The 72089-nt window shown below is 48.0% G+C and overlaps 1 protein-coding gene across 1 annotated transcript; it reads left to right on the top strand.

Moving 5' to 3' along the window:
• Window positions 1–41122: 41122 nt before the first annotated feature.
• LOC124687395 (cytochrome P450 87A3-like) lies at window positions 41123–44405 on the top strand. The gene is made up of 9 exons (XM_047221180.1): window positions 41123–41331; window positions 41451–41775; window positions 41888–42037; window positions 42259–42510; window positions 42634–42723; window positions 43041–43119; window positions 43222–43328; window positions 44080–44210; window positions 44315–44405. The coding sequence occupies exons 1-9, from the start codon at window positions 41123–41125 to the stop codon at window positions 44403–44405; spliced, it is 1434 nt and encodes a 477-aa protein (XP_047077136.1).
• Window positions 44406–72089: the final 27684 nt, after the last annotated feature.

Genomic DNA, 72089 nt, shown 5'->3' with positions numbered 1-72089 from the left:
CCCCCTGGTTTTGGAATTGATAATTCCAAAATCACTCTGCTCTTTCTTCGTCGGGTCATGTCGTGGCAGAACCGTCGCAGTATCCTTCATCATGATGCCTTGCCTTCTCAATTTCTCCGCGAGACCTGGCAGTTTTTAGGCACCACTTCCTCGGAAACTGCTGTGGCATTGAATTTCCACTCTATCCCCTTTTATTTAACCGCTCCGAACAGTTTACATCCGCATCCCCTTCGCATTAGCACTCCAAAAGCCCTCCTGCGCCACCATGTCTTCTTCCTCCTCTGCCTCATCGGATCTTTCCACCCAGTCCTCCTCTTCCCGCGAGCCGACGCCGGAGCCGAACCAGGAGGAGGTTCACGCGGCCAACACCCGCCGCGCCATCGAGGCCGGGGAGGAGCCCAGCCATGACTTCTCCGTCTGGTCCGAGGACGACAAGTCCTTGACCGACGGGGAAGCGACCTCCGCTTCCTTGCCGACGGGGAAACGGAGGAGGAGAGCGATGACGATCGCTTCTCCTGCGACGACTTCACCTCTCCCGAGGAGGAGGAGGAGGAGAAGGAGGAGGAGGAGGAGGAGGATGACACCTCCCCCGACGAGCCGCCGGCCAAACGCTTCTGTCCCTGGCCGGGGAACCTCAGCGACTTCGACAGCGATGACGACGACGCTGACGAGGAGGACGAGGACAATGAGGGCCCGGTCGGCGGCCGCTGGAGCAGCGACGACGAGCCTGCCGGGAGTAGCGCCGACAGCGGCGACGACGGCGACGACGAGGGCAGCGACGGCCCGTAGATAGGACCTTTAGCATAGGATCAGTAGTAGTAGATGGGGCAATGTATCCCCTAGTACTTCCTTTTGAGAGCAATCAGCTCTTTTTGTAAGAAATCTTGCTTATCAATGAAGAACTTCTCCCAATTTGATTTTGCCGATTCCTTTGAGCTTAATTTAGCCGATTTCCCCTCATACTAATTTTGCCGATCTGTCCCCTTAGCCAATGCGTAATGAGCCGATAATATTTATCGGTCCTTTAAAATCCATCCTTCAATTCTTCAACTGATGATTTCGAGATCTGGTGGATAATGTGGAGTCTTCAAGAGAGCCCTTAAATTTCTCCCACCAGTTTCAGCGATCCTCTTCTGCGAGCACTCATCATTTTGTGAAGAAGGTTGCAATGAAGGATCAGCCGATGACATCTCAATCGGCTCCTAATCAGAGCATCTACCGGGCCAGCTGCCCCCCGAGCCTCAACCAAGGCGAGAATACTGGTGAGGGTGCATAGATCAGACCAAAGGCTTGGAACTCAGATAATTCTGAGGCAGCCACCCTGCCGATTCAGCCGCTCTCGACCCCATCGATTGCCTCTTCCCCCGTTGAACCGATGTTGCACGCCAACACTGACCTCTGACAGTACCGTTGCAATCGGCTCATTGCAGCTGAGGAAGCTCTCATTGTTTGCCCCCTCGAGGGAGCAGAGGGCCTCACAGATCCTGGACTTGGTCGAAATCCGTGTCTTGAACCCGCAACCCGTAGATCTTGTGTAATTGTACTAGAGTCGATGGCTGCGCATCGGCTTTGCTGTATGTCATGAAATTTTTTTTTTACTGGCCGATTTTTCTAACCGGCCCCCAATGTTTCACTGTACACATGTTCATCTGCACATGTTCACATGTTCATCTGGTTTAGGTGCCCCCCGAGCCGAATCTGTCAGGTAACTGCAGATATCGGCTCTGTAGTTTAGCCAAGGCATTGTATTTGCACGTCGGCTCTGGTAGGACCAATGTTGATTCTTCTTAACTCATCAGCCGACGTAAAACCGCTGCCAAGTAGATTGACGTTGAACACAAGCAGAACATGTGGTGAGGATAATTTTGGCCGATTGCTGGAATCGGCCTCCACATTGATCGAAGCGCTCAACGAAGGTTTCGTAACGTTCCTTCATAGATCTTTGGGGCCGATCCAAAGGATCGGCCTCGCCACATTTGCTCATCGGTTTGTTCTTGCTACATGGTCAGGCCAGTGGATAAGACTAGCCTAACTTTGCCCTTCGTCACGTCGATGCGCTCGCAGTCGTCCAAATTGATACCTGAGAGTGGCTCTTGGCCTGCTGCTTCCCAAGCGTTCATGCCAGCCGTTGAAATTTCGGCTGAATCATCGGCCTGGACGACCTCTACCTCATCTCCATCCCACTGTATTACGCATTGGTGCATCGTGGAGGGAATGCAACAGTTGGCGTGGATCCAATCTCTTCCTAGCAGAACAGCATAGGTGCTCTTGCTATCGACGATGAAGAACGTCGTAGGGATAGTTTTCCTTCCTACGGTCAGGTCCACGTTCAGAACACCTTGTGCGTCAGACGCTTGGCCGTTGAAATCGCTCAATGTCACGTTGGTCTTGATTAGATCCGAGCTAGAGCGTCCCAACCGACGTAGCATAGAATATGGCATAATGTTGACTGCCGCTCCGGTGTCTACCAGCATCTTATTGACAGGCCTCCCATCGATATAACCTCGCAAGTACAGGGCCTTCAGATGTCTGTAACTTCTTTCTCGTGGCTTCTCAAAGATAACCGGCCGTGGGCCGCAGTCAAGTTGTGCCACAGGTGCCTCGTCTAATCCTGGAGCACTGAACTCCGAAGGAAGGATGAACACCATGTTTGTGCCAGCCGATGTCTCATCATCGGCTTTCCTTTGCTTGGGGCGCCACACCATCTTTTGTGGTCGACCCTCTTCATCTAGGGTTCGCTGGATCTTCGCGGCCAGATCAGGCCGCGCCTTCCTTAGCGTGTGGAGATATAACCTTTCGGCTTCCTCCAAGCCGTGCAATCGCTGAACCCTACGCTTTTGGGAACGGCTGAGTCCATCAGGGCACCACCTTGGCCGGTGGTACCTGTCTTCTTCTTCTTCTCCCTCGTCTTCCAAATCCTCGAGATCTTCCATCCGAGGGGACTCAGCGCGTTTGCTTTGTGGTGGGAGAGGCCCTAGACGTCTGAACACGGACACGTTAGCTGCATCCTTCCTCTTCTGTCTACATTTTGGGCAGTTGCCGATTGTAGGCAATCGGCTCATTCCTAAATCCCAGCAGTGTCTGAAGAAGGGGCAGTCCCAGTGCCTATCCTCGTCATCTTGCTCCCTCGATTCTTCCTTGGCACGGCGCTCGTACTCCTCCTCATCGCGATCATGCCGACGATGTCTCCTGGCGTCTCTAGCCAGATGGTCTCTATCATCATCGTCGCTGGATCGTCGGCGTTGGCTATATTGACTCACATACTTGTTGAGGAGGTGATCAGAGAGAGGTCGCTGATATCTTATGTTCTTCACTTCTCCCTCTGTGACGTAGCGCTTGCCATCGTGACGGAGCCGATCGCGTGGAGCGGCTTCCTCTGTGTCCTTGCTACGAGAGCAGCTGCCCTCGTCTCCATCCTTGCCAGAGTGGTGCCCAGGTCCTACCATGTTGATGCTGAACGAGGATCTTGGCTGGCACCTCTCAGGGTACATGTCTTTCACCCTGTCAACGGCGTATGCCGGTGAATTCGGCACTTCCGGTGCCGCCAATGCGAATGACAACGGTGGACGGGACTGGAGTGGCACTTCTCCTTGGTAGGTCCCGAGAGCTGGTCCTGACGGAGAGTACTGGTGCTTCATGATTTCCTGTATCATCCGAAAAGCGACACGCTCCAAAGTATTCACCAGGCTCTCAGAATGGCGATGCAGCGAGTGAGTCACCATGTAGCCAATCTCCTGACGCAGGGACCTGGTGCGTTCTTCTGACGGGACGGACAGGTCCACTCCATCGAGCGCGCCTTCAGGTGAGAACCCTTTCCACCTGATGCCATACGAACGGGTTCTGTGAAAAGAGCCGATGAGGTCGGCCTCGAGGATAGCTTTGACCTCGTCATACTTCTTCTTGAGCTCGTCGGTCAGATCCTCGTACGTGACCGGAGTGCCGTCCGCCATCTCAGATGTAGATGGCGATGTGGTTGATGACGAAGCTTGTCCCACCGGGCGTGCCGAGAATGTGTTGCGGTCGGAAACCCACCGGCGAGCAACGACGGGCAACACGATAGAGCCGGGAACAACTTAGGGCTGCGGCTGGCCCTGGTCCCTCCGAGCGACGGCCCGCAAAGCCTGCAGTACGCACGTCCGATGCCTGGTGCAAGGGCGTGCCACCTGACCTATACCTGGTCAGGAAGGTGATGGAGATGCCTCGCTTAGTTTCCTGCATGGCATACACGTAAACATTAAATACGAGCCTCGATCGGCTCTCAGGTTATCCTATGAATCGGCTCAAGGAGCCGATCCACCCATGATTCGTACGAGGTGCACGAATATATGGTGGTCCTGCTTGATCAATATAAAGCTAAAGCGATCTACGACGATTTAGGGTTTTCACCGCATAATCGGATCATCCTACTCACGATTGGGCCTCGCGGTCACGTACGGTGATCGTAAGCCGGTCCTAGACAAGGCCTAAAAACCAACACGAGGTTGATCCTCGGAACATCCTGTCTAGGGCTAGCAAACGACACCCTACGCGTCGCTGGATCCTCCAACCCTTTGTAAGGCCTAACTATTGCAGATATTAAACTAATCCTTGAAGAACAAGGAGCAACCGTAACGGATCGGATCTACTAAATAATGATCAAGCGGGGTGCCGCCCCTACACCTAATATAGGTGTAAGGGCGGCTAGATGTATAAGGGTTGCACTACGACAGCATATGATACGAAGAACAATGCTAACCCTAACACATCTAAGATAACTACGTTGCTCGCCATCAAAAAGGCTTCAGTACGAGCAACGCATGAACAACAAAGAAGCTTGTGCTGCCTAGATCGCAAGATGCGATCTAGGCAGCATGATGCTTACCGGTAGAAACCCTCGAGATGAAGGAGTTGGCGATGCGCCGAGATTGATTTGTGGTGAACGTTGGTTGTTGTTTATTTCATAAACCCTAGATACATATTTATAGTCCAGGGGACTTTCTAACGTGGGAATAATCCCCACCGTGCACGAGACAAACTCTACCTAACCGACACGTATCCTACTATATTACAGATACACGGGCCAACTAGCCCAAACTTTGCATAACAGGCCGATTCACGTATTTCTTCCATATATATATATTCTTCAAATCCATCTTGATCGCGGCCCACCTCTGACTCGGTCAAATTCTGGTGATAACAATACTACAATGTGAATATCAACTAATCTTGAGCTTGATGATCTTCATCTTCACTTGATTATCATCTTGATTCCCTGCACACAACAAAGCAAAGCAACAATTATGCCAAGTGGCATTGTCACTTGGCAGGTTAGAAAGAAAATGGCAACAGAGAGGATATGCTCACAGCTCTGCCGAGCTGATCTACTCACAGTCAAGTACCAAGCCAGGTACCAAGCACTTGGTACACACACACAGCCAAACTGCTCACCAGGCAGTATGCATGCTCAACAGCACACACAGGCCAGTGAGTCACCACAAGCTGCAGGCCTTGTTGTCGACCAGAGAGGAAGGAGAAGGCCACATAAAAGCCTCCACAGTAAACCCTAAGCCATATCCATCGACAGGCTACCGGGTAAGTCCACCAGAGACCAAGAACTCAAGAACAGGAAGAACAGCACTGCTGTTCAACCTGCTCACACCATCACAACATCAACTCAAGCACCACAGGCTTGCAAGGAGGAGCAGGGCAAGCGTAAGCTCAACACTGAAGAAATCCTCTACACCAACAAACAATCTAGGAGCTGGAGTGAGGTATAAACCAAATCAACCTGAGCAAAACCAAGTTTTGCTCATAAATAAGCATACAATGCATCACGGGAGCACGAAGGGTAGAATACCCTGTTTGTGTCATCATCCGGCTACAAAGCCATTTGGTGCAAGCAAATATGGGTAAGACCATTAGGAAATCATCCTATGGGAACATCAGTTATGCTAATCAGTGCATAACTAAAGGAATCCAGCCAAGAATGAATTCATAGCTAGCCTAGCCCACACACTCAGCACCTACAGCTATCTAGGCCATCAGACTACAGACAAATCCTTGTCTAAATATTTTCTCAACATCAAAAGCCACTCGGAAGTCCAAGTATTAGATCAAGCCGGTGAGCGAGTTGTTCAAATCCAGCAAGCAATCACCAACTAGAGCAAGCCACGGAAGAAGGGAGCTACCCTTGACAAGCATCACGAGTGCTGCCGGGGCTACCTCAACCCACGACCAACACTTAGAACCACCACATCATCAACGAAAGGTTCGAGTAGTGGGCTAGGGTACCCAACCGATGGTTGGCATCCAGCTAGCCCTAGCAAATTCATTGAAATGATCATCAACTGAATCACAGTTCACATCATTCATCCATCTATTAAAACCGGATAAACGAGATAAATGAAACGAGACAAGCAATTGATGCACTAGGGTCTTGGAAATGATCAAATGGATCATGGCAGGCATCAATTGATGCTTAAGCAAGCAACGACACACATCGAGCAAAGCCCGTGTGATGCATACACAGACACGAGTGAGCCCCGGAGAGCCACGTGAAAGAAACACAGCAGTTAACTATCAAGCAAATGATGATCAGATGATCATCAGAGCTTGCTAGCTCTTGCTACAGATTGCCATAGCCAAGTACAACAACAGAAATTAATCAGCTACTGAAGAAATCCAACCAAGTCATAACTGAATAAATAGATAACTGAATTAATGACTTTATGATTGTATCCAGAAGCACATCAAAGGCTTGATGAACCACTGGATCAAGATACACAAGTAACACACATAGCATTTATCACTGAAGAATACTATTAAGCCAATAGCAATGCTCAATTGAGCATGCTCATGAGTTTGAGCACAAGAAATAGCACACCATGGCACTGGCACATGCAAAAATTGCCAGGAATACACACAGTAATCACAGCCAGGGCAAATAGTTGAATACACTTGATGATCCAGCAGTAATAGCATCAAGGACAAGATCACAGAGATAGAATTAAGCAAGAATTGCAAACATAAGCAAGCACAGAGCCTAGGAATCTTGCACGTAATCATGTATAGCATGGCGGGATAGCACAACGAGTAGTAACCATGGCGATAGCGAGGCCAGCAGATTTACAGCAGCAGCACAGTAGCATAGCAACACAATCACAGTAGCACATGAACAGGCTAGCAAGGCACAGCAGCAGCGCATAGTCACGGCAAGCATCTCAACATGGAGATGCAGGCCAGTGGCTGAGCAAGACGAAGAGGGTGAGGAGAGAAGTGAGCAGAGCAGACAGGGAAAGTAGGAGGCGATGGATACTCACCGGTGAAGTGAAGCGCAGGGCACGGCCATGGCGGCCACGGCGGCACACGCCGAGGGCGCAGCAGCGCCAGGCCAGGCCAAGCCATGGCGGCGCCACGGCACCAGCACCACCACGGTCAGGCACGGCGGCGCCACGGCATCTGGAGCGTCGATGGAGACAAGATCGCCACGGCACTCCACGCCAGGCGACCAGAGCGAAGAGGGGCAAGACGAGCAGGCGGCGCTTCACAAATCGCCGCGGTGGATCTGAATCGCCGTTGAACGGCGGTTCAGATGCGCCATATCTCGCCGGCGGCGACGGCCGGAGACGGCCGGAACAATTCGGAGAAGACGGCGGCGACGCGAGTCGCCAGAGCGGCTAGGGTTAGGGTTCGGTCGCGCGTGAGAGGGAGAGAGAGAAGTGGGGCTGGTCGAGCCGGACCAGGCCGGTCGGTTCGACCTAACCCACTGGGTTGCACCGACAGGTGGGCCCGGGGGCATTTTCGCCATTTCACAATTCAATTAAAATGCATAAACTTTGGAAAGGCACAATAAATACTTAATAGCTCTAAAAAATAATTAAAAATATGAAAATAGATCAGCATAAAATTCTCTATCATAATAAAATACAAAGGGGAATTTTTGAAGACAATTAAGAATAAGTCTTCATTTGATGATTTAAATAATCATTTAAATCACACATATAATTTTCAATAATAAAAATAAGTCCATTAATGCATTTGGACTTTAAAAAACACCTTGACAACATTTCAAGGTTGTATATTACTTTAAATCAAGTATCCCCAAATTATTCTTAGTAATAACCTCCTACATGAAATAATAACAACATCGGAAGGGGGGGACAAACCCTAAAACTGGAACCATGCATAATTGCTTCTTTAACCATTGCCCTTATCGGACAATGATGCTATTTTTCAGAGACAGAGGACAAGGGTCAGTCCACACCATCCAACTGCAAAACTTTGCAGTGTTCAGGCAAGTTCATCACTTGCTCATGTCATTCGAGTATTTCTATCAAATTACTTGCTAAGTATTATGGTTATCACTATTGCATAAAAATCAAAACCACTACTTTCATAACTATGAATATGACTATGTGGTGGGCAATGGAACCATGAAATGTGTTGATATGGTGGAGGTTCCATTGCACGGGTTTATATCCATCTAGGATTAAACAACAAATGTCGCCAGTGATTCTTGTGCCGTAATACCCGTGTTAACCATAAGATCCGGAGTGGGACGGAGTAGTCAAAAGTGTTTCCACCTCTCGTTCATCAACGGATGCGCTTACCGTAGCGGCTTGTATCCGGCGGAACAACCGGAGGGTGGGGATCCCATTCTAATTCCCCACGGTAAAGCATTGCTTGCCGTAGCGGCTTGTGTCTTGCGGAACAACCGGAGGGTGGGGATCCCATTCTAATTCCCCACGGTAATGCGGTCTATGATGGGTTGCAGCTACCGGCGTAGGAGTGTATGGTAGAGCCCAAGACTCGTCGTCGTGGTCGGGGTCCACCCCGAAATTACGGGAATAATGGGACCGGCGTGGACCCAGGGTCGGGGCATGCAACAAAGGGTGGGTGTTCGAGGTAGCGGAGGAACATGATTGGCTAGACCTTATACCGGGCCTCACACCGAAGGAAGTGTGGACGGGAAAGCTGCCCGGTTGGCACCAAGGTTAAGATCTCTTATGGGTAAAGCAACACCCTCTCGAGAGTGTAAAGAATCGTGACCTGTCACTCCCTGTTCCGGGATAAGGAACTGCGAACGCGGCCGGAAAGGAGCTCCATGAAGTTCTAGTAAACCGGTGAAGGCTGACGGACATAGCTCTTTGGAATAAAAGCAATCTCTTGAAGAAATGTTTATCAAAACTTGCATTGGTATTAGACTTTCCGGTCTAATATCGTAGATAGTGCATTAAACACCTCTTATCTATAATGAACTTGTTGAGTACGCTCGTACTCATACCACTCTTAAATCCCATGCTTAGATTGTCTGAATCGTCTGGAGGAGGACTACGACAACAATGAAGGAGCCGAGATCATCGGCTATGAAGAACCAGACCTCTCTGGAGGTGTAGAAGGCGTAGACTACCTCATCGTCTACGGATCCGGGGAGGCTTCCGGAGGAGATCAAGCCTAGAGATATCCAGTAGTAGTAGTAACTGAGCAGCCCGAACTCTTAGTATTTAGCTGCTCGAGGAAATAAATGTATAACTTAATGAAACTCTTATATTGTAAGCTAAGTTGGGTTCGCCTCGAACCCGGGAGTATTCCTCTTAGGACCCAAGAGGAGCTCCAAGATGACATGTGTATGATAGTTGTAATAATAAATGAATGAGTTATGGACCTGCTATGTTCTGTTGTACTACTCTGAGGGATGTAATATTTGCGGAATGGTACTTCGTGAATGTTATATCAACGACTAGCATACTACAACATGCAGTGGTATGCAGGGTCACCACAGGAACGCTGTTCGCGTGCCCGATGAAATTATGAAAAAGAAAGAGAAAAAGAAGAAGAAAAAGGGAGCATACTTCGAGTTATATAAATAACTCTACATATACTCCCATCAGGAGAGCAATATAAGTCATCCGTTGACTCAATAAAATGTGCTATTCCAGCAACCGAATAAGCACTCGACAATATATTCTTAGAATGCCAAAGTTGCGAATAATTTCTGAATGCCGCAAAACTTTGCGAAGGTAAGACCCCAGATCCGTTCTGCGTGGCGTGGCGCCGTCTCTGACGTCGGTTTGCTACTTTTTTCCGTATCAACAGATACGAAGAAAAATCCTAACGGACGCGTTAGGTACCCGATAAATATGACTCGGGACTCGACAGAATGGTAAGACCTTAAGCGGCACTCGTCGATGTTTACACCGATGATCCCGAGATCATGTCCGGGGACGTGATCTTGAAGTAGGTTTTTGCGGATTGCCACTAGAGCAGTTAACTAGTACCTGATCCGTCAGATGAACTAGCCCCAACTACCATTATCCCTGTACAATATAGAGATTTGTATGCAGAGATATGTGGGAAAGATTAAAGATATTGAATAAAAATAAAGGTGGAGATTTTTCTTGATTCTACGATTCAAGCAAAATCTCGGGGGCTACTGACATAGGCATCCCCAATGGGCCTGCTGAAGATAGTACCCGGGGTTTACTGAAGGCCCACGTATCGAAGAATATAAAGTTCGGAAGCCCAAGATGGTGATAAGCACTGGTGGAAAAAGGGGCTTTGGTCGCGGTTCGCAACTGCCATTAGTCGCGGTTGCGCAACCGCGACCAAATAAGCGCGACTAAAGGCCCCCCCTTTAGTCGCGGTTGCTTAAGAACCGCGACTAAAGGCCCGTCCACGTGGGCGCCAAGCGGCCGTCGGGGCGGAGGACCTTTAGTCGCGGTTCTTCTGGCCAACCGCGACTAAAGGCCGCCGCAGGTTTAGGGTTTTAGCCCCCCCTAAACCTGCCCCCCCCCCTAAACCAGTTTTCTGTTTAATTTGTATTGTTTTATTTCTTTTGTGCTTTATTTTACCTGCCCCCCTTAAACCAGTTTTCTGTTTAATTTGTATTGTTTTATTTCTTTTGTGCTTTATTTTAATTTTGAAGGAGTTTCACATATTCTACGGTACTACATACATGCATATGAATGTACAATTTCAAACAAATTTGATATTAGAACCAAAAAGAATTCAAGAGGAATATACAATATATATTCAATATCATTGGATGACCATATACAATTTTGAACAAGTTTCCATACATAATTTAACGCATATAAAGTTCTACGTCCTCGTAATGGTGTTCTCCTTTAGGATGGAGGACTTCCCTCCTGAACCATCCAGCTAGTTCCTCTTGAAGTGGTAGGAAGCGAGCTTCTGGACTAAGCATCATCCGGAGGGTATTCCTCTGAGCATTCAGATCACTCGGAACCCGCTCAGAGGTGTATCTCCGGATCATCTCACAGACATAGTATCCACATAGATTGGTCCCCGCTGGCTGAATATCCCCACCATTCTTAGCCATTGACCTTTTGAATTCTAGCTCTTTTTTGAATTCACCGACCTTTGTATCTACGAACCGTGTCCAAACCCTACGAGGTAAAGAAAATTAAATGAACAAAAGAGTTATTAGTTACTTGAAGCTTAGGAAATGAACGAAATAGGCCGATCGATATAGAGCGCAAATAAATGAAACTAATTACTTCTGCAACATTCTTCTCATGCCGAGCCAAAGCTTTGGATCCATATTCAGAGAGTCGTGGACGAGACATTCTGAGGTGTCGATTTTAATTACTAGCAGAATCCAGTGGAACCTGCGGACACGATACATGCACAGTACGTCATGCATAACTCATCGATTAGCCAGCCACATACCATGCATGGAGTAAACAAAAGAGAATGTGCTCAAGACAGAAACACTCACCAAAAATGGTAAGGAAATAGAATATCACTTTTGAGTTCCTGCTTTGTAAGAAACTGCCACAGGTCTGCCTCCATGTCGTCGGGGTGATGCTCCAACACATATCCATTAACGATGTGTGGGTCAATGAACCCAACATCATGGATGTTCCTTACTCTGCATTCCTTAATCTTCATTCTGCATGTATAATAGCGGACACAACAATATAGTTAGGACATATATATAGTGCAGGCAATATGAACGAGATGGGGTAGAAATAAATCACTTACAGAACGTAGCAACTGATGATAGATTTGTCGAGCTCGCGCAGATTGAAAAGCTGGAACAATTCACTCAGATGAATTTGTACATAGTAATGTTTGAAGTGATGCTCATGTCTAACTTCCGCATAAATATATTCTTTGGCGTTTTTATGTTTTATGTAACCCTTGTACCATTTCAGCAGACATTTCATTTGTGGAGGTAGATCCTCTTCCTGCGCAGGCTCGACGAGAGGCCCATTCTTCACATATGTAATTACTACCTCCTTCACTGGCGCCTCATCAAGGCCTAACAGTTCACGAAGAGTAATACCTAAGTTGGCCGCTTGTTCTCTGGCACTCGTTACAGTCAATCCCTGTGCTGCCGCAGCTGCTATGATATCGGGGTCATCCGGACCGGCGGCTTTCACTATAAGCGGGGCAATTGATTGTTTACTTTGTTCCCCGAGCTGGGCAACTCGTTTCCCGCTTTTTTTACTTTCTAATTCCGTTTTCTCGGCCTCCTCCCGCTCTTTCTTCTCCTTCAACATGAGTGCCTGCCTACGAAGTTCACGTGCATAGTCGTCAGGCAGATTCTTCGCGGCTTGGGACGGTGTGCTCAAAAATGACTTAGCCCACTTCTTTTGCTCATCAGAATATATTGGCTTGGGCTCGGGCTCTCTTTTCTTCTTGCAGGCCGCCTTCCATTTCTCCAAATCAGCTGTCGCGCCCGCGTCGACTTCCTCAGCACTACGTTCCCAAGGCCTTGTGGGGAGAGGCTTCAGTGATGGCTCTGGTACCTTTGTGGTCTTAGGTACATAAGGGTCCGGGTTAATAATCCAGGACTGCTTCTGCTTCTTTGCCGGAGGTGGATTGGGGGCCGGTGTCTGATTACCCGCCGGACGAGGACTGGGGGGCGGCGGCTGATCAGCCGCCGGACGTTGTGGACTGGGGGGCGGCGTCGGCTGACGTGACAGAGGTGTAGGTGAACCGCCACCACCACCACCACCACCACCACCACCGTATGGGGGTGGACTTGTTGTCCTTGGCGCCTCGCCTGGAAACTTGATAAACTTCTTTTGCCATAGAATGAACTGGCGCTTGACATTTCCAAGTCTTTTCTCCCCTTCAGGTGTAGCAATGTCAATGTCCAGGTCCTCAAACCCTTTGACTATGTCCTCCACCGTGACACGAGCATAGCCATCTTGAATGGGGTTGTTGTGGTGGAGTGCTTCAGGTAAACATGGTAAAGCACTGCCGATGGCTACCTTCATGGACATGTTCCCGATATGATAATACAGATGACATTCTTTCATCTCCTTTATATCGTCCACGGGGTAGCGAGGAGGCTCTGGTGCAGTAATTTCGACCGCCAGAGGCTCCGGTGCAGTAATTTCGATCGTCGGTGCATCTGCACCAGCCGGTGGGGCCTCCGTGGAAGCCACGCTGCTTCTCCGCTGCTGGCTTCCGAGATCCGCTGGATGATCTTCATGCTGCGCCCGAGCTGCATCTGTTTCGGCTACTAGTACATCCACGGTTTTCTTCAATACATCCATTTCCGATGCCAACCGCACCACAACATCTGCTTCCCGATCCATCTTTCTCTTACGGCTTCTGTAACCGTACGGGTCATCGTTCTGGGGGAACCCTATTTTCCACGGAATGTGCCCCATGCCTCGTACACGTCCTCCGTGTTCAGGATTCCCGAGGGCTTTTGTCGTGGCGTCGTTCTCTCGTTGAACTTGATCTTCCCCTCTTGAGCATCCCTCATTGCGTCAATAAGGGCTTGGGTGGGTTTAATTATTTTGCCCCGGTAAACACACTCCCCTGTCTCCGGGTTCAGCGTTCCCCCATGCCTGTACCACCAGCTTTTGGCCCTTGGGTCCCATCCCTCCGTACCTGGACGGATTCCTCGCGCCCTCAGCTCGTTCTCCATCTTCTCCCACCTAGGCTCCCAAAGGCGATACCCTCCTGGCCCCATAATATGATAGTACTCCTTCTTAGCCGCATTTTTCTTATTTTTTCGATATTTGAATGAACTGCTCCGATTTCTTTTGCTTCACAAATTCTGGCCAATCATGTTTCAGTTTCTCATATTGTCCTTTGAAATCCGGAGTCTTGTTCTGCTTGACAAAGTCATGGGCTAGATTTTGCTTGAATTTCCGGAATGCGTCGGCCATCTTATGAAGAGCGAACTGTTTGACTAGCCTCCTCCTCTCCTTGTTTTCCTCAATCTTATTACCCTCCTCATCGAATTTGTTGTATTCCGGAGGTAGAACGAAATATTCCATAAGCTTGTTGAAGCAATCTTTTTTTGTTCTCTTCTCGACAAAACTGAAACCAACACGTGCCTTCTTTGGCTGATTCCACTCCTGGACGGTGATCGGGACGTTGTCTCTAACAACGGCTCCGCATTGGCTGACAAACTTGATGGCGTTCTTGCGGGGCTCCAGCGGCCTGCCGGTTGCTTCCTCGACAACCTCGATGGTGCATGTTTCTCCTGGTTTCATCGTCTTGGTTGCGCCACGCTTTGACGACGTACTCGATTGTTTCGACGATCCGGCCGAGGGCTAAAATAAGAAAGAGAGTCGCGCGCGTTAGTACACACATATTTATTCAAATCGGTTAGTTTGTATCACCGGAGGCTCAATGTATATATATACCTCGGCGCCGGAGGTGGTTGCTACTTCCATTTGAAGATCATCGTTTATCGACGTTTGTTCGGCATCATCTTGCTGACGGCGCCCTTCATCTTCACCGTCAAGGTTCAGATAAGAAGAGATATCATCTTCTTCTTGTCCGGTCGGCACAAATAGAATATCACCGTTTATGATGCCGAACATATGGGCTTCACCGTCCGGATCATAGTTGTCCATAATCGGGTCAGCTCTATCGTCCGCCATATGTCAGTCCTGAAAACATGTAAAACAAATTAATTAAGTGAAGAAGGGGCGGTGGCGGTGGCGAAAGGGCGGTGGCAAAAGGAGGGGCCGGGCGAGGAAGGGGTGGGAGAGGGTGTCGCGGTAGAGCGCGAGACGGGGCGTTTGTTTAGTGTGTGAGAGTATACATTTTTTCAACTTAGAGAGAGTTTTCTCGGATATGTCTACCGGACGAGAATCTCGTCGTCGAGGCGTGACGAGTTCCGATATGACAAGGATTATATAGTGTACGCGCGCGTGCGTTCCTTGACTGAAGCGGCAATGGGTTGACGATGGCTAGGGACCTACGGCGGCGGAGTCAAGACACAACACATGCATATATGCGGGGTCGCGGTGGCGAAAGGGGGGCGGCGGAAGGTGGGCGGTGGCGGTGGCGGAAGAAACTCGTGCATGCGTTTTCCTTTCATTTGTTTTTTATAAGAAAGAAGAAGGAGAATCAACGGAAGGGAGCGGGCCGGAGACGTGGCGATGGATCCGTTATCCGTGGCAAAGCAAGCGACGTCTTTGTTTCAAGTCGACCAAGCAGCGCGCGCGAGCGCATGGATGGGAGCGAGAAATAAAGAGGAGGCGGTCAACGGAAATTAAAGACAGGGAGCGAGCGAACGAGTTTTGCAGTTAGAGTAATTTTTTTTCTGTTCCGCCTTGATAATCTCGATCACCAAATTAATTAAGGAGGGATTCGTCACGTCGGCGGTGATTAAATTTTTTGTTAAGTTAATTAAAAAAAAGATGAGAAAGGGGGCCGGGGGCGGCGCCGCATGTACTAAGTCACATAATACACATAATTAGTAACATAATTAGTCACATAATACACGTTTAGTCACATAATCGACGGCGATTAAATTTTTTGTTAAGTTAATTAAAAAAAACTTAGTTACAAATTAGTCACATAATACACGTTTACAATTTAATTAAGTTACATTTTTAATTAAAAACTTAGTTACAAATTAAAACAAAAAACAAAAAAAAAAAAAAGTGGGCCGGCAAGTGTCTGTTTCTTCGTCTCTCTCTGCAGAGAGCGCGCGCGTGACGCGCGGTGATCGAGCTAGGGCGCGGCGCCGGCGGCAAGCGGCAGCGACGACGGCCGGGATCGAGGGGCGGCAGCAGCGCGACGCGTGTGGCGGCGGCGGCGCGGCGCGTGTGGCGGCGGCGACGATCAGACGAGGGCGCGCGCGGGGCTTACACGGCTGTCGTCGGGCGGCAGCGATCTGTGGCGGCGGCGCGGCACGCGACGGCGAGCGCGGCGAGGGCGACGTCGACGAGCGCGACGAGGACGACGAGCGCGTGTTGGGCAGCCTGACGGCGGTTGCTCTGTGCGTCGATGCGTTCGATGGAGAAGACGATGGGCGCGGCCGTTCGTGCCGCGGCGGTATTTATAGCGGCGACCTTTAGTCGCGGTTGGTGTTGCCAACCGCGACTAAACACCAACCGCGACTAAAGGGTTTTTCGTCGGGTTTTTTATTTCCCGCGCGCAAGGACCTTTAGTCGCGGTTGGCCAGGCCAACCGCGACTAAAGGTATTTTTTGAAAATACTTTTCTTTTTTGGAAATCATAAAATACATATAATATATCAATAAATACAGAAAAATAAAACTAATTCAATTCAAAATGTTAAAAATACAAATAATATATCAAAAAATTCTGAAAAATAAAACTAATTCAATTCAAAATGTTAAAAATACAAATAATATATCAAAAAATTCAGAAAAATAAAACTAATTCAATTCAAAATGTTAAAAATACAAATAGTATATCAAAAAATTAAGAAAAGTAAAACTAATTCAATTCAAAATCTTAAAAATACAAATAATATATCAAAAAATTCAGAAAAATAAAACTAATTCAATTCAAAATCTTAAAAATACAAATAATATATCAAAAAATTCAGAAAAATAAAACTAATTCATTTCAAAATCTTAAAAATACAAATAATATATCAATAAATACAGAAAAATAAAACTAATTCATTTCAAAATCTTAAAAATACAAATAATATATCAAAAAATTCAGAAAAATAAATCTAATTCAATTCAAAATTTTAAAAATACAAATAATACATCAAAAAATTCATAAAAATAAAACTGATTCAATTCAAAATCTTAAAAATACAAATAATATATCAAAAAATTAAGAAAAATAAAACTAATTCAATTAAAAATCTTAAAAATAGAAATCTTTCCGCCTCCCTCTTCCCACCAGTTCTTCTCGGCCGCCTCTGTCTTCTCGTTGGCCCCCTCTTCCCGCCTCTGTCTTTCCGCCGACCCCCTCTTCCCGCCTCGTCTTCCCGCCATTTCTTCCCTGTCTTCCCGCCTCTTTCTTCCCGCCAATTTCTTCCCGCCAATTTCTTCCCGCCTCTTTCTTCCCACCACTTTCTTCCCTCCTCCTGTCTTCACGCTCCCATTTTTCCCGCCATTTGTCACTACATATATGTAGCCCGGCTTGGCCAGCATTATCACATCTCTACAATCTCTCATCACTCTCTCATGGCTTCCACCGCACCCACTCTAACCTACCAGCGAGGTGGAGGAGCTTTGCGCCTCGAACTACCCTTGCCCACCGGGCTACCGCGTCCCCGCCGGGCTGGAGCCTAAGCGCCGGCGGCGTGCCGGTCCCTCCCGTCCCTCGGGGTACGCGCGCCGGGCGGCCATCACGAACCACTACTACCTCGACCTCACGCCGGAGCAGCGGATGAATCCACGCTGGCATCCCGATAACCAGCATACTTGGGACGTCTTCTTCATCAATCGGCGTGAGAGGGCGCTCGCCAGGTATGAGGAGGACGGTCTGCCTCCTGGGAACTTCCACGAGGCCGACCGTCGGCTATGGTGGTACGGCCGGACTCGCAGAGCGTCATGGACTACATCACGGCCGGCGATATTCCCCGCCTGCGCTACCCTCAGTTCGAGCCACGAGCGCCGCCCGACGACAGCGACGACAGCAGCGACGACGACGGCGACAACTTAGAAGGCGACGACTACCAGTACAACGGCGGCGGCTATGAAGACTACGAGTATGCATATTATACGCCTAGGCAGGAGTATGACTGAATCACTCCAAATTTCATGTATCATCAGTGCTATCTCGAGTCAATTGAATCATTCGAAAATGGACACCAAACACATCACGGGTAATATAATTCACATGATCCATTTAACAAAGTTTGGTACAATAAATTATTACACATCATTTCTTTCCTTGTGTCCCTACTTGCTTACGATTGTGCCGTATCCATGGAGCATCCTCATCATTTAACTTAATGCTTGGGTCGGTGTTCACTTTGAAGGGCGGAATTTCAGCAAACATATTATAATCTTCTGACATGTCTGTCTTGTCCTCCACTCCCACGATGTTTCTTTTCCCTGAAAGAACAATGTGGCGCTTTGGATCATCGCATGATGTACTGATCGTTTTCTTATCTTTCCGTTTCATCGGTTTGCTAGTCATGTCCTTGACATAGAAAACCTGAGCGACATCTTTCGCTAGGACGAATGGTTCGTCAAGGTAACCAAGATTGTTGAAATCCACCATTGTCATTCCGTATTGCTGGTCCACCTTTACCCCACCTCCTCGTTAGCTTGAACCATTTGCACCGGAACAAAGGGACCTTAAAGGAGGGTCCATAGTCAAGTTCCCATATCTCCTCTATGTAACCATAATATGTGACCTTTTGCCCATTCTCGGTTGCTGCATCAAAGCGGACACCACCTGTTTTGGTTGGTGCTCTTTTTATCTTGGGCGATCGTGTAAAATGTATTCCCATTTATCTCGTACCCTTGGAAAGTCGTTATAGTCGAAGATGGTGTCTTGGCCAACATGTACGGCTGATCTACAACATGATCGTCATTCATTAAATGTTTTCTCAACCAACCGCCGAAAGTCTCCATGTGGGCCTTCCTAATCCAGGATTCAGGCTTCCCGGGTTGTCCGAGCGTAAAATATTCTTGTGTTTCTCAAAGTACAGAGCCACCAAGCTGGAATTGGTCGAACCGTGTGGTGTGCTTCGATCAGAGAATGGCCGTCCATACATATCGTTGATTTCCTTCCGATCGTGCCTTTTCCACTTAGTCTCCCCTCGTGCCGCGATCGAGGAAGACCAATCGGCTTAAGGTCAGGAACAAAGTCAACACAAAACTCAATTACCTCCTCATTTCCATAGCCCTTGGCGATGCTTCCTTATGGCCTAGCATGGTTACGAACATATTTCTTTAATACTCCCATGAACCTCTCGAAGGGGAACATATTGTGTAGAAATACAGGACCGAGAATGGAAATCTCTTCGACTAGGTGAACCAGGAGGTGCGTCATAATATTGAAGAAGGATGGCGGGAACACCAACTCGAAACCGACAAGACATTGGACCACATCGTTACGTAACCGTGGTAGAACTTCGGATTGATTACCTTCCGAGAGATTGCATTGAGGAATGCACATAGCTTCACAATGGCTACTCGAACATTTTCCGGCAGGAGCCCCTCAAAGCAATCGGAAGCAATTGCGTCATAATCACGTGGCGGTCGTGAGACTTCAGGTTTTGGAACTTTTTCTCCGCCATGTTTATTATTCCCTTTATATTGGACGAGAATCCAGACGGGACCTTCATACTCGCTCGGGCATTCAAAAAAGATGACCTTCTCTTCTTTGGTCGGAGCGTAGGCGGCACGACCTTGAAACCATTCCGGATGCCGGTCATCAGGGTCTTTCAAACGTTGCCGGTCCTGCCGTGCTTCCTTTGTATCATTTGTCTTCCCATACACGCCCAAGAAGCTCAGGAGGTTCACGCAAATATTCTTCGTAACGTGCATCACGTCGATTGCAGAGCGGACATCTAGGACTTTCCAATATTCTAGCTCCCAGAATATAGATTTCTTCTTCCACATGGCTGCGTGCCCGTCGGCTCCCTTCGGAACTGATTGTCCGCCAGGACCCTTTCCAAAGATGACTTTCAAATCCTTGACCATATCAAATACCTCAGCACCGAGTGCGTTCCGCGAGCTTCGGCCGGTGATCTGCCTTGCTTGTTGTAATGCTTGCCTTTCTTTCTTACTGGATGAATTTTCGGAAGAAATCGACGATGCCCAAGGTACACGTTCTTCTTACAATTTGGCAAATGTACACTTTCAGTCTCATGTAAGCAGTGCGTGCATGCATTGTATCCCTTATTTGACAGTCCCGAAAGGTTACTAAGAGCAGGCCAATCGTTGATGGTTACGAAAAGCAACGCTCGTAGGTCAAATTCCTCTTCTTTGTGCTCATCCCACACACGAACACCAGGTCTGCCCCACAGCTGTAAAAGTTTATCAACTAATGGCCTTAGGTACACATCGATGTCGTTGCCGGGTTGCTTCGGACCTTGGATGAGCACTGGCATCATAATGAACTTCCGCTTCATGCACAACCAAGGAGGAAGGTTGTAGATGCATAGAGTCACGGGCCAGGTGCTATGGCTGGAGCTCGGCTCGCCAAAAGGATTCATGCCATCCGTACTTAGACCAAATCTTATGTTCCTTGCGTCAGCTGCAAAATCTTTGAACTCTCTGTCGATCTTTCTCCATTGCGTTCCATCTGCGGGGTGTCTCAACTCCCCGTCCGACTTACGGTCCTCTTTGTGCCATCGCAACAACTTGGCATGCTCTTTGTTCCCGAACGGACGTTTCAACCGTGGTATTATAGGAGCATACCACATCACCTTGGCGGGAACCCTCTTCCCGGGTTTCACGGCCCTCAACATCGTCACCGGGGTCATCGCCTCGATCTTATAACGCAATGCGAGTGCATACCGGGCATTCATTCAAATTCTCGTATTCACCGCGGTAGAGGATGCGGTCGTTGATGCATGCATGTATCTTCAGAACCTCTAAACCTAGAGGGCAGACAACCTTCTTTGCTTCGTACGTATCGGCGGGCAACTCGTTATTCTTTGGAAACATATTCTTCAACATTTTCAGCAAGTTTTCAAATGCCGAGTCAGCTACACCTGCATGTGCCTTCCATTTCAGCAAATCCAGTGTGCAGCCCAGCTTTTTCAGACCATCATCGCATCCGGGGTACATCGCCTTTCTGTGATCCTCTAACATGCGATCCAAATTCTCCCTCTCCTTTTCAGTTTCGCAAGCGTCTCCGTGCATCAGCAATGGTCCGACCAAGATCATCAACGGGATCATCACGTGCCTCTTCTTCACCTTCCCCTTCACCTTCAGCATCCTCCATGAAAGTATCACCGAAATGAGCAAGATAGCTTTCATCGATGAAATCATCCCCTTCTTCATCTTCTTCCATTATAACCCATCTTTCTCCATGCTTGGTCCAACAATTATAGCTTGGCATGAAACCGTGCCGAAGCAGGTGCATGTGAACATCTCTTGAGGAAGAGTAACCCTTCTGATTCTTACAGTTAACACATGGACAGATAACAAAAAACCCCCGCTTGTTCGCATTAGCCACTACGAGGAAATCTTTCAAACCCGTAGTGAACTCGCCGGAGAGTCGGTTACCGTACATCCATTGCCGATTCATCTGCATTATTATAATATAAAATATATAATTAACCATCATGCATTTGTTAAACTAACTAGCTACAAACAATATAAATTAAACAATGAACTACACACATGCATATTTTATCAATGACACATCAAAGGTTTAAGTTGCTAACCGCGATCGAGGAGGAAAAAATAAATGAGAAAGCTCAAGTGTGGCTCCAACACTTCATATCATGTTTGTTTCATGCTCTTGGGGCATTTCATCAAACACCTTATGTGCATAAGAGGAACCAAAAGCAAACCTAACACCCACTTGTGAAGTTTGTGAAGAGAATGGCTCCAAATGGCTAAGTGTTGGCTGCTGGATGGGTATATATAGGGGAGGGGCTTTAGTCGCGGTTGGCCTGGCAAACCGTGACTAAAGGTGCCCGAAGGCCTTTAGTCGCGGTTGGCCTGGCCAACCGCGACTAAAGCCCCTCACGTGCACCAGCTGGCCACCGAGCGCCCTGGGCCCAGGCCTTTGGTCGCGGTTCGCCTCTCGAACCGCGACTAAAGGTCCCATTAGTCGCGGTTCCTACAGCTTCGCGACTTATGGGGCTGGACGGAGGCCTGTTTTTCCACCAGTGAAGGAAAGCTAGAGTTGTAATAGGAAGTGTTATTTGTAATCTTGCGGGACGGGTCAGAAACCCTCCCGGACTCTGTAAACTTGTGTACTACGAATCCCTCGGCTCCGCCTCCTATATAAGGGGGAGTCGAGGGACAAAGAAAGGATCGAATCGTTGTTTTCTCAAAACCCTAGCTTTTACATCGTCGAGTACTTTTCGGCTGAAACCTTCGAGATCTACTTGCCCTCTACATCCAACGAAACCCTAGTCTACTACTTGTAGGCATTGACAAGTTAATACCTTGTCACTAGTACTGGCAGGACTACCACACTACCTCCTCGTTGGTCTTGTTTTCTGTTTGGGCTTTGGCATCGATGATACTGGACATAGTATATTGCTACGCCAATTAATTTGGATTAGAGGAAGTATTATATATTTGTAGACAAAATACTCTGAGCTCGGTCGATTTATATATATCATATAATCCATGAAAAGGATAACACCGCTTTGACTGAATCATCTGAACTTTATGGTCAAAACGTTATATCAATGTCCGGAACGTGCCTTAAGAAATCACCTAACTTAACTTCTGGAACCCAATACGGCAGTCAAACGATGATCCATGTCTGGATCGTGCTGTACTTCGCCAACCAGGACACATGAGTATCTTGCAAGAAAAAACAGGACATGTAAGCTGTTTCACGTGGAAGTACTTATCTCACCTTTTCCATCTTACTTATGTCCCCGCCAATTTCCCTCTCATCAGCAACATGTCAATTGTTTAGTGCATATTGAGTACTATTTGAATTTCGCTAAAGCGAATGCTCAAATCAATGCCAGGGTATGAGACCGATTATCTCACTGAGAGGCTTAGTTTATTTTTAAATTAATGCTGTTATGCTACGTAAGCTCAGTCAACAATTGGAGGGTTCCGATCAGTCAATATATCTTACAGCTTTGTGAAGCATAGCCGATTAAAAAGATGCTATCAAATGAAGTTAGTATTGCGGCGAACCAGATGTTGCTCATCCTTCACAGTCCACATGCTTCGCCCTAAGCTAGCTACCCAAAAGCTTATATGTGTACAGTGTACCTCTGCATGGGTTGCTCGGGAGTTCAGGTGTTGCACGCATGGTAAGCCTTTGTGTGCACTGTTAATCCCAGGACATGCATGTGAACACTATACGTGCGTATGAAGATCACATTTGTGTGGTGTACGTGGTGAGGAGGTATTTACTCAAGTACTTTGACGATGCGAAAACCCAGGCTAGGGAGAGCTGACTTTGACCGCTTGACTGAAACCATCAACAGGACTAAGCAAACAGATGGCGTATCTAGAGACAAATATGATCTCAATCAAATTGCAACTTCAGTTTAGTGAAAAGTACCACTTGCAGTTTTCATGAAAAGTGCGATCAAACAAATTGCACTTTTTCGATAAACTGAATTTGCACTTTTTAAAAATAGATTAAGGAGCTTGTGACTTGCACTAACCAAACAAAATACTTAATCCCTCAATGTAAGCATGCATGCATGTGTGCAAAAACTCTAAAATGTGGTTGAGCTTGCTCGCTTCCTGTACCACACCCCAATCAAACTTTGGTTAGCATTATTAGTTAAACTTGATATCGTTTGCCTTTTTAAAAATTATATTCACTACATTTTGGCAACGAGGAAGTACATCTTTTTTTTCTTCTCCCTTCGAAATTTTGCCGAGCCATCCTATTCACAGAGCGATACTGCTGGCTTGATTTCAGATCCATCGTATGGTTAAAGAAAGGACGGTGGTGCCAAGGCAAGAGAAGTAACATGGTGCCAACACAAGGGGAAAATAAACCAGCCTTAAAAAAATTCAAAATTTCTAAACATCACGAATACGAGTAATTAAATAGCCCTAGAGGTGACGAATCTAAGAATCTAGGTAACTAAAAGGAAGCTAGATCCCAATTTGATCACGTTGATTTGATATGGTTATCATCAATTGTGTTGTCACTTATCAAATATGCATGAACCTATGATATAAATAGTTATTACTTAGTGCTAGAAGATAGATATTACTTATCCTTTCATGTGCCATTTCGTTGATAAATTTTTTTGTGATACATTTGTTCTCCCATTATGAGTACTAATTGTTTTCACTTAAATATTTGTGTGATATTTAGAGTATTTTTTAAAACTAAATATGTTATGTACAATCAAAAGTTAATACTAGAGAACACATCTGACAATGGATGTTTTAGTTAAGTCAGTGATAGATTGTCAAGGTTGTGATTAGTTCCAGCAGATCATTCACGTGTAAATATGGATTTTTCATGTGTAAATATAGATTTTTCACGCGGCTTTTGGTTAAAGCTCGACCAAATATTTGGTATCACATGTGCCTCTTTATCTCCAAAGAAATATAGAAAAATAAGATGGGCATGCACGTGCGATTTGAAACTTGAATCTCGTGAACAAAGACTTTTGCCTATGATTCGAAAGTAAACCAATTCAAAATAAAATTTTAGCTAAATTTGAGCGTACTATGGATGTTTTTACTGATCTTAATGTAGGCGATTTCCCATTGGACACCTCTTTCAGTGGGTGATGTTTTCCACCCCTCTATCTTTCGAAGTTACACAAAATGTTCATGAATCATATACCTCACAACCTCTCTTGCTAGCTAATGAATGCCTTCTTAAATACAGTGTACATGTGCATGTGGCTTGAATGCTTAGCTAAGTCTCCTCATTTCTATGGTAACAAAAAGTTGTACACAAACAAGGGCAATAAACACTTTCAGTTATTTTTTCCTCCAAGAATCATCCCGAAAACAATTTACTAAAGTTGGCAGTGAAGGCACCTTCAAGAAACACATGTTCAATGAAATATATCTTCCTTAGCTCGAAGCAGCAACTAAAATGGAAAATAAGATAAAAGTAATCGCAGGACACACTGTTCCATAGATTTCTCGAGATTTGATCCAGATGGTGGTACTAACTGCTTAGTCAATTTTGTCCTGCCCTGAACAAGACATGGATATTCCACCCTCACATCAAAAATAAGATTAATTCAAAATGTTTTACTATACCCGATTTAATCTTCAACAAGCACATAATGTTTTACTATACAAGTGTGGACTTGAATATAAACATTTATCACACATCTGTTTATACTAAACTTTTTTCCTAATTCTAACTTGTTTTGGCAATATATAATCTCGACCAACATATTCTTTGTTACACATAGAAGTATTAGCACTATATATATAAGATTAACAGTAAATATAGTTATTATACAGTTTTAACTTCTGACATTGTAAATATATTTCAACTTCAGGTGTGCTTGTTTTATTTCTGATTGAACCCCTTCGGAAAAACTTATGAATGACTTCGCATTGATCCAATAAATATAAAACATGAAAACGCACGCCTCCATGTTTAATGTATCAAATATAGTACAAAGATAAATTGTGTGCATACATACGCGTTATCATCAAATAAATATTTCTTTAAATATCTTGGCCGAGAGCCCTAGAATGTAACAATATTTTGATAAGACAACACTACGTTAGTAACTGTCTACGAGAGGATTCTCCCTTGAATCACTGAATGGAGATAGTTTGTGTGCGTAGCTGCGGAATAGGGCGGACACCGGTGACGAGGATGCTATTGATGGCTTTTTTTTTCGAAATGGGGGTGAACCCCGGCTTCTGCATCATGACGATGCACACGGCCCTTTATTAAAAAATAGTCCAAGACACAATTCGTTTACAAAACACGCATGAACGAAGATCGATACAATAACCAACCATCGAAAGAACCAGCATACTAAGACTATAAATCAACATAGCCTCCTAGTATGACGCCAACCAGCCTGGCACAAGATATCCTGAGCAACCGTCAGGAGCCGTATGCAGCCAGAAGCCATGGCATCCCGCAGCCCCTCCGGGGAAAGTAGTGCCCAGAGATGGACCCAATGGGAGACCATATGAATAACCTGCAAAAAGTTGAAAGACGATTTTTTATTAAAAATTATATCATTTCTAATCCTCCAAATAGACCAACATAAAGCAGATACCCCAATCCGGATAAACGCCTTAGATTGTCTATCTACTCCATTTAACCAATTACCAAACATATTAGTAATATTGGTTGGAGGTGGAAGATCAAAAGTGAAAGAAATCGTACGCCATACAAGTTTAGCTAGCGGACATTCAATAAACAGGTGTTGAATAGTCTCCTGCTCCCCACAGAAGACACATTTTGTACACCCATTCCAATGACGTTTCGCTAAATTATCCTTGATTAACAACACATTATTACTCATGAATCACATAAAAATCTTAATCTTTAGCGGTATTTTCACCTTCCACAAATACTTTCTCAGGTAAGGAGTATGGTCACACCTTGCCTATTGATGGCTAGGGATACGGTACACCCGCTAGGGCAAGATCTAGGTATAACCCTTAACGATTAATCCTCTGAATAAATTATGCACAACACCTTGCCTCAGTGAGCACATCACAAGTCATATCACCAACAAGGAGATCTGTCCGAGCTCTTAAATTACTCCATATGGGTAGAAAGGGGAGCCACATGATATGAATATATGCAAAATGATAAGTTGATTCTTGCGTGAACCATCCAGCAAACCCTTGTTAGGTAGTCAGCACAGCTACGCATGCATGGTAGTGTGGCTGTATGTAATCTAACACAATGGTTTGTGCTTGCCATCGAACTGGCGGCCAAGTTCTTTAGCTAGATCTATTTGTGCTTTGGAAAGATATATGGAATGATGAAGTGAGAGAAACAAAATATCCACACTTTCACTCATTTGCTAAAAAATGGTAATATGATTATGGAGAAGGCTGTAAACATTGCAGCTGACGACATATATGATATGTACTATCTTCCCTTGTCAACCACTGCTCATGAACAACAACATGATCTCCAAGAAGAACTGAACTCTCTGTGCATATATATCTGATGATCATGATATATGGAAATTTATGTGGGGGGATTCACATTTCACCATTTACAGAGCTATGATTGGGCAACATGACACACCTAAACCAATGTTGGATTTATGGAAATCATGCTTCTTGCCAAGACATAAATTCTTTGCATGGCTCCTTCTACATAGCAGATGAACACAAAAGATCTGATGAAGAAGAAGGATCTTCTTGTGAGTTCTCTGATTGTGTATTGTATGACATGCCCATAAGAGACTCTCCTACATGTGCTATTAGAATGCAGCTTCAGCAAAAAATTCTGGTGGGCAATTGGATTTGAGTGGTGTGACATACACAATATGGTTTAGGAGGCTGAAGGAAGATACTCAGTTAGCTTCATGATGGAGATATTGATTAGTGGATGCTGGATCTTATGTGACCAAAGAAATGATTACATATTCAATGAGAAAGTACCCTCTGTTCCTAGATGTATAGCTAGATATAAATCATTTTCTCCTGGCCGTGCATTTATCTAGGTCAAACCCGAAGGAAGGCATGTAAGCATGGCTAGACACTCTATAAGCTTGTAATAAATGAACCATTGATCATGTAAATATTTTCACCCTTTTATATCAAACGTGCTTCCTTTTTTATGCAATACATATTTTTCTATTGAGTGAATTCCACTTTTTACCCGGTAGTTGTGCATTTGTGATACATATTACCCCATTTAGTGTAACTTCTACCAAAATATTGTATTTAGGAGACTTTAAACCCGGTGTAGAGCCAATTTATCATTTTACTTGTTATTGTTAGATAGAATAGATACGATACGTCAATGTGAAGCGATAAAATATGTAAATATAGAAAGACCTCATGGACGATTCATGCCCAAACTTATTTAATCCATATATTCCTTTCATCACTAACGCCTTGATATTTTTGGGGCTCGATCATCACCTAATACACTGTCCAATGGATACACACCAAAAAATAAAGGTACAAAGTCTTTAAAATGGGTAATCTACGTAAATTTTCACTCCACGGGGTAATTAGTGTCACAAATGCAAAACTAGAGGGTAAAAAGTGGAATTCACTCTTTTCTATTTTAATTTTGTAGCTTCTCCCCTTGAAAATATTGTTGAGCAATCCTATTCGCATGGCGATACTGCTGGCTTGAGTTCAGATCTGCCGTATATGTACAAGATTTGGGTATAACCCCTACCGATCTCCCCGAGTAAATTATGCACACCCACTTTGTCTGAGCTCATCGTATCTGCCAAGCAGATCTCTCCGAGCTCTTAAACTAATCCACATGGGTAACTGGTCAGAGGACGGGGAACCACGGGACAGGAATATATGCAAGACGTAAGCAGATTCTTGCGTGAACCGTGCAGTAACCCATATGAAGCCAAGCCCAGCTAGGGTACGCATGCATGCTAGTAATCTAACGCGATGCTTTGTGCTTGCCATCGAACTGGCGGCCAAGTTCTTTCGCTAGTTAGATCTCTTCGTGCTTTCAAGAATCTTTCGTCGTCGTCTAAGCTGTCATATGGTCGTTGAGTTAACAAACCAGCCACGCGAGCAACGGTACATTTAAATGTTCCACGACAGCAGGCCATCTAGACTTATTTTTTGTTATTAGGAATAATTAACGACCGTTAATTAAGAGATAATCTCACTTGTAATGGGAAACCGTCGTAGCCAGTTGGCCCCTAGAGCGTCGCCTCCACAAACCGACCTAAAAACCCGCCTCTGCAATACCACTAATTATATTGCCCCTAAATTGTTTTATCCTCATGAAATTCAAAAGAGTGGAGAAATAAAAAAGGGGCCTGCTGATAATCCTCCGGAGGCTCAAAACCTCCCAGCCTCCGGCTTCTCTGCATGACACGTGTCTGTTTTAGCCAAAACCATGACTTTGCTTCGTCGCAACAAAAAATTTCCCGCTTTTGCTTCATTGAAGCAAAAACGGTTCGTCTGGAAATAGAAAAAAATAATACCAGGTGACACAGTGCTCATCCGAGACCAAAGTCATGACTTTGCTTCGTCGCAGCAAAAAATCCCCCGCTTTTGCTTCATTGAAGCAAAAAACGGTTCGACTAAAATAGAAGGAGAGTTGCGACTCGTTCACACTTTGCTTCATCGCTGCAAAAAACCTTCCACTTTTGCTTCATTGAAGCAAAAAAACTATTCGACTGAAAATAAATAAAAAGACTTACCGGAAACTCTCGGAGCAACATACTTCACCGGAGACCTCGACGGAGATTTCGTGACAAAAACTTTGTGCTATTGATGCTAAACCGACCTCGCTGGAGACATGGCCGGAGACATTGAAGCAACAATTTTATACTAAAGTAGCAAAAACACATAACATTTGTAGCAAAAAAGATATACTACAGTAGCATTCTCCACTACTCGCGAGAGACATTGCCGGACACCTCGCCGGAGACATTGTAGCGCAACATTTATACTAAAGTAGCAAAACCATAGAACATTTGTAGCACATGATTTATACTACTGTAACATCGTCAACTACTCGTTGGCGCAACACCGACGGCATCCCAGCTCCGGCTAGCATCAACATCACTCGCTTCTTGCGCCATCGTTGAGGGTTTGCAGCACAATCGTTGAGCATTTGGAGCAATACTAGTGACAGATTGCAGCTCCGTACCACAACATTTGCATCTCCGTCGACCCACAACATTTGCATCTCCTCCCGACATCGTTTGCAGCACAGTTCGTATGCGTGTGCATGGGAGAAAGAGGAGGCACAACCGGGAGCGGCCGTCGAGCGGCGCAGCAGCTTCAGGACAGCATAAGACTTAAAGGCTCGAGGAGGAACCGCAGTGTGGGTCAATAGCGTCATGATGGTCGACATGCCTGCAAGATAAGCACCGTCTCTCTTCCTTTGCAGCTCTGTTGTCACATATTGCTCGCGGCACAACAACCCTTCTTTATAGCTCCGCCACCAACCGCACGTAGTAGAGCGACCAAACATTTGCAGCTTCGTCGTTGACAGCATGCAGTAGGGCAGTCCAACATTTGCAGTTCCGTCCTTGCCCAACACTCTGCAATGGTGCCCCAGCTTGCAGCATCGACGTTGAACCTTTGTAGCTTCGGTAATGGGCGGTTGTAGCGGCACCGACAATGTTGGCGGAGGAGATCGCGCGAGCAGCACGCCCCTCGCTGGGTGTTGGTGGTGGAGGAGCTCTGGGGACCTCGTTGGGCACACTGGCGCCTCTGATGGTAGAGGAGGTGCTACAGTGCACCGGCGCCATGGACCTCCGTGTCCGTGGTGGTCCAAGTGTGTAGATCGGTGGTGGCCCCCTCGAGGCACAGGTCGGTGCAGTGGAGGTCAGCAGCGGCGCCCCGGGGCACATGGAGGCGCGGTGGAGGTCTGGCGGCGGCCGACAAAGTGGAGGTGGAGCGCGGGCTTCCGGCGAGGTGGAAGCGGAGGTCGCCGCGCTAATATGCCCCGGCGCGCGGCAGCAGACGTCAAGGTAGAGGTGGAGGCGCGGCGGCGGACGTCGAGGTGGAGGTGGAGGTCGGCGCTACCGACAAGGTGGAAGAGGAGGTCGGGCGATGGAGCCGCGTGGGGTACGACGAAGGCGCTGCCTGCGATCGCTCTCAGTACTTTCCCTGGGCCGGGATCCTGTTATGCGTTCGTGTTGACGAAGAGAAAAGGCAGGAGAAGATAAGAACGTGGCCCACCAATGGTCAAGCTTTGTGTGAACCGATCGACCGGATCGGACGAGTCACAACCCGGAGGTTGCGATCAGCGCAGCCTCCGGAGGATACGAAGCATTTTCCAATAAAAAAACCTGCAAGTCAGATCATGCGATAACCTCGCCGATTAATTCACAAAGTCTCTTCCAACTTCGACATTCCAGAAATATATTCACGGAATTGGTATGCGACGACTTCGAGATTTGCAAGAATCATGGGAATATCTTCCTCAACTATTCCAGCTCAAAGCATCAAATTATACTCTTTAAATTAATGAGTTTACTTTACAGGTTCTCGTTAAGGTTTTAATAAGGTAATATCAACATAATTACATACCATTTGTTTTCCCTGCCAGGGTTTTAGGGAAGTGTACACGGCACCTCTATATTCTATGGATTTACTCCATATTAAGTTAACAAAGGCAATAATTATTATATGTTGTCTTATTTTCTTCTTATTTTTCTACTAGGTTTGAACGAGGTTTAACAAGATATCCTACACTACTCAATTTTTCCCGTGGGGTTTCTGGAGGAGACTTAATTATAATGATGGATCTTTATGCAATGAATCAGCGATTAGGGGAGTGCTAAAAATAATTGAGGCTCTTTAACTGAAAGATAATCCTCAATTGTAATCTCAAGCACTGTGGGAAGCGTGTCGTAGGCAGTTGGCCCGTCATCTTAAATTCTGTACATGTGCTATGTAAGGATTACCTATTGAGTCATTTGCTCGTTGTCTCTCGTTCTCTCTACTTCTGCTATCTCCACCGGCGTTTTTCAAATAGTCGCCGGTAGGATCACCGACACTGCAATATGGAAGCGCTGGCAGTGTATCCTCTATTTGGGACGCTGTTCCCACACCGGCGCCTACCATACGGCGGCCCTCAAAAAAATTTCTTTCCTTTTTACAATATTTTGAAACAACATATCAATCACATTTTATTCATACTATATTCAATAGTTCATACAATCACACAAATAGTACTTAAATTATTCATGCAATCAAATAAATAGTACTTAAATTATTCATACAATCAAATAAATGGAAATTAAATTATTCATACAATCAAACAAATATAACTAAAATCATGCATTGTTGATGGCTCCTCTCCTCGCCCACAAATGCGCAGCTAGATCCGGTTGAAGTTGTACATGGACACCTGCATCTCGAATTTCATTGTGCATACGAAGAAAATCGGTAAATTTGGGGGGTACATGCTCGCTCTTGATAATCAAATGGTTGATCATCATGCACAAGTTCGTACTCGCTCTCAATGATCATGTTGTGCATGATCATTGAGAGCGTTCATCACCTCTCATATATGAGACTCAGACCAGTACCTGACAACGGCAAAACGCTGCTGAAGCGCCTCAAAAGCACGCTCAACATCCTTGCGTGTTGCTTCCTGGCAAGTTGCAAAATAAGCGTCCATCTCCGAAGCTGGAGACGGAATTTTCTTCACAAATGTACCATACGTCGGGTAGGTACCATCAGCTAGAATAGTATTCCTTGTTGTATGTGTGGCTGTTTACCTCAAAGTTCACGGCAGGAGCTTGTCCCTCGGCTAGCCTGGAAAATACCGGAGAGCGCTGCAACACGTTGATATCATTGTTTGTTCCTGCCATGCCAAATCCAAAGGTCATGGTCTGCCACCGCCTCAAAAATGGCACTGCACTCACCGTATGCCCCTTGTTGACCCCCTGCCAAGCAAAAGGACAATTCTTCCAACCCCAATGCATACAGTCAATACTTCCGAGCATCCCAGAAAACCCTCTTGCTGAGTTTTTTGCAGGATCGAGCTGTATCATCTACCCTTAGTGCTCTCAAATAGTCTTTAGCAAACACCGCTATGACGGCTCGGCAAAATTTGTAGAGTCTTTGTACATATTGACTCCGCCGTCCGTAGGTAGTCATTGGATGTATCTAGAGGAGCTCTGTATGCAAGACATCGTATTGCAGCAGTGCACTTCTGAATTGAGGTGAAGCCCCACAAACCTGTGCAATCTTGCTTGGCCTTGAAGTAGTCGTCGTACTCCGTGATGCCGTAAACAATCTTCAAGAATAGCTCCTTGTTCATCCTAAATGGGCGTAAAAATTCCTTCGGTGAATGAGACGCGTCCCAAAAGATGGGGAAAACGGTGCGTCTGGCCCACGCTTGTTTTCTGATGTGCCGCGAGGTGCCGGCGCGTCCGATTCACGCCCCTTCGCGAAGGATCCGACACACGGTTACCGGTGATTCTATTGGGCTCGAAAACTAGCCGGCGCCTTTTAGGACGCACTGGTGTGAGCCCAAAAACCATGCTGACCCCCAAAACGCTATCGTAGCCTATGGAATAGGCCGGTGGAGATGCTCTAAGAGCTCGCTTGCACCTCTCTTAGATTGCGATTTTGGGTCAGCATCAGTAGTGCCGGTGCCACCTGTGGTCGGTCCTCAGAGTCGCGGTTTCCGTTCATACTTTGCAAGTCCAGTCGTGCAGAGCTAATCAACACACGGGACGGTGTAATGCTTTTTTTTTTTTTTTTGAAACGGAGGCAAAAGCTTTGCCTCATTCTATTAATTAAGAAGAAAGTGCCCAATTTTTAGGAGAAAATCGGGCGAAAACCAACAACACACACCTAGCACCCCCGCCAACCTGGCCAACCCGGCTACCCACACGAGCTACGACGCCATCGAGGAGAAAGACCATCGTTGACGATGTCATCGAGTGTCATCGTCGTCACTCGTCAACGAGACAGCGATTCCGACTTCACCTTAGACAACCGCCATCGAGACCCTCGCCGCAAACGGCATCGGCACCCAAGTGAGCCTATGCCAAACAGTCGGCCCCCAAGCACGTCGAGGAGGAGGCAGCTCCGACTTCAACCGTGACCTTCATAGGAGAGGTTGCACACCTTGCACCGACGCAAGCACCAATCAAGTGGCATCGTTGCCACAAGTCGCCTCGCAGCTCCGACTTCACCATCATGGCAGGGGTGACGAAGGACATGCCGCAACTCCGATCCGCATACCATTGTCATCGTCGCCACGCAACCCATGACGCCAACACCATCCAACTTCCACGGGTCCCTCCGACCTAAGCAGCTCCAAATCGATGCCCTCAGGAGGGAAGACGACACAAGAGTGCCGCCATCGACCGATCACGAATGATCTAGGGATTTCCCCGGAGCATACCCGCACAGAAGCCACAACGTCACCTCGGCGATGCCTTCAAGAAGGGAGCGGCGCCCGAAGCCGCCGCCATCGCCGGCCTCGCCAGCTGCCGGCCGGCCAGCAACCGAGACAAGGCGTTAGCCCGGGACTTGACGCGCCATCCTGCATCGTGCCCAAGACCGGACCACCTTCTTCCACCACGCCCACCAACACCTCGCCGCATCCGCCGGGCCACCGCCACGGCCCGCCTCCCCATCAGATCCGGGCGCGTAGGCCCCAGATCCGCCACCCCACCGTCCCGGAGCCGCAGCTCCGACGTCCCCGTGCCTGCCTTCGCGCCACACAGCGCCCGCCATGGCCTCCCGCGCACACCCGCCCCGGAGACACCCAGCGGCCAGCCGCCCGCCCGGCCACCCCCAACGCCCGGCCGGAGCAACCCCGTCCGCACCAGCCAGAGCAGCCGGCGCACCAACCCTCCGCCGCACCACCTCCAGCCCACCGCGGCCCGGACGGGCCCCCGGATGGCCCGCATCGCCGCCGCCGCCCGCCGCAACGCCATGGCCGTGCCACCACAGCCCGCAACGCCGGACGCACCCTCCCGCCGCCGCGGCAGACGAGACTCCAGTGGCCGCCGCCCCGGCTTCCTCCCTCCCTCCGGCGACGCCCCCACACGGGCCGGCCACCTCGACGGAACGAGCTCCGGCCCCTCACCCCCTTTGGAGATGAGGCCCGCCGCCACCGCGGCAAGGGCCGGCGGCAGCGGCGGCAGGGGGGCGGCGCAGGCCGGCTGCTGGCGGCGCGGTTGGGGACTGGCTCCCGGCATCGCCTGGGGAGCGACGCGAGGAGCCCTGGAGCGGTTTCTGGACGGTGTAATGCTCATCCATGAAGGAGGACACACGTGTACAAACATATGTAATCAAGGATCAAGGTGCATGCATGAACATCTGGATAAAGCGCCGGTCCCCAGCCAGATCGACGCGACGACGACGACCGTGTCGACCGACAGACATGCGGACAAAAATCGACGGCATGGATCTGCAGAAACGACCGCGTACGTGGACACACAGGTGGCCGTACGTGCGTGGAACCACTTAGCTAACCTGACGTGACGAGTTCACGCGTGATGGACCGACCGATCGCGTTCCATGCTGACGTTCATGGAAGATTCCGCGATCGGCGATCCATATCGATCTGCAGTATATACGTATGCGCTAGCTGCTGTGCCTGTGCTGGATTTAGCCTAGCAATGCTTAAGATAGCTTTGGAACGGGGGAAAAGTGTACACTTAGCTGCTACCTTAGCTGGGGGGCTGGGTCTACCACACTTACGATCGATCGCGACGTCTTACTCGACCGATGCATGCTCTGGTGTACGGGACAGCCTTGGTGCGCTTCCCCTATACCAGCGTGGACGAAGCCAACACATCCGCCTGGAGGTCCTTCGGCTGCCTCTCCGCCTCGAGCTGACGCGTCGTGAGCTGATCCTCCACTTCATCCACCGACACCACCTCCGCCAACTCCTCCACCGCAGGTCCTCGCCTGGCAATCTTGGCAGGTGGCCCCTCCGCCACCGGGCTGTCCACCACCCCTGTAGAGTCCAGAGCCGTCAGCTGAGAGCCCGTATCCGTCGACCAGGACCCGCCACGCCCAACCAGAGCCAAGCCAGTCTCCGTCCCCTTCCCTGCCAACCCTGTCCCTTCCACCATCTCGCCGCCCACAGACCGAGACGGAAGCTGCAGGTCTCCAAGGTCCAAGTTCGACCCATACTGATCGAAGGGTGCCTCTACTGCCTTCAGGCCCAGGTCCATCCCCTTCATGGCTGGCGGCGCGCTTTGCGAGCCCCTCGCGGTCGCAGAGCCACCCTTCCAGCCCGCGGGAGGTGCCGCCTCCTTCTCCTTCTCTTTGTCTTTGCCTTGGTCATCGCCCCTCCTCCTTCTACCATGCTTGTTCCATTCTCCCTCCGATGAGAGGTAATCGGAGTCATAGTCGTCGTCCTGGTCCCTGCGATCCGGTGGTGGTGGCGGTGGGCCCCCTGACCCACCCGCACCTCCCCGGGGTGGCGTCTCCGCCTGCACCCCCACGGTAAAACCCTGGTGAAGGATAGCTGTGTGGTTTTTTGCCCGGGTGGGGGTACGCCAGGGGAGGCGATTTCTCTACTTAGGGCGAAAGAACGGGTGCAAGCGGCTCTAGCGGCTACAGCTAGACATCTTGAGCTGGAGGAGCTCGCCAAGAAGGCGGCTGAGAGTGGCCTTCCGGATGAGGGCGTAGGGGCAGTAGGGAACTGCTCCCCAGAGGGCCCTCGGCGGGAGGTGGAGGGTGGGGACCTTCCAGAGTTGGGTGCTACCGGCGGGGAGCCGGCAGTGAGCCCTGGGGCCACAGTTGAGGGGTGTGACCTCTTGGAGCCGGGACTACACGGGAGTGGTTTAGCCCCTGCCAGGAGAGTCACCCGACGGAGGAAGAAGTCAGCTCTAACGGTCAGGAAAGGGAGAGGGAAACGCATAGGCTCCACATGAGGTTCATGATTCAGAATATTAGGGGGTTCTGTGCACCGGGGAGGCGCACACAGCTCACTGACATCTTCAAAAACGACCGTGTGGACATTATTGGTCTACAGGAAACGATAAAACAAGATTTCTCAGCTCAGGAGCTTAGATGGCTTGAGGTTGGGGGTCAATTCTGCTGGAGTTGGGTACCGGCAGTTGGACATTCCGGGGGAATGCTTCTGGGCTTTAGGGACGAGTCCTTTGAAGTGGGATGCTGGAGGAAGGGATCCTTCTTCATCAGTGCGGATATTTGGCAGAGGAACATCAACAAAAAGTGGAGGTTCATGTTGGTGTATGGACCAGCGGACCATAGTAGGACTTTGGAGTTCCTGGGGGAACTGGAGGGAGAGGTGGCCGCTTGCCAGTTACCTATTGTCGTGGCGGGAGACTTCAATTTGGTTAGAAGGGCAGAGGATAAAAGCAACGGTACTGTCAACTGGCCCAGAGTGCGGCGGTTTAATGATGCATTGGCTGGCCTGGCGCTAAGGGAAATCTCTAGAGCAGGGGCTCGCTACACCTGGACTAATAATCAGAGGAACCCAATTCGGTCTGTGCTGGACAGGGTGTTTGTTTCGCCGTCGTGGGAGACTCTCTTCCCCCTATGCTCGCTTTCGACCATCACTAGGATTGGCTCTGACCACTGTCCTCTTATCCTAGATAATGGCGAGAATGGGCTCAAGAGAACGCATAGATTCTTCTTCCAAACATGGTGGTTTGGGGTCCCGGGCTTTGGGGAGCTTGTTAAAGGGAAGATCTGTGCGGGTTTGGACGGGTCAGGAGCACATAGATGTAGCATCGATCGCTGGCAGGGAGTTGCCAGGACTACCCGACAGTTCCTCAAGGGGTGGGGAGCGAACCTGGGTAAACAGCGGAGGGCTCTTAGGGTAGAGCTTCTCGACCAGGTGGCTAATCTGGATAGGATCGCTGACGCGACCGGTTTGGATGAGGATGGATGGGCCCTCCGATACCACTTGGAAGACCAGATTATCCAACTCGATTGCATGGAGGAGGATTATTGGAGACAGCGCAGCAGGCTCAAGTGGACTCTTCATGGGGACGCTTGCACGGCCTATTTTCATGCCTTCGCCAATGGGAGGCGTCGAAAGTGCATGATTCCGCGCCTGATCACTGGCATCGGGGAGGTTTCTGAGCAGCAGGAGCTGGTTGAGCACATTTATGAGTTCTACCAGGGCCTGATGGGCTCCGTTGGGGAGGACAGGGTGTTCTCGCTGGCACAGGATCTTTGGCCGGTTGACAGGAGGGTCTCCGAGGAGGAGAACCTGGGGCTGGAGCTGACCTTCACACCTGAGGAGCTAGACGAGGTCCTAGCAGGGATGAAACCGGACTCGGCCCCAGGACCGGATGGGCTCCCGGTGGTGTTCTTCAAGAAGTTCTGGGAGAGTCTTAAAGGACCTATTCTTACGATTCTTAATGATTTCGCCCTAGGGAGGGTGGATATCTCCAGGTTAAACTATGGCATTATTTCTCTTATACCAAAAGTTAGGGGGCGGACACAGTTAGACAGTTTAGACCGATCGCCCTCATTAACGTCATCTTTAAGTTTGTCGCTAGAGCGTACGCTACGAGATTATCCCCGATTGCCCACAGGACGGTGGATCGCAGCCAGACTGCTTTTATTAAGGGCCGATGCCTGCATGAGGGTGTGCTGGCATTGCATGAGATTGCGCATGAACTGCGGGTCAAGAAATTGAAGGGAGTCCTCCTGAAATTGGACTTTGAAAAGGCGTATGACAGGGTGAACTGGGAGTTCTTGAGAGAGGTCCTGCTGAGAAAAGGGTTCTCAGCAGGAGTGGTTCATCGCCTGATGCAATTGGTGGTTGGAGGGAAGACAGCCATCAATATCAATGGCGAAATTGGGCCATACTTTAGGAACGCGAGGGGAGTGCGGCAAGGAGACCCACTCTCCCCGGTCCTTTTCGACTTTATGGTGGATGCCCTGGCGGCCATGCTGGCCAGGGCCAATGAAGCTGGCCACATCCAGGGGCTGGTTTCCCACTTAATACCCGGGGGGGGTGACGCATCTGCAGTACGCGGATGACACTATGATTCTGATCGAGCCATCAACACTGGGTGTGGCCAACCTCAAGGTGCTTTTGCTGTGCTTTGAGAATATGTCAGGGCTCAAGATTAACTTCACCAAAAGTGAAGCGGTGGTGACAGGGGTCACGGAGGAGGAAAAGCTCAGGGTGGCTAATAGCCTTAACTGTAAGTTGGGCTCCCTCCCCATGTCATACCTTGGGTTACCGGTTTCCGACAAGTCCTTGTCGGTTGCGGACTGGTACTTTCTCATGGAGAAAGTGGGTCATAGGGTTGACCCATGGCAAGGTCTTTACCTTGCCTCGGCAGGCAGGCTAGAGCTGACAAACTCGTGCCTTTCGAGCCTCCCGATGTTTGCCATGGGGGTCTACCTACTCCATGATTCTACTCATGGTCTGATGAACAAGGTTCGCTCCCGGTTTTTCTGGGAGGGAGTAGGTAATAAGCGGAAATACCACATGGTGGATTGGGCCACGGTGTGTAAACCGCGGGAGTGTGGGGGATTGGGAATCCTCAACACCAAACATATGAACATCGCGCTGATGCTAAAATGGATCTGGAAGCTCTACCAGAATGCGGAGGGTCTATGGGCAGATCTTCTTAGGGCCAAGTACTTGGGAGATGAGGACTTGTTCTCGCCTCTGGTGCCAACGAAAGGCTCACAATTCTGGAATGCGATCCACAAGGTCAAATGGTATTTCAAGCTGGGAGCAAAACACCAAGTCCACGATGGTCGTCGCACCTATTTCTGGCTCGACTGGTGGACAGGGAGGGGCCCATTACGTGAGTGCTTCCCGCTACTGTTTAGCTGCTGTGACAACCAGTTCATCACGGTGGCGGGCGTGCGGAATGCCGAGGGATGGCGCATCAGGTTTAGGAGAACCTTTGGGTTGGCAGAGATGGTGGAGTGGCAGAATTTATGCAGGATCTTTGACCTTCACCCTTTTGATCATGAGAGAGACGAGGTGTCGTGGGCCCTGGAAGCCTCGGGTCAATTCACCACAAGATCAATCTATTGCCGGTTGTCGCAGGGGGCGGCGGTAACACATTTTAAGGAGGTTTGGAGGGCTAGGGTTCCCCCCAAGATCAAAGTCTTCCTTTGGCAGCTCATTAGGAGTCGGCTTCCCTCCGGGGTTCAGCTGGCTAAGAGGAATGGTCCTTCTAATGGGGATTGCCCCTTCTGTGGGGATACGGAGGATTGCAACCACATCTTCTTTGGATGTCACCTGGCAAAGATGATGTGGGCGGGAATTAGGGAACTCCTGCACTGCGACTGGAATCCAACAGGGGTTGGCCATTTCATCGCCATCGTTCATGGTCTCTCGGGGTCTCTTCGTAGGCTAGCTTGGTTCACCTTTGCGGCTCAGTCCTGGGCGCTATGGAACATAAGAAACAAGTTAGCAATAGAAGGGAAACTCATCAACAACCCCGCTGATGCTATTTACCATATGTCCATGTACATGCAGAGATGGAGGGTTCTGGTCAGACCGAGGGACCGGCCGCTGCTGGACGCGGCGATGGGCGAGCTTAGGAGGCTACAGGCGACAATCGGGACGGAGGCGGCTGGATGAGCATGTCACAACCCCGGGCGTGCGTTTACCTAGTCCTTGTTGTTGCGCGTTGTACTCCTTCCTTGTGTTGTTTGGACCTGTGTGGACTTGTTAGAACTTGGTATCAGCTATCGTGATGTGCTGGAGTGCGTTGTATCGAATCTTTGTGGTCGTTGGCTTTATCTATAAAGCTGGGCCTTTTGGCCTTCTGTTTAATAAAATGCATGCTCTGATGCTCCTCCCAGCAACAAACTAAGTGAGCTGCTACTAGATGATAAAACAAGTGTTGACTAGCTGTTTATTGGTGTTTGACAATTCTGGTGCGACGGTGGATATTTAACCCTTTTTATCTGATGAACTCTTTGTGTCTTTTCTTCACACAGACATGTTCAGGGGCCTAGGAGTTCTTAAGTTATTATCCTGTTATCGACAAAGTTTGCATGGGAGAGTTAACATCTGTATATAGGTCTGATTTCTTCCATGCACCATATTACTAATCCATATTATACAAGATTTATTCTAAAACTGACCATTTGCAATGCCTGCCATTGCATCTTTCTGCAAAACTCAACTGCTTGATTTCGTCCAACTATTGGTCATCTGTATCTGCAGTTCTGAACCTATATACCCTACTATCGAACAAAAACGGGAAGACACGGGGAACATTCAGAACGCAAATTCGTAGCCTAATGTTTCAGCTATTCAGCTAATGATCTAGCTGCGCCAAAAGAGCACAACTCACTGTCTGGTGAATTGCCGGCAATACAGTACTAGCTCTCCATGTTTTTATCCTATATATCATGCACACGGACATTGCCAGCCTTCATGAGGTAACCAACTCCAAAAAGTTCACAACAGCACAGCTGACCTCCTGTGGCATTTAGCTGAGTCATCGGAACATAAAAAAACACAGCACAAGCTTATAGGTGGATTCTCTCCGTCAGGATAAAAAAACGCAATTGGACAATAATTCCTCTTCCTCCATTTGTTTAATTTCCTTGCATTTCAGCCCAAGCCTCTATATAAAGCAAGGCGATCTCCCAACATAGCTCCCGGTACTTTGCTGCAGCCATATCTTGCACTAGCTTCTCCTCCCTCCGCGAGCACCGCCATTGCCCTTGACCTAACCTGCTTGGTAGGATCGACACAGCGCACAAGCTAATAACCTTCTTGTGAAGGCCATGGAAACACTATCTCTAGCTGTATGGGCTGTTGCCTCGGCCATGGCCGTGGTTTCTTTCCTGTGGGCGTATAGATGGAGCCATCCCAAGGTAAACGGCAGGCTGCCTCCGGGCTCCCTCGGCCTCCCTCTCCTTGGCGAGACCATGCAGTTCTTCGCTCCGAACCCTACTTGCGATGTCTCCCCCTTTGTCAAGGACAGAGTGAACAGGTAGGGTAGTTAACCACCCAGTGTCCGACCACAATCGATTATTTCAGGCATTGTCACATTGGAGAAAGTACATATGAACTGAGCTTGCTGTAACATATTGGAGATGTTCGTACGTGTAGGTACGGTACTGTCTTCAAGACCAGCGTTGTCGGGCGGGCGGTGATCGTGTCCGCCGACCCGGACCTGAACCACTATGTGTTCCAGCAAGAGGGGAAGCTGTTCGAGAGCTGGTACCCGGCCACGTTCACCGAGATCTTCGGCCGCGACAACGTCGGCTCCCTCCACGGCTTCATGTACAAGTACCTCAAGACCCTCGTGCTCCGGCTGTATGGCCAGGAGAACCTCCGGGCGGTGCTCCTTGCTGAAACTGATGCCGCCTGCCGCACCACCCTCGCCTCGTGGGCAGGCCAGCAAAGCATCGAGCTCAAGGACGGCCTCTCCGCCGTAAGGCGTCCACTTCTTGCATGTGTTGCTGGAGCAAACATTCCTAGTTAGGGAGCTCATTTTTTGAACATCTCAAGGCTTAGATTGCTGATGTGTGCATCTCTTCTCCCAGATGATCTTTGACATTACTGCGAAGAAGTTGATCGGCTACGAGCCGTCAAAGCCATCTGAGAACCTGAGGAAGAACTTCGTGGCCTTCATCCGCGGCCTGATCTCCTTCCCGATGGACATCCCCGGCACTGCATATCATGAGTGCATGAAGGTACACAACATGCACCGATGCGCGCAATGCTTATTGACCACCGACGTACGCAGTGCACAAAACTGCACATGCATGCGTGTCAAGTCAACATACGACCAGTCAATGGCTTCCCTTAAGTCAATGGTTCCGTACTCACGCGGCAGAACCCACTCCCTTAAGACTCTAACTGACTGAAATTCTAAACACGTGACGTAGCTGAAATTACATGCATGTGTGTACAGGGGAGGAGGAACGCCATGAAGGTGCTCAAGGGGATGATGAAGGAGAGGATGGCCGACCCGGGGAGGAAGCGCGAGGACTTCCTAGACATCATGATCGAGGAGCTGAGAAAGGAGAACCCCGTCCTGACGGAGGCCGTGGCGCTGGACCTCATGTTCGTGCTCCTCTTCGCGAGCTTCGAGACGACGGCCTTGGCCCTCACGCTAGGCATCAAGCTCCTCACTGACAACCCAAGGGTGCTTGAGACGTTAACGGTTAGTTGCACAAATCGCGTGCGACTTCTAGATCAATGTTGTGTCCCTGAGCAAAGGCATGCAACTGGGCGAACTACTTGTGCCAAATAACAATTGACGAGATAATGCTCTTTGTGTGGCTAGGAGGAACACGAGGCGATTGTCAGGAACAGGAAGGACCCAGATGCCGGCCTCACATGGGCAGAGTACAAGTCCATGACCTTCACCTCTCAGGTGAGCCTAACCAGCACTAGCAAAGCTATGGTGCAAATTGCACAAATAAGAAATTCACACGATGTAATAGTGACTAACTAGTGGCAGTTAGAGCATTATGATAGTGTCAAACTAAACACAGGAACCTGGTAGCCCGGTGCGATTACACAAGTGTGTGCCTTTTGCGCCGTACTTGTGCAACCAGATGAGTAGTGAAGTTATTATCCTAACATTATACTAAAAGGAATTGAGAAAACGAAACTGAAACTCCAATTGAATTTAGCCTCTGAATAAAAACTAATGCCCTACCTCACTACCTCTCCACGTTGTGCATGAAGGTCACGTTGGAGATAGCAAGGATAGCCAACATCGTGCCCGGTATTTTTCGGAAGGCCTTGCAAGACATTGAATTCAAAGGTAATTGAGTACGTAAATATCATGGCGTATCACTTTCTGGTTCTTGGCGTGAGTTTAAGCGATCTGATCTTTTTCTGCATTCATTTTCTCCTTTGGGTGCAGGCTACACTATTCCAGCAGGTTGGGCAGTCATGGTTTGTCCTCCAGCAGTGCACTTAAATCCAGAAATTTACGAAGATCCATTGGCGTTTAATCCATGGAGGTGGCAGGTTTGTGCACTTTCATCTTTATACAAGTTGGCATGAACTCTACATATCTCATTTTGGATGCGAACCGAATATTAGGGTTAATTTCAGTGAGCTAAATAAATATGACAAAATATAACTTTAATTGGTATCTCCAGGGTTTTGTTTGTTTAAACTCCCAAGGTTCTCTATGCCAATAAACGACTATAGTCTATAATCCCTGAAGTTTGACCAGTCTAACGAAAATAAACCATTTTAAAAAAAACTAGTAACTATCTGCACTTGGAAGCTATTAGATCCAATGGCAACAGGCAGTTAATGAATCAATGTAATTCATATAAAATATTGTGAATTTCCCACAAATATAGAAGTCAGAGTTTCTAGTAATTCTACCCAGAGGATGAACATGGAAGTTCGGTAACTATAAGTCTACAAGCTCAGTTCTCTTCATTGTGTTACGTGATTAGTCTACATGGTTGATCGAGTGCGGTCAAGTCAGCCTCTAGAGAGCATCATATTGTCAAATGATACTCAATGTTCTGCTGATAAGGAACACGTAGGAATAAAGAAAGGAAGCGAACACTTACTTGTGTTACAGCAGTAGAAACAGTTGCCATGAAGCAAATGGCAGTAGAATAATATCTGCTTCTATAAGCCTCCATCCATGCATGCATGTACTTCATAAGCAAGCTGCACAGAAGTTATGTGTTCTGTTTTGAGTGTTGACTAGCCTCTTATCTGAAGAAATAACACCCATGAGCATTCGCTTGAGCAGGACAAGATGGAAATCACCGGAGGAACCAAGCATTTTATGGCCTTCGGTGGAGGTCTCCGGTTCTGTGTCGGAACCGACCTCACCAAGGTCCTGATGGCAACCTTCATGCACTGCCTGGTGACAAAATACAGGTGAAAATTTGTCATCTGAATCGATGTACATGTATTACACTTCATCTCCAATAACAAAGGTGAAATCAACTTTTTCTAAGCAAGAATTAATTTTCGCATTTCAGATGGAGGATGGTGAAAGGAGGGAACATAGTCCGTACCCCAGGACTGAGCTTCCCAGATGGGTTTCACCTTCAGCTCTTCCCTAAGAACTGATATCGTAATAGCACCAGCGGGCTTCTTGCAGATAAAATTACAATAAATAAATACGTGTGTAAAGACGGCACATCTATGTGGTGAAGTACTCTGAGGTCGTTTTAGGGCACCTCTTTAACTCGTTGGTACTCTGTTTCAGTAGTGTTATGTAGGCCTCTAGTCCAACAGAAAGCAATTGCTGATTGTTTCCCCTGATAGTAGTTAGTCGTCCACATGGTGTCCCCATGTTGTACGAGTCTACTCATATGTTGTATATCTCTTATTGTTTAAATACATTTTGCAAATTAAAGAAAGTGATTAGGTGCGTTTGTTTGTACTTCTATGGGAGTTCTTATAGATTTTATTTTCAAAACACATATTGACGAGGGTGCTCCCTGGCAATGCCCACCATGAGGGGCTTAGGATTGACAGATTCCTGCAGTCGCGATATCGGAACCAAACAAATGGGGAGAGAGATTTACCCAGATTCGGGGCCCTCGATGAGGTAAAACCCTTACTTCCTGCTTGTCTGATCTTAATTATCGAATATATCGGGTTACAATGGGGTAGCCGAAAGGCTATGGTGGTTGACTCGTCGAGAGGCAAGGGTTCTAAGCTTCTAGCTCTAACTTGCGGTGGATCTATGTATTGATGTTGTGTCTCGACAGCCCCGACTAGGTTACAACAAGATCTATTCTAGTCTTTCCTTATTCGGTGCCTTCTTGCCTTGTTCATCAAAAAACCTTCTTGGGGTAGGTCTCCTTTCTTGGAACCGATGCAAAGGCCCACCTTAGCTATTGGGCAATCTTCATGGGCCCCTAGTTGGGCCAGAGGAGATAGTCTAATGTTGGGTACCCGAACGGTAATGCCCACATCACATATACTCCCTCCGTCCCACCAAAAGTGTCTAGATACATCTAAAATTTGACAAAGTTGAGACACTTTTGGTGGAACGAAGGGAGTACAACTATACGCGCACGAAAGAGTTTCTTTACCGACGAATCACCATGTACCCCTCTCCACCGATGTGTGCTTCGTCTACCATTGAAATGTCATTGTGGGACGCATTCAATATCAGCGGCAGCAGACTTCGAGATACAACTCCCTTACATACAAACTAAGTAATATTATTTTTTCGAAAACCCAGCAAACGATACTGGCTTGAAATATGTACTAGGCAACCCGGATGTCAAAAATTTGGAAAACACAAAAGTTGACCAAAAAGAACCTGAAGAGGTTCAGAAATTCAGCTTTTTTAGAATCTCCGACCCATCGTAAAGCCCATTTGCTAGGTGTCTTAATCACCTCCAAAAGAAGATGCACCTTGAAGAGTTGGTCGTGATTAAAAAAAATGCAGCGGTTAACTTCTAGCTAAACCTGCGAGTGTACCAAAATAAGTAAGGACCGAGCCCCTTTATAATGGCCGGTCGTACTTTACGGGTTGATGGCGCTTCCCACATCATCAAGAGATGGCAAACAATTGCCGACTATTTGAAGCAAGCCTGTAATAGTGCATACAGCGACACAAAGTCCGTTGAAAGTAGCTGCGCGACTAGGCAGTCGATGAGAAGACACGGTCTCCATTTCCCACACGCGTAAGTGCATCCACTGTCAATGTAACTATCAATGTAACAATCTTCTAGGCTTAAGTCCGTCAACACAACCCAGATCGAACCCCTCCACTGTCATGTTCGTTCAGCACTCGTAACCGTAAGTTAGAACTCATCACTTCTAATGATTTTCACAACTGATGGAGGATTTGTGCCCGTCAATGGAGCAACGGAACCGTCGCCACCCAACAACCTCCGCGAGCACAAACTCCACGGACTCCACCTGCCTTGGCTTCCGAGTTTGGGTCGTCAGCCTATTTTCACAACTTTGGAAGTAAGGAGCCCAACCAACGGTTCTGAAATCCACTTCACCGATCAAAGACCACCTACATCTAATAGAGGGGTGGATAGGCGATGATCAAATTTAAGTGGAAATTTGGAGCTTTTAGAAAATTATTTTCTATTGGTTGCCTCCAGCACTCTACATGTGCAATTCTGCAAATATTGAACTTGTGAATGATTAGATTGCGAGCAAGTAAAGGGGTTACGGAAAAAGGATCGCAAACACGAAGATTTAGCGCTATCTTACGTTCTCCTTGGAGAAGGCTATGAAACACATTCCATGGATACCAAGACCAACCTATTTCCCCTTGATCTAGGACACCAAGTCCATGCGGAACCACTAAGAGGTAGATCTTCACAAATAGTAGGCGATCTATGACCTTCACAAACTCTCGTTTACAACACACCACGAAGGTTTCACTTGGCTAGCACTTGGATCTTGAAGCCTGTGCACACATACTACAAAGATAGTCTCGAAACACCATGAATCTCAAAATATTTGAGTAAAAAATATGAGTTAGGATAAGCAGGTGAAGCTTTGTGCTTAGGCAAGGTTTCCTCTTTGCTCAACTTTCTCACTTTGTCACGGAATGGGTTGGGGTTTATAAAGGAAAAGGTGAAAATCTGATCGTTACCGAAAAAAGTAACATGCCCCGAATTTCTAAATGGTCAAACCTAGTAGTTCTAGACTAGTTAGAAGTTAATTTGAACAATTTTCTAGAGATACTAACCTGAACTTCAATAAAACAATCGAGACCAGAGAACCTCTAAAAACGGAAAGAATTCGACGGTACTAGGATGGAACGCTTGGAGGTTCCACTCATCGTAACGACTAGTATTCATCCCAGCAATGTGCATGCCCGGTAGTTCCAACAAAAGAGGAACTCGGAAGTTCTGGAACTAACAAAATACCATCATGAAAGAGTTGGACTGAAAACTGCTAAATCCTTGATCGGAGATTGTGACCATACTTCACTCGGAAGTGTCAGGCCAATACATTGGACTCCTAAAAGAGGAAAACCGAAGGATTAGAAGTTTGTCTAGAGGTTCCGAGATAGAACAATGGTGGAGATTGATAAATTCTAGTGGATTCTAAGAGGAAAAGTTTGGGAATTTTTGCAGTGGGTAATTTTCCTCTATTTTTCCAAATGACCATCTTCATAGTACGATATAACTATGACTCTTCGAGGGAGACCATACATTTACTTGATTTTTAAGGGCCACCATTGCAATCAATGCTACAATAAGATAAAATATTTGCTACGCAAGTGAGGGTATGCTAATTGCTAAAACGGGCGGATAGTGACCTCCGACAGTGAGGGAGGCGGCGATTTTCCCCTATCCTCCCAGTATGGCCAGCACTGTCTAAACAAATAATAGGCATATATCGAAATTTCGACACAAAGGACCACCTGCTCCAACAAATTGTCAAGAAGGACCATCTATGAATGAAATTGCCCAAAAGGACCACCTCTGTGTGGCGGGGCCTGCCGGGGCCTGCCAGGCGACACGTGGCACCTGCCGCCGTTGGTCATGGCGGCAGGATGACGTGGAGAGTGGAGACGTGCCGCCGTTGGCTATGGCGGCAGGATGACGTCGATGGTGGGCCATGCCGTCATTGGCTATGGCGGTAGGATGATGTGGCGACGTGCCACCGTAGGCTATGGAGGCAGGATGACGTGGCAACGTGCCATCTCAGCGTGGCAGGGCCCACCTTGCTCTGCAGCGACCGTGCCCGGGTAACGTGCCGCCACACAGGATGGCGGCAGGGCCTGCCACCAGAGCTTATGGCGGCACGTGCCACGTGTCGCCTGGCAGGCCTGCCACCATGGAGAGGTGGTCCTTTTTGGCAATTTCATTCACAGGTGATCCTTCTTGACAATTTGTTGGGGCAGGTGGTTCTATCTGTCAAAATTTCAGCATATATCTACATGACACTTCTAAAACCGCGCCTTTCAGCACGCGGAAAACACTTCGCTACCGCTTCCCCGATGCACACTACGGTCGGCTATGACGCTGGATCAGAGACCTCCGCCGTTGATGCTGCGGCCGGCAACCGGCAAGGGTGGTGAAGGCATGTATCCCTCGGAAACCAGAGGAGCGAAATTTGGTATGCATCAAGTGGTAATCGGGAGAACCGCTCAACGATCGAATTAGATCGTACTTACCTTACCGGCCCGATCGCGATCTTCCTTTCGCGGCATCTCCGCAGTCCATGGCGGAAGAACAATTCGGGTTGGTTTTTGGCGGAAGGAGGCGGCGGCCGGCGACCTAACCCCACTCACTGTCGCCCGTTCTGGACTTATGGGGATGTGCCGATTCGGCTGCTCGTGCTCCTGGGCCGTGGTTGCTTGTCCTCGTCGTGGGCTGTGGTTGTTCGTCTATGGACAAGAAGAGTGGGCAAATTGGGCAGCCACCAAAGGTGGCTCCCGGCCCAGTAGATCCTTACTCTGAAGGATGATGCTCTGGTGTCAAAACTCAAAAGGTGGTTAGGGTTCGTTGATGGACTGACAGCATAATCACAGACTATCCTGTCCTACTGCGCCTTACATTAGAATTATTTTTTCGAACACATTCGTAAAGAACTGAAGAAACGGTTTGCCAAATCGCCAGTGCTGAGAGCTCAGAACAGCCACTAGGCCCCATCTTCGAACATGCGGGAGGCCATCTCCACCAGCGCGACGCAACCGTTTGCGTCCACGAGGTCGAAAAATGCATCTGAGACCAGCCTAGCGGCTTGACGCACAGTGATCGGGTTGTCCGCATAGACGAAAACATGGTCTAAATATGTGCCTCGGATACGTCTCCGCGGACGATGCGTGATGTGCCGAGTGTCCGCTCGCGTCTAAGCGGGCGTTTCATCGGGCCCGCCTGGCAGCAACCCAGGCTCGATGCGTCTTCTCAGTCGCGCCAGTGGCGCCGAGGCATCGCTTCGGCAGTCTGTGCTACGTTAATGGTGATGCCTCGCCTGCCGAGCAGCCGCCGCCCACATCTGTGAACGAAGTAATGACGATGCCACGCGTGTCGCGCCCCTCGCCTGCCTCCGACGTATATAAAGCATGGAAAAAAATAGCACGCTATAGCGTTTCTAGATAGCCCACATTACATCATTTCGGCTCTATAGCATGCTATTAGCGCGCTATAACACACTAATAGCGTATTTTTGGCCGACACTATTTTGTTATAGCGCGCTATTTTTTTCCTTGATATAAAGAGGGGTGCGCGCATCTCATCTCCTCCCACACAAAACACTAGCTGCCGCACGGCCAGGCTACTGCACCTCCACCTCCGACTCCACCTCCCCCCGTCGAGAGCTCCGACGAGGAGTTGGAGAACGACGAAAGCACGAACAACGTCCTCGACGCGGCCATGGACGCGAAGTTCATGATTGATGCAGAGCAAGAAGCAGGGGAGGAGCGGGCGGCCCACGCGGCGTTCAACGCCGAGCAGGAACCCCGCAGGGATCGAGGCGGCCGCCGCAGAGGATGACTCCTCCGACTTCGATTGGTCCTCTGATGACCCTAGTGAGCCTAACCCGGAGGAGAGGGCGGCGGAGCAGAGGGCGTTAGTCGATTCCTTCGAGACGCTCAAGAAGGCCGAGGATTCCGCGAACAAGGCGCCGCGGCAGCAGATGCTAGAGGACGCATCGGCTCACCGAGCTGTAGCGGCCGCATGGCGGGCGGCGAAGAATTGAAGTAGAGAAGGGAGGGACCCAACGACGGGGCCGGACCATCGGGCGACAAGTAGCCTAGGGTTTGTTTCTCCTTTAGTTTGTAGTATATTATGTTTTTTACTTGGTGAATGAAAAATATTGTTGGAAAAAAATGGGTCCGCTGGGAACACACCCAGACATAAACGGGCGCACAGTCAGAAACAACCATTTTTATGTCTGCGGGACGATGAAAACGGATACGCGCGACCACTTTTCAACGTCCGATATGCATCGCCCGTTGGAGCAGTGGCGGAGCGTGACAAAAAGCAAAGGGGGGGCCGAATTTTTTTTAGCCCCAAATCAAGTCTTCACGCCGGACAGATATAGGGGGCGAGTGTCGCGACGCTCCTAGGAGCCGCACAGTCTAGCGACAGTGATGCATTTTTTGCAAACAAACTAAAAAAAAATCAAAGTTGCTAGGGCTAGCTTATCTGGATTTTAGCCTCGCAACTTTTATTTTGTGTCGCGCCGAGATTTTCTGGAGCAAACTTTTCCCCCAACATAATATTCCATAATTTTTACAGGTTCACACTAATTTTGCTGTTATTTCATTCATAACATTAAGAAATGATTTTGAAGCTTGAAAATGCACTTACTTTTCTGATTTACACAGAAATCTACATACCAAGCAAGAGAGGAATTTTTTTTTTGGCAAAAATCCACCAATGCCAAGCAGCGATATGCCAATATCTTAATTTTCTATGGAATTGGCATACCAATAACGACTTGTAGTTTTATTTGTAATAGAAAAGGATGAGCTAACCCCAATGATGGGCAAGGAAAAAAATGAAGAATCATGTCATGAACCAAGGCTCGAGATTGAAAATAATTAGCTATTGCTCACTGCGGTCAGAGGAACACCAGACAAAACCATGACGTTTATTATGGTCCAAAGGGATCAGCAAAAAAGGGTTCTCAACTTGTCATTAACAAACAAATAGATTTATTTTCTGAAAGTGTGACTATATCCGGGCGATTTACACAAAAATAACCTTTTTTCTGAAAGAAAAGCACAGACTGACCCTCTGGTCAAACTATTTCACCCATCTAACCATTTTATGTGGCGCTCTTCCCATCGGCGCCACACATCACTGTTTGGCGCCCATGCGAGCGGCACCACACACACATCCATGCCGATGTGGCGTGGTCGACGCTGCGCGCGGTTGACCAGCCGACGTGGCAGGACGTGTTGTGCCGCTCCCGTGGGCGCCACACATTGAAAGTGTGGCACCGATGTCATCGGCGCCACACATCCACTTAACTGTTTCGGCCCGAGTCACCTAGCCCGACCCAGCCACTCCCCCCCCCCCCCCCCCAACCCAAGTCTTCTTCCTCCTCGGACCAGCCACCCCACCTCTCTCCCCACCCAAATCCCTCTCAAATCTTGGTGGATTTCCTCAGATCTGTTCTGTATGGTTTCTAGCCAAATAGTTAATTCGGACAAATCCTCGATCTTCTTCCGCAAAGGATGCCCGAAGAGTGTGCCGGAGGAGGTAAACGTCGTTCCGGGGTTGAGGATGCAAAAAGAGACCCTCAATGAGAAGTACCTAGGGGCATGGCATCATATGTTGGCGATCTGGGGGGGGGGGCATTACAAAAGAATGGAATTTGGAGCATGATCCGAGGTTGGATGCAGAAATTGCTATTGGTAGGAGGCAAGGTATAATCGTCAAATCAGTATCCCAAGCGGTGCCGGTATTAGGATAGATGTACTTTAAGTTATTTCGTTTTGCAATTTTGGATTATAAAAAATTGAGACATACCGCCCTCCCATCCTCAAATTGCTTCTCGTTGCGACAAGTGTCACGTGTGGTGGTTGATTTTCTTCCGCTACGTTAAGCCACATGGCGGTAACATATCGTGTGTAGTTCTCTTCACCAAGGTCGTCTTTTTCACCGGTTGTGGTATTCTTTCTCGGAGATTGGTCTTTTACTAGCCGTACCCACACAGCGGGACGGTGGTGGAGACCGTTATCCGAGCTGGCTCGTCGCTTGTCCAGCCAGCAGGCAGCCCTCGCTTTCGAATGATCCATCTAGTTCATCAATGAGTTGGAGGTTTGCGATTGGTCCACACTCCATCCAGGCCCATGACCACACGTCTGTTTCATATTGAAGTTGAGGCGCGTTTTCTCCCTCGCCATCGGACTTGCGATGTGCACCTGCATCCCTGTACACATTGACGGGGATGGATAGACGTCGCTGCCGTCGCGGTACGGTACGGCGCAGGAAAATCAGCGTTCCCTGAGCTGTAAGCTGCATGCTCCGGTTAATAAAACTAGTCTAGCATAATGCAATTCGTGGATAGTGTTGCCGTACTACATAGTATGCCGGAGTATTTTCGACACGTGCAAAGGGCCATGCCAGGAACAGGAAAGAATTGAAAGTTTGCCAGAGATGAACGTGGTACGAGAGAGGAGGCTATTTAATATGGCGAGATGGCTGCATGCCCCGAGCTGGTTTGTGAGACAGACCCGGTGCCAGTGCCAGTGCCAGTGTGTAGTAGAGCCTCTCCACCAACTAGCCATTGAAGCGCCAGCCTCAACACAGTTGCGCAAGGTGGCGGATCAGTACGGGTCCAACATCAAGATCTTCCCGAGGTTGGCTGGTTTGGGCCGCTTTGCCATTCTCGCGGAGGGGGACGACGTGGTCGCCCTGGGGAAGGAGGGCGGAGGGCCGCCCCCGACCCTCAATGCCACGGTGGTGGACGAGGCTTCGCTTGCCTCCGGTGAGACGTTGTCGCAGATCACGGAGGTGGTCGGGTCTGGGATGAGGAGCAGCCCCACGGTCGAACCGGCGAGCCCGACCTGGACCTCGTCGGAGATGGTGGTCGACGCGCCGGCAGCCTCGGTGGCGGCGTCTGGTGTGACGGCGGGGCAGGGGTCTGGACCTGCGCTTGACCTCCACGGTGAGGTCACGGCGGCGGTCTCTCTGGTGCAGGGCAGGAGGACTAAGGTGGTGCCGGTGGCTGGGAAGGGACCGGCGAGGGCGACCAAGAAGACGGCGATACCGGCGACGCCGGTGCGGAAGAGCTCGAGGACGGCGGGTACAGCGGCGACTTCCATGCTGAAGAAGGCGCAGAACTTGGCGGCGACGAAGAACCTGGAGCTTCCGCCGGTGACAGGTACGGACGCCGACTTCTCCCTACTCCCTTCCCTTCCCGATTCGGTTCTTTCGTCTGTTCTGTTGGACAGCGCCATTGTCTTTGCCCCGGGCAAGGGCTCACCTCGGGAGGCCCTTCAGCTGATCAGAGCGAAGGAGTTGGCCCAGGCCTCTCTTGCTGCGCTTGCGACACGCAAGGCACAGGAGACGGCGGATCGGCTGGCTAGGAAGCCACGGATCAGGGTGCGGCATCCAGGGAGGATGCGGACCCGGGTGGTGGTACGGGTACCACACTGGCGGCATCGAACGCGATTGGGCAGGCGTCGTCGGACGAGGATGTGACTATTGGCGCCCTTCGGGCACGCGCACGGGTGCGCCGTCCCCGGGTTTTGTTGCGCAAGGGGCGTGGGGTGGCGCTGGCATCTCACTTATGAGGGCCCTCATCTATAACATTAGGGGGTTTGGGGAGCCAGGGAGGCGTGGACAGCTCAAATCCTACCTGCGGCAACACCGGGTGGACATTGTGGCGCTTCAAGAGACGATTAAGGCGGATTTCTCGGCGGCCGAGCTACGCAGTTTGGAGGTGGGAGGCCAGTTCGGATGGAGCTGGGTCCCCGCGCAGGGGCACTCCGGTGGCATGCTCCTGGGCCTTCGGGATGATTGCTTCGAGGTCGGGCAATGGCAGAAGGGGAACTTTTTCATCAGTGCCTCCATCTACCAGCGTAGTAACAAGCTCAAATGGTGCTTCTTCTTGGTCTATGGGCCAGCTGACCATCGTCGCTCTGATGAGTTCTTGGGGGAACTCACTCAGGCCGTTGCGGCGGCCCCCTACCCGGTGGTGGTTGGGGGTGATTTCAACTTGATCTGCGCTGCTTCTGAGAAGAGCAACGCTAATGTCTCTTGGTCCAGGATTAGACGGTTCAATGATGCCATAGCTACGATGGCGCTCCGTGAGGTGGAACGGGCAGGGGCTCGTTACACCTGGACGAACAAACGCCTCCGCCCAACTCAGTGTGTACTAGATCGGGTTCTAGTCTCGCCGATTTGGGAGGCGGCGTTTCCGCTGTGCTCTCTCACAACGATCACAAGGGTGGGGTCTGGCCACTCCCCTCTTCTGTTGAGCAGCGGCAAAGATGCACCGATCTGCCAGTCGAGGTTCTTCTTCCAGACTTGGTGGCTAGGGGTGCCGGGGTTTGGGGACCTTATGAGGGAAAAAATCCGCTGTTTCATTTTTGACCACGGTCCGCACCGCTGCTCGGTGGAGACGTGGCAATATGTCTCGCGGAACTCAAGGCAATTCCTCAAAGGGTGGGGCGCCTATTTGGGTAAGGAGAAGAGGGACTTCCGTACCAACCTTCTGCGCCAGGTGGAAGAGCTGGATCGGGTGGCTGATGCCAACGGTTTGGATGAGGAGGGGTGGGGCCTCCGTTACTTCCTTGAAGACCAACTCGTCGCACTGGATCGGGTGGACGAGGAATACTGGCGCCAACGGAGTAGAACTCAGTGGACGCTGAAGGGTGACTCGTGCACCGCGTTTTTCCACGCGATCGTGAATGGCCGCAAGTGCAAATGTTCTATTCCCCGGCTCATCACCGACGTGGGCGAGGTGGAGGAGCCGCGAGCCCTCATGGAACACATCTACCAGTTCTACCAGGGCTTGATGGGGGCCAAAGGGGAAGAGAGGGTCTTTGCCCTTGGCACCGATCTTTGGGGAGAAGATCAGAGGATCTCGGACGAGGAAAACTGGGGCGTTGAAGTCGCTTTCACCGCTGTGGAGCTCGACGAGGTCCTGGCTAGTATGAAACCTGACTCTGCGCCGGGGCCGGACGGGCTTCCGGTCCTGTTCTTCAAGCGATTCTGGGGAATCCTGAGAGAACCTATTCTGCAGATGCTGAGTGACTTCGCCCTAGGGAGGGTCGACATTGCCCGTTTAAACTTTGGGATCATTTCTCTCATCCCCAAGGTCAAAGGGGCGGAGCGGATCACACAGTTTAGGCCGATCGCGCTCATTAATGTCATCTTCAAATTTGTGGCTAAAGCATACGCGATTAGATTAGCACCGCTAGCTCATAGGACGGTGGACCGGAGCCAGTCTGCCTTCATCAAAGGGAGATGTCTGCACGAGGGTGCTCTGGCCCTCCACGAGATTGCACATGAACTCCGAGTGGGAAAGCAAGAGGGCTTGCTTCTCAAGCTGGATTTTGAGAAGGCCTATGACAGGGTCAGCTGGGACTTCTTACAGGAGATTCTCTTACGAAAGGGATTCTCAGCACGGGTGGTGCACCGCCTTATGCAGTTGGTCAAAGGGGGCCAAACGGCGATAAACGTGAACGGGGAAATTGGACCGTATTTTCGGAATGCGAGGGGCGTGCGTCAAGGGGACCCACTTTCCCCGATCTTGTTTGACTTCATTGTAGATGGGCTGGCAGCCATCCTTGCTAAGGCCAACTTGGCGGGACATATCGAGGGCGTGATCCCGCATCTCATCCCTGGGGGGGTGACACATCTACAATACGCCGATGATACGATGGTGCTGATCAGGCCAACAGGCACAGGGATTGCGAACCTGAAGGCTATCCTGTTGTGTTTTGAAAATATGTCAGGGTTGAAGATCAACTTTGATAAGAGTGAAGTGGTGGTGACCGGGGTCCCGCTGGAACTTCAGCACCAGGTGGCTCACATGCTTAACTGCAAGCGGGGGGAATTCCCCATTAAATATTTGGGCCTACCTATTAGTGATAAGACGCTAAGGGTAGCGGACTGGAACTTCCTGCCAGATAAAATTGGGCACAGGGTCGACCCATGGCAGGGGTTATTCTTGGCTTCGACAGGTAGGTTGGAGTTGACCAACTCGTGCCTGTCCAGCCTCCCGCGGTTTGCCATGAGCCTCTACATGCTTTTTGACAGCACCCATAAGGCCATGGACAAACTGAGGACCCGCTTCTTTTGGGAAGGAGTGGGCAACAAACGCAAGTACCACATGGTAGACTGGGCTACGGTGTGTAAACCTAAAGTGTTTGGAGGATTGGGAATCCTCAATACCAAACTCATGAACATCGCTTTGATGCTCAAGTGGATTTGGAAAATTTATCAGGACGCGGATGGTCTTTGGGCGGACATTATCCGTGCAAAATATTTAAGGGGGAGGGACCTCTTCGACAACACGGTTCCTACCACAGGTTCCCAGTTCTGGAAGTCCATTCAGAAGATTAAATGGTTCTTTAAATTGGGAGCCAAACACGTGGTGCGCAATGGGAGGCGCACCAGGTTCTGGCTGGACTGGTGGGCTGGGAGGGGTCCTTTTATGGCTAGATTCCCGCACCTGTTTAGCTGTTGCTCGGACCCGTTCATCTCGGTGTTTGACGCCAAACCACCGGAGGGCACCCAGGGGAGTGGGGCATTGAGTTTCGGCGACAATTTGGGATGGTCGAGACGGTTGAATGGGACGACCTTTGGCGGGAGGCCATGGGTGGGCAACCGGACCTTGAGGAGGACGGGGTGTCCTGGTCCCTGGACGTTTCCGGGACTTTCACCACCAGGTCGACCTATCTTGCACTGACGCAGGGAGCGACGGTCACTTGTTTTAGAGAGGCCTGGCGCACCAGGGTTCCCCCTAAGATACGTGTGTTTCTTTGGCAACTAATCCGTGGTCGGCTACCATCAGCTGAACAGGTTGCCAAGCGCCACGGACCTTCGGACGGGAGGTACGCTCTTTGCCAGGAGATTGAAGACTGCAATCACATCTTCTTCTCTTGTCCCATCGCAAAGCTTATGTGGGCGGGGGTTAGGGAACTCCTCCATCGCGACCGGAACCCCACGGGGCCGGGGAGTTCATTGCAATCGCTCGGGGCCCGTACGGCCCCCTTCGTAGGCTAGTTTGGTTCACGTTTTCAACCATGTGTTGGACTCGTGGAACACACGCAACAAACTACTCTTTGAAGGAAAATTGATCGGGAACCCAGCTGATGTTTTTTATCACATGCTCATTCATATGCAGTCCTGGAGGGTTCCGGTCGGACGAAGGACCGAGCGATGCTGGACGCGGCAGTGGAAAACGTCAGGAGACTCTACGCGCGACTACGGGCTGAGTAGCGGAGGACCCGTGCGGCGACTCGACCAAGGACTTGCTTCAGCTTCTACCTAGTTTGGTTGGGTCTTCCGTGTTGTTTCGTTCTACTTAGTTCTCGGTGTGGAGTGTGTTTGCTGGACCTGGGGGTCAAACTTCGGACGCCTTGGGCGTGTGATGTGTGGTTGGTGTGTGTGAGCTGTTTAACTCTATGTTCCTTGTACCGTTGCCTGGAGGGCTTTATTTATAAAGCCGGGCCATGAGGCCTTCTGTTTAAAAAAAACATCCGTCCCTCCACCGTCGGATCGGATCACCCTAGCTAGGCCCGCCGCACCGTTCACCCCGGAGCAAACGGTCCCGACGCCCACGCCTCGGCCGCTGCTTCCGCCCTCGCATTTCCTCCGCCGCTGCTGTTCTACACGTAGTCACGTACACATCCCTCTCTCGTGGTACCATGCTGAGAGCATCTCCACTCGTTGGTGCTCCCCACACCTAAATCCGGCGAAATTTTCGTTTGGATTGGACGAAAATTTGGCCTGGGGAGCCCCGAAGTTCAAGCCGTCCCCCCGGCAGGAAACCCCCAACCTCGCCCATTTGACATATTTCAAACAAATTCGACAAAAAATGTAACAAGTTCGGCGAACAAGAGTCAGAAAATTGCTGAAACAAAATTGGCGAAAATCAGTAAATACTTAACAAGTGCTGAAACAAATGAAGCACACAATTTCACAAGTTTTGAAACAAATTAAGACAGACTAGTTGGCACGGCGTCGGCGTTGGCGTTGCCTCGGAGCGTCCATATGTGCTCCACCAGATCATCTTGGAGCTGTTGATGCATTGTAGAGTCTCGAATCTCCTGGCGCATAGCAATGAAGGCGGCCATGATGTCGGCACCTGGTGATTAGGTTGTGCAAGAGGACCCTCTCTCATATGGTGCTTCTTGCTCAGCCAGAGGAACCGGATGTTTCGCTCATTTTCAATAATCATGTTGTGTAAGAACACACAACAGTTCATCACCTCCCACATCTGATCTTTGGACCAAGTCATAGCGGGGAACCGGACGACAGCAAATCTCTGCTGGAGGACACCAAATGCACGCTCGACGTCTTTTCGGCAAGCTTCTTGTTTCTTGACAAACTCGTAAAGTTTGGGGGTGCTAGGTTTGGAGATAGTCTTCACAAATGTTGCCCACTTTGGATAGATACCTGTTGACACTCGTTTTGGACCGATAGCTAATCAAGGCTAGAATCCAGCTGTGACAAATGAAAATAGACAAGGCGCAATTGGAAAGATTCAATCGGTGAGTTTTTATTGCTCATTGAGAATACATCATGTCCACCATGTCAAGTTTTGCCATGATCCGGTTTAATAGCCGATTATGCTAACAGTCAGAGGTAACCTCGAGGATCAAGATATGAAGGCTTCCACTAAAGCTTATTTAAGATGACCTCAAATGAAGAAGTGATAGAAACGAAAGTTATGCGTCTCGTCGAAACAAACAACTTTGATTTTTGGATCATCGCGATCCGAGATAGTATGCAACGTCTGGAGCGAACGCACTTTATCATACATGGAAGGTTCCGGTGTCTGGTCGGGAGCGTAAAGAAATCATTCAAATACGGATCTGCGAACTGGACGTATAGTTTTACGTTCGGACGATTTTTAGAGGCCAAGATCAACTCAGATGGAAAAGTGTTCAACATGAAAGTTCTTCGTTTTTGCAAGGCGAACAACTTTGTTGTTTACCAGATTTTGATTTGAGGTTGTTTACTGCCTCAAAGTTGTCCTGCAAGGTACTGCCAGTTTTAAACCGAACAGTTTTGGAAAGTTCGGGTCAAACCATCCGAATTGGACCTAGTTTAGGGTCTTGGACGTGAATCCAACCCTATTTCTTGCACGGAAAGTCCAGCCGCTCCTTATATACTTGAGGGGTGCAGGCCGATTGAAACAACACACAATCGCAAAACCAATCTACAAACATATCTCGTTCTAGTTTCTGCTCTCGTTCATCGTTGTTCTTCGTATTGGAGAGCTTCGATCCACAAAGTCCTAGGGGCGGGCGAACCGACCTAGGGCAGCCCATCACCGCCGTGCGTCCAGACGGGGTCTCTCCCGGGCGTGTGGGGTTTCGGGTTCTCAAAAGAGCCCGCCGGATTGTCCTGCGTATCGCGCTTCCGGCGAGCCTCCCTTGGCGCGTGATGCCGCGCATCGCGCTCGGCGTCGAGGGTACACGGCGACGTGTTCGTGTGCGAACACACTTTTTGGCGACTCCGCTGGGGAAGATCATCATGTCGGAAGGCAAGATTCCTCAGCCCGCTGAGATTAGCGCCGAAAACATCATCAGACCTAGCTTTGATGATCTTTCAGCGGAACAACGTGGAGCTTATGAGGCGCTGAAGAAACAGCGTCAAGAGAAACGACAAGAGGAGTTTATGGCTCAGCAGAAGAAGAGGGAAGAGGAAGATATGGAGGCATACCTTGCAAACTTCAAGAAGGAGCGCCAAGGTGGTGCTATCCAGCTTGGCGAAATCAATCTTCCGCCAGTACTCGGTGAATCAGCCGAGTCTTCTGTAAGTAAAAGCCTTTTTACTCCTAGTCAACTAGCTGAAATCCAGGGTCTTGTTAATTATGGCAATGAGCAAGTTTATAATGTACTTTTAGAGATGGATTCAGCAAGAAAAAATATACCTCCACCTAAACCATCGGCGTCATATGTGCCGATTGATTCATCTCATATCCAAGGTGCCCAACTCGTAACTGCGCCAGAGTATCATACACCAATTAGAAGCATCCCTTATTCGGCTACACTGCCGAATTCAGGTGTTCGTTTTTCGAATAGCGGCGCAGTGCCAAACATTGGTTCAGCACCTGTAGCCAACCCTCCATTAGTAAGACCATCTACACTTGAAGAAACATTAGCCAAGTTCAGGGAAGATTTAGATCAGAGCTTCTTTGAAAAATATGGGGTTAAAGCAGCTAGTCGAGTCTATCATAAACCCTACCCTGAATATTTTGATGCTTTGCCATATCCCCAAGGTTACAAAGTTCCTGATTTTGCCAAATTTAATGGGGTAGATAGCAAGACTACTTGGAAACACGTTAGTCAATATTTAGCCCAACTTGGAGAAGCTGGCAATAGTGATCCTTTAAAAGTGCGCTTGTTTCCCTTATCTTTGACTGGCACAGCTTTTTCATGGTTTTCTGCTTTACCTTATGGTTCTATTAATACTTGGTATCATTTAGAAAAAATTTCACGACCATTTTTATAGTGGTGATAATGAGCTTAAGTTGTCACATCTTACATCGGTTAAGCAAAAGCATGATGAATCGGTCACCGATTACGTCAAGAGGTTTAGGGATACTAAGAATCGATGTTATAGTTTAGTGATAACTGAGAGAGACATGGCAGATTTGGTGCCCAATGGTTTAAGAACTCACATTAGAGAGAGAATTGATGGCTATGAGTTTTTAAATGTTAGCCAAGTTTTGCAAAGAGCTTTGGCTCAGGAAAGCAAAAGCAAAGAAACAAAAGACATGCATAGGTCTAAACCTGATCGTCCTCGCATAAACACAGTTGAGTACAATAGTGACAATTCAGACGATGAAGGTGATATTTATGCTGCTGAATTTGTTTGGCCCTCAAAGGCCAAACCTTATACTTGTGATGCTCTTAAGCCGATTCGCAAGAATCATGAAGATGAATTAACATTTAGTTTTGATGTAGCCAAATGCGATAGAATATTTGATGCTATGTTGAAGGATAAATACATTCGATTATCTCACACCTTACCGCCGTTTGAAGAGTTAAAACGGCGTGCTTATTGCAAATACCACAATTCTTTTTCTCATGCTACTAATGATTGCAATGTGTTTCGACGACAGATACAATCGGCTATCAATGATGGACGATTAAGTTTTGCTGACATGCAAATTGACAAGCAGCCATTCCCAATGAATACTTTGGAGCTGCAAGGGAAAAAAGTCTTAATTCGGCCAGAGGCGTCCGGATCCGCTAACAAAAATAATATTGTTGTTGGTGAGCCCAGGAACAGCAGGGATGGATACAACGACTTGGGAAGAGAGATTGTTCTTGGCAAGCAGCCCAATGGCAAGGAGACGCTGAAGATCACCATAAAAAATCCTACACTCGGGGGGCAATCACAAGTGCAAAGGGATGTTCGTGCCAAGTTTATCAAGCCCAAGAGTCCAGAAGTTGGCAAGTGGAAAACTAATGAGGTTAAGGTGCAGCACAAGCGAATAAAGCCAACCTTCGATATGTTGTTGTCTAAATATGCAAACCAAGCGGCCGGTTCCAACACAAACCGGTCATCACATGTGAAGCGCCCAAGATCACCTCCAAGAGAGAGGTCTCCACGACACGCAAGGCCGTATGGGCAATGGGCACCAGAACCATGGATGGCGCCGCCCCCATACGCACCATATTATTTCAATGGAGGATGGATGCAGCCCCCAATGGCACCTTGTGCTTTTCATCCAGGGTGGGCAACACCTAGAAAATCTGTGCATGATAGGATTACCAGGCCTGTTCGAGACCCTTTGAGTTACAATACTAATCGGTCATCGACAAGAGGTGATGAAATGAAGTGGCGTCCTAAATCTCCATGTGCTGAAATTTCAGAGAGTAGCAAGCAGCAAGAGAATAGTACTAATGTTAGCTCAGTCATAATAGGTACACAAGAGCTGAAACTCAAGGAGCCGGTTGTTGTTGATGAACCGGCTAATTCTAAAAAGTTATACTCGACTATTCCACCAAGATCTTCGGCTAACGATCATGAAGCTAGCACAAGCAAGGCCAAGCCGAGAGCTCCTAAATATACTCAACCGAAGTGGTGTCCTCTAGGACTAACAAAAACCAAGAAGAGGAGACTGCAGCGCACGAGGAACCAAGAGAAGGTGGAGCATACAGCTGAAAAGCGAAGGGATGAGGTTTTCGATAAGACTCACCCTGTACCGTATAAGAAGTGGGTGCTCAAGAAAGTGGAAGGTGTTGCGGTTCCCATGACGATCACAACAACTACCACGTCATCCGAAGAGAAGGACGTGAACATTGATGAATTGACCACGCCACTTCCTACCACTCCCGATTCGGTACCTATATCAGAAGATGATGAAGAATTGGTGGATTTTGAGAATTCACCAGCTAGGGAAGGTATGGATATGAATATGGTTTATTACTTACCCTCTGAGTTTCGTGCAGTAGATGAAGAAGGGGAGGTAGCGCAATTAGATTTTGGTCCCAAGAACGCCATCTTTGAGAAACCAAAAGAACCAGTGAAGCATTTGAAACCGCTATATGTCAAGGGGCACATTAACGGATCACCGGTTGCTAGAATGCTTGTTGATGGTGGTGCACTGGTGAATCTTATGCCATATTCAGTCTTCAAAAAATTGGGCCTTGATGAGAACGATTTAATGAAGACCAACATGGTGCTCAATGGGTTTGAAGGCAAAGAGAAAACATAGGCCAAAGGAGTCATGAGTGTGGAGCTCACAGTGGGGAGTAAATCTTTGGCCACCGCCTTCTTTATTGCTGAAGTGCAAGGTAATTACAATGTTATATTAGGCCGCGATTGGCTACATGCAAACCAATGTGTGCCATCTACTTTGCATCAGTTTTTGATACAGTAGGTTGATGATGAGGTTGAGGTTGTCCATGAGGATAATTCAACTTGTATTGCTTTGGCCGATTCACTGGTGGATTGGCAACATCCCAATGCTACTTGCTTGACAGGGCGTGACCTCTTAGATTTTGATTTTCTTAGTGCCACGAAGAATGGCTTTGTGCCCGTCTTTTTAAAGCCGATTTATAATAATCGGCTCCCAAATATGTGATTTAAATGGATCCCAACGAAGAATGGTTGCAGAAGCGGCTTGTTCAATATCGGTCCGAGTGAGAATGATATGTATGAGTCCATAGAAGAACTAGATGATATGGATAAATTGGGACAAGGTTTCACATCGGCTGATCCATTGGAAGAAGTGGACATAGGAGATGGTTCAATTCCTAGGCCGACGTTTGTTAACAAAAATTTGGAAGCCGGTCAGAAAAGTGTATTGATCAGGCTGTTAAAAGAATATGTTGATTGCTTTGCATGGGAATATCATGAGATGCCTGGTTTGAGAAGGGAACTAGTTGAGCATCGACTGCCTATCAAAGCTGGTTTTAGGCCTTATAAACAACCGGCTCGTAAATTCAATCCCAAGATGTATGATCGGATCAAGGAAGAGATCGGTCGTTTGCTTAAAGCTAATTTTATTAAGCCTTGCAGGTACGTGGATTGGATTTCTAATATTGTGCCTGTAGGCAAGAAGGGATCCAACAAATTAAGGTTGTGCATTGATTTCAGAGATTTGAATAGAGCTACACCCAAGGATGAGTATCCCATGCCAATAGCCGATATGCTTATTAATGATGCCTCTGGTCATAAAGTTATTAGTTTTCTTGATGGCAATGCGGGGTACAACCAAATTTTCATGGCCGAAGAGGATGCATTCAAAACAGCCTTCCGGTGTCCCGGGTTTGTTGGTTTATTTGAGTGGACAGTAATGACTTTCGGTTTGAAGAATGCTCGGTGCGACATATCGAGAGGGCTATGAATTTAATATTTCATGATTTGCTTAGGGTCATACTTGAAGTCTATATTGATGATATTGTTGTTAAGTCGGATGCTAATGAATCTCATTTAGCCGATTTGCGCTTAGCTTTTGAGGGAATGAGAAAATATGGGCTCAAGATGAATCCTTTGAAGTGTGCTTTCGGTGTATCGGCTGGAAAATTCTTGGGTTTTATTATATATCAGCATGGCATAGAGATTGATCCCGGAAAGATACAAGCCATCCAGAAAGTACAAGCCCCGACATGCAAAAAGGATATGCAGAAATTCCTTGGCAAGGTTAATTATTTGAGGCGTTTCATAGTGAACTTGTCAGGGAAGGTTGATGCATTCACTCCTATTCTTCGGTTAAAGAATGATGATGATTTTACCTGGGGGGCAAAACAGCAAGAAGCATTTGAGAAGATTAAGCTTTGTTTGTCTACTCCTCCCGTATTAAGGGCGCCTAATGATACGTCTCCGACGTATCGATAATTTCTTATGTTCCATGCCACATTATTGATGATATCTACATGTTTTATGCATACTTTATATCATATTTATGCATTTTCCGGAACTAACCTATTGACGAGATGCCGAAGGGCCAGTTCCTGTTTTCTGCTGTTTTGGTTTCAGAAATCCTAGTAAGGAAATATTCTCGGAATTGGACGAAATCAACGCCTAGAGTCTTAGAATTGGACGAAGCTTCCAGAACACCCGAGAGTCGCCAGAGGGGGGCCACAGGCCCACCAGATGATAGGCTGGCATGACCCAGGCCTTGGCCATGCCGCCCTACTATGTCGTCGCCTCGTCGACCCTCCGACTCCGCCTCTTCGCCTATTTAAAAGGTCCCTGACCTAAATCTTGGATACGGAAAAACCACGGTACGAGAAACCTTCCAGAGCCACCGCCATCGCGAAGCCAAGATCTGGGGGACAGGAGTCTCTGTTCCGGCACGCCGCCGGGACGGGGAAGTGCCCCCGGAAGGCTTCTCCATCGACACCGCTGCCATCTCCACCGCCATCTTCATCAACGCTGCTGTCTCCCATGAGGAGGGAGTAGTTCTCCATCGAGGCTAAGGGTTGTACCAGTAGCTATGTGGTTAATCTCTCTCCTATGTACTTCAATACAATGATCTCATGAGCTGCCTTACATGATTGAGATTCATATGAGTTTTGTATCACTATTCATCTATGTGCTACTCTAGTGATGTTATTAAAGTAGTCTATTCCTCCTGCACGGTGTAAAGGTGACAGTGTGTGCATCGTGTAGTACTTGGCGTAGGTTATGATTGTAATCTCTTGTAGATTATGAAGTTAATTATTGCTATGATAGTATTGATGTGATCTATGCCTCCTTCATAGTGTGATGGTGACGAGTGTGCATGCTATGTTAGTACTTGGTGTAGTTGTGTTGATCTATCGTGCACTCTAAGGTTATTTAAACATGAATATCGAATATTGTGGAGCTTGTTAACTCCGGCATTGAGGGTTCGTGTAATCCTACACAATTAGTGGTGTTCATCATCCAACAAGAGAGTGCAGAGTATAGCATATATCTATTTATTTTGTTATGTGATCAATGTTGAGAGTGTCCACTAGTGAAAGTATAATCCCTAGGCCTTGTTTCCAAATACTGCAATCATCTGCTTGTTTCATCGTTTTACCGCATCCGTTCCGCTCGCAATATTACCACCATCAATCACACGCCGCTTGTAGCATCAAGCTATTTTCTCGGTGCCGTTACTACTGCTCATATACATTCATACCACCTGTATTTCACTATCTCTTCGCCGAACTAGTGCACCTATACATCTGACAAGTGTATTAGGTGTGTTGGGGATACAAGAGACTTCTTGCTTTGTGGTTGTAGGGTTGCTTGAGAGGGATATCTTTGACCTCTTCCTCCCTGAGTTCGATAAACCTTGGGTGATCCACTTAAGGGAAACTTGCTGCTGTTCTACAAACCTCTGCTCTTGGAGGCCCAACACTGTCTACAAGAATAGAAGCACCCGTAGACATCAAGCACTTTTCTGGCGTCGTTGCCGGGGAGGAAAGGTAAAAGGTACTCACACTCCGGATCTCGGCTACTAAGCTATTTTCCGGTGCCATTGTAAGTACTCAAAGCTATTTCCTTTAGATCCTGCAATTGCATCTTTTTGTTTCTTGTTTTACACTAGTAAGGCATAATGGAAAATAACTATGAGCTTTTTAATTTATTTCCTAAGTTAAGACATGAATTGTGTGATGCGAAAATTAAAGAACCTATGGAACCTCATTTGCATGCTAGTAGCAATGTTATTGGTATGAACGCAATCACTCGCTAATGCTATGGATAAGTCTAAGCTTGGGGAAGCTAGTTTCGTGATCTTTTTAGCTTCCCATCTTTAGGGGAGAAAATTTGTTCGATAATGCTTTATCTCCCATATGCGATAACTCTAATGATGCTTGTGATATTTTAAATCCACCTACTGCAAGTACTGCTTTCAAGATACCCATGAAAATTATTGAACGTGTTATGGATAACCGCTATGAAGGGGATGGAACTGTCCATCCTGGAGATCATTTACTGTTTTTGCATGAATTATCGCCCTTAGCATACATGGCCAATACAGAATTATCGCCCTAAGAATCAATGGCCGATGGAGTGTTGACATCGTCCTGAGCAAAATATGGAGCAAGTTATTTTTTGGCACGCAAGCTCTGCCAGAAAACAGGGGGGCATGTGTTGACACTCGTTTTGGACCGATAGCTAATCAAGGCTAGAATCCAGCTGTGACAAATGAAAATAGACAAGGCGCAATTGGAAAGATTCAATCGGTGAGTTTTTATTGCTCATTGAGAATACATCATGTCCACCATGTCAAGTTTTGCCATGATCCGGTTTAATAGCCGATTATGCTAACAGTCAGAGGTAACCTCGAGGATCAAGATATGAAGGCTTCCACTAAATCTTATTTAAGATGACATCAAATGAAGAAGTGATAGAAACGAAAGTTGTGCGTCTCGTCGAAACAAACAACTTTGATTTTTGGATCATCGCGATCCGAGATAGTATGCAACGTCTGGAGCGAACGCATTTTATCAGACATGGAAGGTTCCAGTGTCTGGTCGGGAGCGTAAAGAAATCATTCAAATACGGATCTGCGAACTGGACGTACAGTTTTACGTTCGGACGAATTTTAGAGGCCAAGATCAACTCAGATGGAAAAGTGTTCAACATGAAAGTTCTTCGTTTTTGCAAGACGAACAACTTTGTTGTTTACCAGATTTTGATTTGAGGTCGTTTACTGCCTCAAAGTTGTCCTGAAAGGTACTGCCAGTTTTAAACCGAACAGTTTTGGAAAGTTCGGGTCAAACCATCCGAATTGGACCTAGTTTAGGGTCTTGGACGTGAATCCAACCCTATTTCTTGCACGGAAAGTCCAGCCGCTCCTTATATACTTGAGGGGTGCAGGCCGATTGAAACAACACACAATCGCAAAACCAATCTACAAACATATCTCGTTCTAGTTTCTGCTCTCGTTCATCGGTGTTCTTCATATTGGAGAGCTTCGATCCACGAAGTCCTAGGGGCGGGCGAACCGACCTAGGGCAGCCCATCACCGCCGTGCGTCTAGACGGGGTCTCTCCCGGGCGTGTGGGGTTTCGGGTTCTCAAAAGAGCCCGCCGGATTGTCCAGCGTATCGCGCTTCCGGCGAGCCTCCCTCGGCGCGTGCTGCCGCGCATCGCGCTCGGCGTCGAGGGTACACGGCGACGTGTTCGTGTGCGAACAATACCGTCTGCAAGGTAGTATCCTTTGTTGTAGTGCCGAACATTGATCACATAGTTCACCGGGGGAGCATGACCCTCAACAAGCTTGGAAAAGATCGGGGAGCAGTTTAGGACGTTGATGTCATTGTTGGATCCAGGCATACCAAAGAAAGAGTGCCAAATCCAGAGATCATGGGTAGCCACTGCTTCAAGTATCACAGTGCAGCCTTTTTTGTGACCCTTGTACATTCCCTGTCACGCAAACGAACAGTTCTTCCATTGCCAATGCATGCAGTCAATGCTTCCAAGCATCCCTGGAAAACCCCTAGCTTCATTTGTTGCAAGGATCCTCTGAGTGTCTTCGAAAGTGGGTGATCTCAAGTAAAAGTCCCCGAACACTGCTATGACGGCCCTGCAAAACCGGTAGAAAAAATCAAAGGCGGTGGACTCCGCCATCCGAAGATAGTCATCTGTTGTTGGAGATATGCCCAAGAGGCAATAATAAAAGTGGTTATTATATATCTTTATGTTTATGATAAATGTTTATATACCATGCTATAATTTTATTAACCGAAACATTGATACATGTGTGATATGTAAACAACAAAGAGTCCCTAGTATACCTCTTAACTAGCTTGTTGATTAATGGATGATTAGTATCATAATCATGGACATTGGATGTTATTAATAACAAGGTTATATCATTATATGAATGATGTAATGGACACACCCAATTAAGCGTAGCATAAGATCACGTCATTAAGTTATTTGCTATAAGCTTTCGATACATAGTTACCTAGTCCTTATGACCATGAGATCATGTAAATCACTTATACCGGAAAGGTACTTTGATTACATCAAACGCCACTCGCGTAAATGGGTGGTTATAAAGGTGGGATTAAGTATCCGAAAGTATGAGTTGAGGCATATGGATCAACAGTGGGATTTGTCCATCCCGATGACTGGACATATATACTCGGGCCCTCTCGGTGGAATGTCGTCTAATGTCTTGCAAGCATATGAATAAGTTCATAAGAGACCACATACCACAAGCATTCGAGTAAAGAGTACTAGTCAGGAGACGAGGTTGAACAAGGTATAGAGAGATACCGATGATCAAACCTCGGACAAGTAAAATATCGTGTGATAAAGGGAATTGGTATCGTATGTGAATGGTTCATTCGATCACTAAAGTCATCGTTGAATATGTGGGAGCCATTATGGATCTCCAGATCCCACTATTGGTTATTGGTCGGAGAGAGTTCTCACCCATGTCCACATAGTTCGCGAACCGTAGGGTGACACACTTAAGGTTTGATGTTGAAATGGTAGAACTTGAATATGGAATGGAGTTCGAAGTATTGTTCGAAGTCCCGGATGGGATCCCGACATCACGAGGAGTTCCGGAATGGTCCGGAGAATAAGATTCATATATAGGAAGTCATTTTATAAGATTTAAAATGATCCGGAAGATTTTATGGAAGGTTCTAGAAGGTTCTAGAAAAGTCCGGAAGAAATCAAATTGGAAGGCGGAGTCCCGAAGGGACTCCACCTCCCATGGCCGGCCAACCCTAGAGGGGGGATTCCAAGGTGGGCTCCACCAAGGGGGCCGGCCAACCCCCCTCATGGAAGGGTGGGAATCCCACTTGGGTGGGAGTCCCACCTTGGGTACGTTTCCCTACTACATGGAAGGTTTTGTGTTGGGGTCTTATTCGAAGACTTGTAGTCCAACACTTGAGGATTCCACCTATATAATGAGGGGCCAAGGGGAGGGGGCCGGCCACCACAACACCACCACCTTGGCCGCACCCCAAGGAGGCCGGCCACCCCCTCTCCCCAAACCCTAGCCGCCCCACTCCTCCCCCTCTCCCCCAACGCTTAGCGAAGCTCCGCCGGAGATCTCCATCGCCACCGCCACCACGCCGTCGTGCTACCAGATTCAAGGAGGAGCTACTACTTCCGCTGCCCGCTGGAACGGGGAGGTGGACGTCGTCTTCATCAACACCGAACGTGTGACCGAGTACGGAGGTGCTGCCCGATCGTGGCACCGTAATCAAGATCTTCTACGCGCTTTTGCAAGCGGCAAGTGATCGTCCACCGCAGCAACAAGAGCCTACTCTTGTAGGCTTTGGAAATCTTCAAGGGTGAGTCTCGATCATCCCCTCGTTGCTACCGTCTTCTAGATTGCATCTTGGCTTGGATTGCGTTCTCGCGGTAGGAAATTTTTTGTTTTCTATGCTACGAATCCCTACAGTGGTATCAGAGCCGTGTCTATGCATAGATGGTTGCACGAGTAGAACACAATGGTTTTGTGGGCGTTGATGCTCTTGTTGTCTTTAGTTTGAGTACTTTGCATCTTTGTGGCATAGTGGGATGAAGCGGCCCGGACTAACTTTACATGACCGCGTTCATGAGACTTGTTCCTCGTTCGACATGCAACTTGTATTACATAAGAGGCTTTGCGGGTGTCTGTCTCTCCTACTATAGTGAAGATTCAATTTACTCTTCTATTGACAACACTAGTATCACCGTTGTGGTTCATGTTCGTAGGTAGATTAGATCTCTCTCGAGAACCCTAAACCACGTAAAATATGCAAACCAAATTAGAGACGTCTAACTTGTTTTTGCAGGGTTTGGTGATGTGATATGGCCATTATGTGATGATGAATATGTATGAGATGATCATTATTGTATTGTGGCAACCGGCAGGAGCCTTATGGTTGTCTTTAAATTTCATGTTGAGTAGTATTTCAAAGTAGTTGTAATAGTTGCTACATGAGGTGAACAACCATGAAGACGGCACCATGGACCTTGACGCTACGCCGACGATGATGGAGATCATGCCCGAAGATGATGGAGATCATGTACGTGCTTTGGAGATGAAGATCAAAGGCACAAAGACAAAAGGGCCATATCATATCACATATGAACTGCATGTGATGTTAATCCTTTTATGCATCTTATTTTGCTTAGATCGCGACGGTAGCATTATAAGATGATCCCTCACTAAAATATCAAGATAATAAAGTGTTCATCCTTAGTAGCACCGTTGCCAAGACTTGTCGTTTCAAAGCATCTCGTGATGATCGGGTGTGATAGAATCAACAAGTGCATACAACGGGTGCAAGCCGCTTTGCACATGCGGATAGTAAGGTGGCCTTGACGAGCCTAGCATGTACAGACATGGTCTCGGAACACGTGATACCGAAAGGTAGAGCATGAATCATATGATTGATATGATGAACACTTTGAGTGTTCGCCATTGAAATTACACCGTGTCTCATGATGATCGGACTTAGGTGTGGTGGATTTGGTTCGTGTGATCACTAAGACAATGCGAGGGATATTGTTTTGAGTGGGAGTTCATCTAGATTTTTAATTATGTTGAATTAAAATTTGTACTCAATTTGTCATAAACTTAGTCTAAACTATTGCAATTATATGTTGTAGAGATGGCGTCCCCAATCAATTTTAACCAGTTCCTAGAGAAAGAAAAGCTTAAGAGCAACGGTAGCAACTTCACCGACTGGTTCCGTCATGTGAGGATCTTCCTCTCTGGCGGAAATCTGCAATTTGTGCTTGATGCACCGCTAGGTGACCCTCCTGCAGAAACTGAAACCAATGAAGTAAAGAATGTTTACGCGACTCGGAAAACTCGGTACTCTCAAGTTCAGTGTGCCATCCTGTGCGGTCCGGAAGCCGATCTTCAAAAACGTTTTGAGCACCACGATCCTCATGAGTTGGTCAATGAGCCGAAAGCTATATTTGAAACTCATGCGGCCGTGGAATGCTATGAAGCATCGAAACACTTCTTCAACCGCATGATGGAAGAAGGCAGCTCCGTTAGTGAGCACATGCTCGCCATGACCGGGCATGCGAAGAAACTCGTTGACTTGGGAATAGTGATTCCTAACAGATCGGGGATTAATCGTGTCCTTCAATCACTCGCTACCAAGTTACAAGAACTTTGTGATGAACTACAATATGCAGTAACATGAACAAAGAGTTACCCGAACTCTTTGGCATGCTAAAAGTCTGCTGAGATTGAGATCAAGAAAGAGCACCAAGTGTTGATGGTCAACAAGACCACCGGCTTCAAGAAACAGGGCAAGTCTAAGGGAAAATTCAAGAAGGGTGGCAAGAAAGCTGCCACGCCTCCTATGAAACCTAAGAACGGCCCTAAGCCCGATGCTCGAGTGCTATTATCGCAAGGAGAAGGGATACTCGGAAGCGTAATTGCTCCAAGTATCCGGCTGATCTCGAAGAGCGGCCTTGTCAAGAAGAAGAAAGAATGTATATCTGATATACATGTTATAGATGTTTATCTCACTGGTTCTCGTACTAGTACCTGGGTATTTGATACTGGTTCGGTTGCTCATATTTTTAACTCGAAACAGGAACTAAAGAATAAACGAAGACTACTGAAAGATGAAGTGACGATGTGCGTTGGAAACGGATCCAAAGTCGATGTGATCGCTGTCGGCACACTTCCTCTACATCTACCTTCGGGATTAGTTTTAAGCCTAAATAATTGTTATTTTGTACCCGCGTTGAGCATGAACATTATATCT

The sequence above is a fragment of the Lolium rigidum genome, chromosome 2, assembly GCF_022539505.1.
Source record: "Lolium rigidum isolate FL_2022 chromosome 2, APGP_CSIRO_Lrig_0.1, whole genome shotgun sequence".
Lineage (NCBI taxonomy): Eukaryota > Viridiplantae > Streptophyta > Magnoliopsida > Poales > Poaceae > Lolium > Lolium rigidum.
This window is presented reverse-complemented; position numbering and strand designations above follow the sequence as displayed.

What these genes read in the sequence shown, in the direction of transcription:
- LOC124687395 (XM_047221180.1), top strand. Translation starts at nt 41,123, where the DNA reads ATGGAAACACTATCTCTAGCTGTATGGGCTGTTGCCTCGGCCATGGCC. An exon ending in CATATCATGAGTGCATGAAG is followed by an intron (nt 42,038 to 42,258) that starts GTACACAACATG and finishes ATGTGTGTACAG; the next exon opens with GGGAGGAGGAACGCCATGAA. An exon ending in TTAATCCATGGAGGTGGCAG is followed by an intron (nt 43,329 to 44,079) that starts GTTTGTGCACTT and finishes TCGCTTGAGCAG; the next exon opens with GACAAGATGGAAATCACCGG.